The sequence below is a fragment of the Taudactylus pleione genome, unplaced genomic scaffold, assembly GCF_031769625.1.
Source record: "Taudactylus pleione unplaced genomic scaffold, aTauple2 ptg000179l, whole genome shotgun sequence".
In the NCBI taxonomy this organism is placed as follows: domain Eukaryota; kingdom Metazoa; phylum Chordata; class Amphibia; order Anura; family Myobatrachidae; genus Taudactylus; species Taudactylus pleione.
Genome location: NW_028284581.1, coordinates 26,118,593 through 26,179,540, shown reverse-complemented (window position 1 = coordinate 26,179,540; position 60,948 = coordinate 26,118,593). Strand labels below are relative to the sequence as shown.

Sequence of the window (60,948 nt, the reverse complement as noted above, 5' to 3'; positions counted from 1 at the left end):
GGCAGATGATTATGTGTCACTATGTAAGTGTACAGGGCATGTGGCGTGATCCCTGGGAATACACAGAGGATTATGTGTCGCTGTGTAAGTGTACAGGGCATGTGGCGGTGATCCCTGGGAATAGGCAGATGATTATGTGTCACTGTGTAAGTGTACAGGACTTGTAGCGGTGATCCCTGGGAATACACAGAGGATTATGTGTCGCTGTGTAAGTGTACAGGGCAGGTAGCGGTGATCCCTGGGAATAGGCAGATGATTATGTGTCACTGTGTAAGTGTACAGGGCATGTAGCGGTGATCCCTGGGAATATGCAGATGATTATGTGTCGCTGTGTAAGTGTACAGGGCAGGTAGCGGTGATCCCTGGGAATACGCAGAGGATTATGTGTCGCTGTGTAAGTGTACAGGGAATGTAGCGGTGATCCCTGGGAATATGCGATGATTATGTGTCACTATGTAAGTGTACAGGGCATGTAGCGGTGATCCCTGGGAATATGCAGATGATTATGTGTCACTATGTAAGTGTACAGGGCAGGTAGCGGTGATCCCTGGGAATACGCAGAGGATTATGTGTCGCTGTGTAAGTGTACAGGGAATGTAGCGGTGATCCCTGGGAATATGCCGATGATTATGTGTCACTGTGTAAGTGTACAGGGCATGTAGCAGTGATCCCTGGGAATATGCAGATGTTTGTCATTGTGTAATAGTACAGGGTATATCCATATAGCGGTGTTCCCTGGGAGTAAGCAGATGATTACTGTATGTGTCGGGCATATAGCAGTGATCGCTGTGAATAGACTGATTAGAATAGTTAGTGTGCATACTTGAGAGCATCTGCATAATGATTATGAGTGTGTGAACTGAGAATCATTTAGAAGGTGACGAATAATGGCATGAGTGATTCCCATTTCCAGACGCACGGTCACTTCCTTTCCTCCTCCTCCTGAGACTGCCTGCAGCACGTTATACTTCTTCCTGCTGTGCTGTGTAGGCTGGACGTGCTAGGCATGTGCAATAGTCATGACAATATTCTATCACACCACATAATGGAAGCCAAAAGCGAGGGAGGGAACTCCTACACCCTGGAGTACATCCTGTGTGTTACTAATGCATAATACAACATGGACAGATCTTAGTGCCAGTGTTCCCGGAACGGTCACGGCAGCCGGTTTTAGATTTACTAATTATTTGAACTACGATTCCCATAATCCCATGCAGTTCAGAACTAGTCACCAGGGCGGCTAGTGAGTGACTGACACATACAGCAGAAGGTCGGGTTGGGGTATCAGTGTAACCTAACTGAGTTCTGAAGTCATTTGTTCTGTAGATGAAGCGAGATTCGAGAAAGCAAAATTCAAGGCCGATTTCCTTATCGTCCCGGCGCCGCTCCTAGTGCTCAGCATACAGTGTAGGGTGCAGCTTGGGAAATGCAGTCCCCGGCGCTGCACACAAAGCAGCAGAGGAGGCGTGCAGGACTACAAGTCCCACAAATCTCCTGTCCGGGTCCAGCTATCCGCATGCTACTGCTCGCAGGCTGCAAAGAGGCGTGTTTGCGGCACTCAGTAGTTTAGTACTATGTAGTGCTACAGGGGCCTGTACATCGCTCATAAGAAGGACACATGAAGTTCATTCAGTGCAGTCGGCTAATGCTGGTGCATGTTACTATATGATAGTGGGTGACAGGTTAGAGGGGCTGCCATGATTCTCTGCCAGTATCTGCGGAGAGCTACCTCTAGCAGTCTCCTGTACTGTCCTCTGCTGTGTTCTGAGCGTCAAGGGTTAGTGTCTGGCAAACTGCTCTGTTTAGAAACTCTGAAACGGGGGGCACCATCTTCCACCCCGCGCATAAGAGTGCAGCCCTTCTTTACAGGCAGAGGCTTGCTGCAGATCCAGGAGCGGCAGAACAAGCGTGTGTCTGTGCAGAGCAAGGATGCAGGAGGGGAACCCCAGCTAACTACAGCACAAAGAGGTATCTTACATCTGGCACATGGAGGTTCAGCCCAGAAAGTTATGCAGTTTTCATTTGTCACATCCCACCTTTCTTTTGTTGAATAGATAATATTAAATACATGATCTTTTTGAATATGCATACGCTTAATACAAATAAAAATTAGTAAAAAGAATTAAACTGTTTCAAATATTAGGACGGTAAACTTAATGTTTACCCAAACATCTTTCAGCGATAATTCAGTGTTACCATGGTTACGCTCTAATATTCATAAGTCACTTTTCACCCAGTAAATAACTTAACTGAATTAATCTATTTCTTTTGGAGAACTACAATTTTCACAGGGGATGAAGATGTATCAAACCTTGGAGTGAGATAAAGTAAAGAAGTTGCTCGTAGCAACCAGTCAGCGTCTAGCTATCATTTTTCTAATCAAAGTCTATAAAATGACAGATGCTGATTCTTTGCTATGGTGTATTTCTCCACTTTATATCTCCAAAATTTGATACGTCTCCTCCTGAGCCTTGTCTTGTGTAGTAGGGATAGCCAATCAGCGGTCCCACATCGATCTTATGGATCGATGCAGGATCACAATGTCTGCATTTAATACAGAAAATGTTAGATAAAATAATATTGATCATCTATACAATCAATGTATTTTTTTGATACATGCGCCATTAGGGGTTTAGTTAGTATTGCACATGCGCATTTAAAACAAGACAAAAAAAAATGACGCATGTACAGTAGAGCACGAGACGCTGGGGACAGGTAAGTGTATAGCTGCTACAGCATCAGGGTTTTTGGATCAGCATGTAGTGAAAATGTCGATATCACAATGTTGACAGTTATGATGTCGACATTGACCATGGCATGTACAGAATGTCACCATGTGAAACACCGATATTCTGTACGGACCTGCAGCGGATGACTACGCTGCGGGAGGGAAGGGAGGTTAGGCATACTCCTAACTACTGCTGGAGCCCCCTGAAGTGACGTTGAACCCGAAAGACATGTTTGGAGCCACTGGACCAGGTAGGTCACCGCTAGACCACCAGGGTCTTTTTGTTGACATTCTAATGTCGACATTTCATCAGTGTTGACCTGGTCAATTTCAACATTTTGCCATGTTGACATTATAATGGTGACCTGAACATTGACAAAATATACCACACCTTTTGGATCGATTCTATTAAAACATGTCTCAAGACTTGATCCAAAAATTGTGACGCATCAGGCGACAAAACCTTTGTTAAAAATTGGAGTTCGATGCCCATCCCTAGTGTGAATTCACACTGGCATACCCATAACAGTGGGCACACACGTATGTAGTCTGGACCTGTATAGGCGGTACTCGTGAGTTCTAACATAGGTCAAGTATGGGTGTGTTTAATGGGAATAAGTAACAAATACAGCAGTATTATTTGAGAGTGATCAGGAACAGGCAGAGATAGTGGATGAAGAACATCATGGTCACATGCTCTAGCGAACCACTTGTGACACTGATTGGGGCTTTCTTCTTCACTCAGACATAGATCATTCTTTAAGCAGAATTATTTTCTTTTTCATAGTATTTTGACATGGGAACTTGTTTCAGCTGTATTAAAAATGTTTTTGTAGTTTAATTGATGCTTAATATCATTTGCATTTGTTACACATAAAATAAATGGTTTACCACATGGTTAAAAGTGGGATGGTGTAAACCAGACCCATATTCTACTGTGGCTGAATGGTATTCAACTCACTCCTGCATATGGGAGGATTTTTCTTTACTGTTTACAGGAAAAACTAGTTTTCTTCTTCAGGGTCTATAGGCTCCACAGGGCGACCTTGGAGTGTAGGTTGGATCTGGATCCCGGGCACCACGCAGTTAAAGCTTTGGAATGAGATAGATCCCCTTCCATTTGTGTACGATGATGTCATCAGCCAGTGTCCAACGTCATTCCCTACCATCCAAGTGGGTATAGAGGGGGAATATATTCTTGTCGCGAACCAAGCGACCTCGCAAAGGGCCTTATTTCTTATTTTCCTGGAAAGTGTGGGCAGAAACCTCCACTTCCGCCCTCATGTCACTTCCAGGTACAGCTACTGAAGGGGTTTTATACTCTTCTTTAAAGCTTTTGCTCCCAGGATGCACTGGTCCATCCTTCCTATACCCCGAGCCAGAGGCACCTCAGTTTGAGTTGGTGTTTGGCTGGAGTCGGGTCACTGTTAACGCAGAGGGGCTACTTAGCAGCCCCTAAAGCTATTTTAATTTTTGATTTGGTAGTTTTTTTTAACTATCTTCAGAGCGCGCAGCAACAGACTGTCCACTGGACATCTGTGCTGTTGCTCCGTTACCCGCCACAATGCCAGTACCGATCTGGGGATCACGGTGGAACCCTGGGATCCGTGCTAGCCAGGCCCCACGGACTTCCCAGACTGCGGCCGGATGTACGGGGACAAAGTAAGGCAGGTCGCAGGCCCCCCATACCCTGCGCTTCCACTAGACCACCAGGGACAGTATCGACTTGGGAAGCCAGCGTCCCAGTGTTTAATATTCAACCAGGGGAGTCAGCCTTACCTGTTGTATCGGCTCCTCAGCTCAGCGCGCCTTTCCACTGCGGTCTGGCTTTGCTGAGCTGTTTCCTCTTGTGGCCACGCCACCTCTGAAGTCTCCGGCAGCCATTTCTCTGGTGGTTAATCGCAGATCTCTCAGGCCAGCGTGTGGTCCAGTCCCCCTGCATACCTCTCCTTGGGTTGATGTATGCAGCACTATAGCCTTCCCAGACACTGAATCTGGGCAGTTGATTGTAGTGCCACGTTGCAGTATACTTTCTGCATTGTATGTGACTTATGCTAGCGCTGCCTATCTGTGTCTTTGTTTCCTAACTGTCAGCATATTTCTATACCTTTCCTCTAATTCTACCCTGATACAGGTGTAGTTAAGGTGGGTCTTTTTACTCGCATATATAAAAGTAATATTTGTGAGGTCTGACACATGCTGTTGTATGCTGCACTGTGAAATATTTAGGCAAAGGGCTCCTGCAGCTTACCAAAGTGTCAGACAGAACCAGTGTGTCGCATACTTAGGCAGTGCGCTCATGCAGCTTATCCAAGCATCAGTCAGGACCAGTGTTCTTTCTCGGACTACAGGGTTTTTTTTGTGCCTCACATTTATAGAACTAAGTATTTGTGAGGTTTTGTCACATACATTTGTTGCACTGTGTAAGTGTACAGGGCATGTAGCGGTGGTCCCTGGGAATATGCAGACCATCGGATCAATGCTCGGACAATGGTGCTCTCTGCAGAGGTGCGTCTGTCTCTATCTTGGTGGCTACAGACATCTCATCTATCCAAGGGTCGCCCCTTTTGGTTCCCGGACTAGGTAATCCTAACATCGTACACCAGTCTCCCGGGTTGGGGCGCAGTGACCGGTCCGCGCTACTTTCAGGACTGTTTGACATCAGTCGACTCAACCCAGCCAATCGGCATATTTGAACTTCGAGCTGTCTACAGGGCCCTCAACCTATCCCAGCACTTACTTCACAGAAAACCTGTACAGGTTCAGTCTGACATTGCCACAAACGTGGCTTACGTCGACCATCAAGGAGGCACTCGAAGTCTGGCAGCAACGACCGAAGTAGCACGTATTCTGACGTGGGTCGAGGGTCACCTCCCGGCCGTCTCTGCAGTGTTCCTTACGAGAGTTCTCATTTGGGAAGCAGACTTCCTCATCCGTCACAACGTGCATCCCAGGGAATGGTCGCTTCTCCAAGAGGTGTTTCAACTCCTAGTGCACATATGGGGCCTCTCAGAGGTGGACCTCATGCCCTCCCGACACAATCAAGTGTACGGGTCCAGAACATGAGCTGCCGAGGCAACCTTGTTAGCGGCACCAGTGAAGGGGACCTTCCAGTTTTCGTACCTCTTCCCTCCAGTCCCCCTTCTTCCTCGACTTCTTCAAACAAGACGAAGGCACTGTCCTGCTGGGTGACTCCAGCTTGGCCCAGACGTCACCGGTACTCAGTTCTTCGGAGTCTCTCCATCGACACTGCATTCCTGTTGTCTCAAGGTACTTGCCTTTACCCGGACCTGGGTCGTCTATCTTTGACGGCGTAGCTCTTAAGACATCCCTCCTGAGGTCAAAAGGATTCTCTAGCTCTGTAGTCAGCAATGTGCTCAGAGAGCATAAACCAGCCTCTGCTCGGATCTACCACAGAGTGTGGCGTACATATTTCCAGTGGCGTCATACCAGAAGCTACGATCCTCAAGTGTTTAGGATTTCCAGAGTCCTGGCCTTCCTTCAAGCTGAATTGGACCTTGGACTCTCCTTGCTTCACTGAAAGTGCATGTCTCTGCTCTATCCATTTGGTTCCAGTGTCCAAACCTTCCTCCATGGTGTCCTCCGATTTCAACCTCCCTTTGTCACTCCAGTGGCTCCGTGGGATTTGTCAGTAGTTCTTCGTGCCCTCCAGGGTCCTCCATTTGAACCCCTGAATTCTGTAGAACTGAAGTGGTTCACAGCGAAGACTCTTTTTCTTCTGGCTATTGCATCTGCCAGGGCTGTTGAGGGCGCTCTCCGCTCGTCCCCCCCTTTTCTGATATTTCGCCAGGACAGGGCTGTGCTTCGCAGTCGCCCTGAGTTTCTTCCTAAGGTGGTTTTTAATTTCCATATAATCAGGAAATTATAGTACCGGCCTTTCAGTCACCAGATCTCTCGACTGATGAGGCCTCATTGGATGTGGTCCGCACTCTCAGGATTTCTATGGACCGTACCAGTCCCCTTAGGAAATTGGACTCCTTGTTTGATCTATGGATTTCACAAAAACGGATGGCCAGCCAATAAACAAACATTGGCCAGATGGCTTCGTATGAATATCTCAGAGGCTTACACACAGGCAGGCCTGCCTGTTCCGGCTTCTGTTACTGCTCAGTCTGTGGGCCCCTAGTGGGCAGCTTTTGGTGACCGGTTTCCCGTCTCCTTCTATGTGAGAGTGTGATTCTTGTGTGTACCAGTCTTCCTTCTCTCCTAAAATCCTCCTCTGGCCTTTGGCTACTTACCAACTGAGATGCCTCTGTCTTGGGGGCGGGGTATAGGAAGGATGGACCAGTGCATCCTGGGAGCAAAAGCTTTAACTGCGTGGTGCCCTGGCTCCAGATCCAACCTACACCCCAAGGTCTCCCTGTGGACCCTATGGACTTCGAAGAAAGAGAGTAAAAAAGGTAAGTTCTTACCATAACTCTCATTTTGCTTGACATGCACAGAAGAGAACAACTCTGCTTTTAGTCTCTGAGTCAAACTGTGTTACACTTTCTGCTCTCTAATGCTGGGTACATACACGTTGATATATCGTTAGTACAGCTGACAAACAATATATCGTCTTGACCGTTGGCCGATGTGTCCATAAGATATATCTGTGAATCGCATTGTTCAAATATGTTGCATCGGCCGTGTTGAATGGCAGATGCAATATATCTGAAAGATATACCTTGCGCATCTGCTGGTGTGTACAGGTGACCGACCGACCAGTGACAACGTCTTCACAACTGGTTCCTGTGGCCAGACATGCCGGGGTGGCCAATTGGTATGTGTGTATGCACATATCGTTTTGCAGGACATTTACCAGATCGTTAGATTGGTCGAACTGTCGGGTGCATAAGGGTATAATGCAGAGTTGCATACAAGTCCATTTTGCAGAAAGTTCTTATGGTTACTAATTGTGCACATGCTCTGTAGTTGAGTGTGAGCAGCTCCTTCTGATTCCGAGTTGTACACATCTGGGTCACATCTCCACTTACAGGTGAATGAGCATAACTGGGTGGTAATGGGGTGTTGGTATGTAGGCTAAGTTTAGTGAGGGCATATAGATGGAATTGCAATGCTGAGTTGTGCTCATGTAGAGAACTGTCTGATTCGTACCAAGGAAAGGGCTAATGCAAGAGCGTACTGATAAGGATGATGGCCATGAAAGCAAGCGTATGGATAAGAGTGGTGCTGTTGCATAGATGCGCACAACTCAGTGTATGGGCCGCTGTCTGCATTTAGTTCTGTACAGTGTTAATTGATGCTTTTTGTAGGAATATACAATGAGCATATACAGGAGCCATGATGTAGGTGTTGGGCACAGTCCTGGTTGACTCAGCAGCCTGTGCTGAATATTTTACATAATGGGAACAGTCATTTTCCAGCCCTATGTCATTGTTAGGTGAATGCAATTTATATTTATTCCTTATCTTTACATTCAAATTTTGACCCACTGGCCTACATCTGCTGAAAATCTTTGTGAGCAAATTTGAGTGCACCTTAAGCTGGGTACACACCATGCGACAATCTTATAGTGTGTACACCCGATCTGTCATTCCCGGCCGTCCTTCATTGAATCATATCATCTGCTGTGCTGCATATCAGATGGGACGATTCATTGAACAACGCCGTGTAGCTACATGTAGCATGTAAAAATAAATTGCACCATCATACAAGTGATCATTACGGCTCGCGTAATGTATCCTTACATCACTTGCCGCAATTGCTATGGTTGCCCTGTCGTATGGTGTGTACCCATCTTTAAAAAAATTTTAGTTGAATTATATGCAAGTCCTTAAGATATCCTTGGAGAGTAGTCATACCAAAGGTTGAGCAAGTACAGGCATAGCAACTCATATTGTAACCATCTGGTATGTATTTGGTTCATTATAAATGACCTTTCAGGAACTTGCTTGTAGTGTGTTGCTAAAATGCAGGATTGTATTTTCATATGTAATTAGATGACTTTCCCTAATTAATTAAAAGTTTTAAATATGCTGAGGAACTTCTGAATAATGTGGTGTCCCCTGTACCATCTCACTTACTGCTCTTGTTTATTGCAGTGAAACAAGCTGGCCTAGATATTAGCTATTTAATTGTGGCAGTTTTGGGAGTTGCAGTTACAGGTAAAAGCCTTTTTATTTGTCATACTACTACTAATTATTTTCTGCATACCAACATAAACATGACCCTTTTTTGTTGAGCAGGGGGACTTTTTTATGTTGTTTTGAAAGAACTGTTCTCTTCTTCGAGTCCCAGTAAGATATATGGAAATGCATTTGAAAAGTGTCGAAATCATCCTGAGGTAAGCAAATTGCTAAGATAAACAAAAGTACAGTAGGTAATATCTATAGTATAGTATATTCAAAATTATATAAATATTAAAGGATTGCTGTATCTAAAATGCAAGATACAGTACATAAAAAATAGCTGATGGTAATCTTAAGTATGTTTTAGAAAATATTAAAAATATGCCTCTTATGGTGCCTACACTCATGGCGATGTGCTCACGATCAGCCGATGTGTACGATTTCCCTTGAAACTCTCCCAGGCAGCTCTGCACATGATATGCACACGATTTGGTGTCCAATCTTCAAACGATCTCTCCTGCATCCAGACTTTCACAGTGCATCGTTTCTTAGATTGTCAGATCTGCCCTACTGCACGACAGATCTGACGATGCGACGTGCGATCAGCGGGGACTCGCATCGTGATTGTGAGTGGGGACTCACGATTTGGGCATTTTTTACACGATCTGTCGTTCTGGTGCGTCGGAATCGGCCAGATCGGGTAAAAAAATCGGTATGTGTGTAGGCACCATTAGCCATCATTGTCCACAGATTTTCGTTTCCAAAAGGCTGCCTGTTTTATTCATTACTCTGATGCTAGTTTCTCACACAACAGTTTTGTCCGTCCGGAAAAAGCAAACTTTTTTTTTTTCCCGGACGGATTACTTCCTTTCACTTGCACATGATTTTATTTGGATGAATCAAGCATTGTGCCCAATAATACTGTACATCTTAGGAAATGCTGGCATGAAAATCTTGCTGGTATTAGCTTGTAACCCACAGAGGTGCGAGCATAAGCCAAGGAAGATTACTGTACCATAATAATGATAACCCTCCAGCTGCCCATCGCACATGGTTCCAATGGAGTTGAATTGGCCCCTTATTGTATAGACTACAACAGGGGTGGCCAACCAGTCAAGAGCCCAAAAATATCTGTGGTCAAGTTGAAGAGCCGATAGCATGCGCGCACCGTAGGTGCTCGTGCAAATATGGAGCGTGGCCTAGCTGTCTCAAGGCCACGCCCCACTTTTGAGCGCACTCCTTTGGTATGACATTCACAGGAGCATGACCTTGTGTCACACCCCCGTTTTTAGTCACGCTGCAGCGAGCCCAGCACATTGCAAAGACACCCCAATATAATTTTTTTCACCGTTGAAGTGAAAGAAAAAGCCAGAGCAATATAGAAAACGTTGAAAAAACCCCGTTCACATAAAATACACAAACAAGCAAGATCCACATAAAATAAATTTAAATTGCACATCCAAATAAAGTACATATTGAAATCCGTAACCACATAAATGACATTGAGAAAACCAGTGCCCATTATGTTGTGCCTCATATGCAGTGCCCTCCAATAGTTGTGCCCATTAAGCAATGCCCCCAGTAGTTGTGGCCCTTATGCAATGCCCTCAGTAGTTGTGCCCCTTCTGACATGCCCCTTGTAGTTGTGCCCATTAAGCATTGCCCCCAGAAGTTGTGGCCTTAATGCAATGCATCCTGTAGCTGTGCCCATTAAGCACTACCCCCAGTAGTTGTGGCCTTAATGCAATGCCCCCTGTAGAAGAGCCCATTATGCAATGCCTTCAGTAGTTGTGCCACTTCTCAAATGCCTGCTGTAGTTGTGCCCATTATGCAATGCCCCCAGTTGTTGTGGCCCTTATGCAATGCCACCTGTAACTGTGCCCATTATACAATGCCCCCTGTAGTTGTGGCCCTTCTGCAATGCCCCCTGTAGTTGTGCCCATTAAGCAATGCCCCCAGTTGTTGTGGCCCTTATGCAATGCCCCTGAAGCTGTGCCCATTAAGCAATGCCCCCAGTAGTTGTGGCTTTTATATAATGTCCCCTGTAGCTGTGCCCATTATGCAATGCCCTCTGTAGTTGTGGTCCTTTATGCTTCCTGTAGTTATGCCCATTAAGCAATACCCCCAGTAGTTGTGGCCCTTATGCAATACCCCATGTAGCTGTGCCCATTATGCAATATCCCCCAGAAGTTGTGCCCCTTCTGCAATGCCCCCTGTAGCTGTGCCCATTAAGCAATGCTCCCTGTAGTTGTGCCCCCTAAGGTAGTGCCCCCAGTACTATCTCCCCCTCCCCACCCACACCCCTATAAAGAAACTTACCTGTCTTCATGCTGGCACCGCTCCACGCAGTCAGGGCTCCTGAGTCCCGCCGTCGTTGCTGCTTCCGCTGCCTGCTGGATCTACCTGGATTGCATCATGACATCACCCGCGCATTGCATTACTGGGTACGCTGGCCTCTGAAGTGATCAGAGGCTTCTTTAGTCTTGAGACCAGAATTCTCAGTACTAGTGGGGATCTGTCAAGCCGCATCGGAAACTCAAAAGAGCCACCCCTGGACTACAATAAGACCATAAGAATATACTAAGACCCTGCTTGACTCACTCCTCTCCCCATTGTCTTCCTCTCCTGCCCTGACCAAGCTGTTTCCCTGTACAATGGCTCTCTTGCCTCTGCTGCTCCAGCAGTCACAACTCACCTTTGCAGATCCATGCCTCAACCTTAACATACCAAATACAACAGATAAGTGCAACAGTGTTCTCGAACCTCTGAGTAAGTGAATGAAATTGCACTCCAATGCAGACTTCCTTCATTTCAAATTTATGCTCTTGACCTCTCAACCTAGTGCCGCCCTCGTCCTCTCTAAACAGTATTATTTCCTCCCAGTCCTCTAGCCCCCTGCATCTCCTCCACTTTCAGCTCCATTCTCTGCCATTGACTTCGCCATCCACTTCACATCCAAAATTGTATCCATCGTCTAGACATTATTTCCCACCAGACCCTCGGAGACTTTTTTTTTTTTCCCCAGCTAGACTCTCTTCATCCTCACCATCCATTTTTACCAACTCTGACTTCCTTCTCCCCAGTATCTGGAGATACAATCATGGCTCTGATCTGGTCCTCACCACTTTCCACCTCCCCTCTTGACCCTATTCCCTCCTGTCTCCTCCGCTCCCGTTGCCTGTTCTCATCTTGCTCATCTCATCAATCTTTCACTTTCATCAGGCACTGTCCCCTCTGTATTCAAGCATGCCCTTGTCTCACCCATTCTTAAAAAAAACCCACCCTTGATCCTGCTATTCTCTCTAATTACCGTCCCATCTCTCTCCTCCCCTTTGCCTCCAAGGTCCTTGAGCAGATTGTCTACAACCACTTTTTTTCCTCTAACTCAGTGCTTGACCCATTTGAGTCTGGCTTTCGTCCTCTACACTTCACAGAAACTGCCCTCACTAAAGTCTGCAAGGACCTTATTGTTGCCAAATCCAAGGGCCACTATTCTCTGCTCATGGGCAACTCTCTCGTCCTGCAAATCCTTCAACCCCGCGGTCCTTTCTAACTAACTATTCTTTCTCAGGGGTCCACTTCTGCCACGCTTCCACTACTAGTAGGTGTCTCCCAAGGTTCTGTTCTTGAACCTCTTTTTTTCCTTTTATACCTCCTCTTTTGTCAGCTCTTTTGGCCTCCAATATAATCTCTATGCTGATAACTCTCAGTGCTGCCTCTCCACCCCTGACCACTCCCCGGTCTCCTCGCTCATATTTTCAGCCGTGTCTGTTATTTCTTTCTTATACTTATCATGTCTAATAGTGGGCATACACTGGCAGATAATATGCCTATCAGGCCAACAGACTTTTGAGCAGAATTAAAAAGTAGCGGCTTCTGTAAGCCGCTGCTTCCCGACGGGTTGCAGGTACATATTTAAAACTGCACCCGGAGTCAGTGTAAAGCCCGACGTGCTTTACACTGACTCCGAGTGAGGTTTAAAATATTCACCTGCAACCCGCCGGGAAGTAGCGGCTTACAATAGCCGCTGCTTCATAAATTCTGCCCTTTATGTGACAGCCTGTAATTGAGCAGATTTCAGGGCCATACATGATATATTTCACAGTGTATGGTCACATGAAAAGAATAGGTCAGCCGTGGCTGGCATACACTGCACAATGCGGCTGACTTTCAACTCCAAAACTATAGCATCGAAAGGACATGCTCGACGATTCAGCATGTCTGAACGGTCGATATTTTGTAATCTGTCATGCACATAAACAGTACAATTATCTGGGTTATCTGCTGATATCAGTCAGATCGCCCAGATCCTGCCTGGCCAACCTGTGGCTCTCCAGCTCTTGTGAAACTACAAGTCCCAGCATAACCTGGGCAGCACAGATGGTGTAATGGTAAGCATTACTGCCTCACAGCACTGAGGTTGTGGGTTCAATTCCCACCACGGCCCTAACTGTGCGGAGTTTGTATATTCTCCCTGTGCTTGCGTGGGTTTCCTCCGGGTACTCCGGTTTCCTCCCACACTCCAAAAATATACTGGTAGGTTAATTGGCTCCCAGCAAAAATTAACCCTAGCGTGTATGTGTGTGAGCATGTGATAGGGAATATAGATTGTAAGCTCCACTGGGGCAGGGACTGATGTGAATGGCCAAATATTCTCTGTAAAGCGCTGCGGAATATGTGTGTGCGCTATATATAAATAACTGGTAATAATAATAATAACCTCCCAAAAGCATTCTAGTTTCACAATAACTGGAGAGACACAGGCTGGCCAGGCCTGGCCTAGATATTTGTATAACGTATGCCCAGCATCAGACTGAAGTAATATACTTCCCACCCTCCTGAATTTCAGCACATTCCTCAATTTAATTATCTTTTTACAGCACCACAATCTCTTCTAGCCCGCAACTGTGCTGTCTTGGAGTTATCCTTGACTCCACCCTCTCCTTCAAACCACACATTCAGTACCTCTAACAGTCATGCCAGTTCCATCATCTAACCCTTTCTCTCGCTTGAGGCAACTAAGCTCCTCATTCACTCACTGGTCATTTCTAGAGACTACTGTAACCATTCTCTTATCTGGCCTCCCTGTTTCTCTCCACTCTAATCTGTTCTCACTGCTGCTGTCTGGCTTATCTGCTTCATCTCTCCTACAGGCCCTACGCTGGCTCCCCTGCAGAACCTAATTCAAACTTCTTACACTCACTTACAAAGCCCTCACCCAATCCTCTCCGACGTCTTCACACTCCCGCAAGCAAACTTCTCTCCACAAATGAATGTCACTTCTACAGTCAACTGATTACCACCTTCTAAGTCTTTTTCTTGTTTTGATCATACTGTTTATGTACTTTGTAAGGCACTGCAGAACCCTTATTTATTAAGTTTCTTATATAGCCACACAAAATGTATATAATATGTTAGTATGCACGGTTTTAACCGTTCTTCAGCCTGCATCTCTCAACTTGCCCTATACAGTACAGTTATAAAACATGTATGCCAGCATTTGCAAAGTACAAAGAGAGTTGGTTTCTAACTTTAGGCTCCATAAACACTTACAAATTCAGGACTGTGCACTTTGAAGTGGTTTCGCTCATTTGTGTACTTTTATGTGTGTATTGTATTTTAGACTTGCTCCTCTACGTAATCCTTTATAGTCTACCCAAAGAATATTTATTTTTTTCACTACTGTTTCCACATATGATATGTACTTAATGTTAAGGAATAGTTTAATGTAATAACCATCGCATATCTAGTAGTCTAATATAGCTGCCAGTTCTATCATGCAGTTTTATTTGGCTTTTTTGTAATTTTTTACATTTCTTTTAATTTATTTTCATTTAGTTACAGTATCCTAAATAGTAGTCTTCCTTTATTTGATATCCTATTTTTTTTTTAATAAGGTTATTGGAGCTTTTGGTGAGCCCATCAATGCTTATGGAGAGACCACAAGACGGGGAAGACGACAGCATGTCAGGTAAGTGAATGTGGCATTAGGTGCAATATAAAATTGTAAGAACTACAAACAATATTTGAAATTGATGTATAGAATAGCCATTACTAGAACATTCCTAAGCTAGTTGATGTAGAGAGATTTTTCAACTAAAAATCCATTTCAAAGGAAAACAAAAAATATATACATATGTTTGAGAAAAACGGCACTCCAGTAAAAAAAAAAAATATATATATATATATATATATATATATATATATATATATATATATATACATACACACACACACACGTGGCTAAACTAACCATACAGTGCAAGAAATTACAAATAAAAATATAAAAGTCAAATGTGTGTTGCACTCCCTATTTAAGGTGGCTGCTTCAGTCTTCCAAACAAATGATATATTAAAAAAATTATCAACAAAGGATTGTGAAAAAGGTGAAGGGTGAGCGCCTTCAGTGCAATAAGTGAATAAAAAATGGAAACCTTGTTGTTAAGTCCAATGTACTTTAAGGATTTCCACTTACCCTGTAGAAATCCTTAAAGAATCTGCATACGATGCTCCCGTGTTGAACATGAATATATATATATATATATATATATATATATATATATATATATATATATATATATATATAAATAAATAAATAAACTGGAGAAGAAAAAACAAAATAGAGTAATACTGATAAGCGTATATAAGAAATCTGTGCTCACATGCAAAAAAACAAAAATGAACCAGTGACCAACTAAAAAATGCTCGTACCAACATTAGTTAGATCATTCTTGGGTACAATGCTGTTCCCACAGATGTTTTCCTCATGCCAGAGGTACAAAATATGCAGGGAGATATAAAAGAAACAGCCTCCAAACATGTGGTATTAAGGTAAACACATACTTTAATAAATAACAACAATAAAGACCTGTACAATAAAGTAAAAATCAAACAGCTTATCTGTCTCAAGTATAGCAGGTGTCCACAGGAACTCCCACCGCATTTTAGTCCCGCTGTATTCTCTGGGAACTCAGAGAGAGAGTTATAGATATCTATATCTATCTGTTGAAAATTACGACAAATCTGTTTGTTTCCTCGGAAAATCAGTTTTGCATTGTTTAGATTAAGTACAGTAAGTGATTTTTTTTTTTGCGGACCATAAATCAATCAAATGTGTCACATATGTGAATTAAACTCTTCTTTATTTATCTGTGAATAAAACATTTATTTCCGTTTTGTATTTCTACAAACATATTCATATTTACTTGCCAGCAGCTATAAGCAATATAAAAGTACATGGAAGTTTTTAGGAGTGTACCGTGTTTTTTGTTGTAAGCCCTGATATGTACCTGGAATCTGCCAGGTCTGAGAGTTTTCATCTGTAGAATAGCAAAATTAGCATTTATCCATACATCGATCATTTTTGGTTATTTTTGATTGTTGTCTAACATTGTTTTGTAGATTAATGTAGGCAGTGCTTACACCATAAGGGTAACTTTCAAAAGTGATGAGCCTGCAGTACAAATTAAGCTTTGTGGTATCTATATGTGCATGAAATTGTCTGGGAAGCAGATAGTTTGCTCCAGTTCTAGAGTGGTCCTAGAGACGTGGTGGAACTCACCCCTCCGCGAACCCCCCCCCAACACCCGTCGTCTCAAAAGAAAGGGGCATGGTCACACAATAGTATCCCCAATTCAAATGACACCACGCAGTGGCACAATCTTATTCACATTGCACCGCACACAGTGCCCCTGATTCACATTACTTTATTCATGTTATGACACACAGTTGTGCCCCTTTTACACAATACCTACAGTACTAGTGCCTCTAATACACATGCCCACAGTAGTAATGCCCCTTATACAATGTCCACAGCAGTAGTGCTCCATACATATAATGCCCACAGCAGTAGTGCCCCTTATGTAATGCTCATTGTAGTGGTGCCCCTTATACATAGCCCCTTGTAGTAGTGCCCCTTACACAAAAAACAAAATACTTACCTTAAGCCCTGCTCCTGCGTCCGCTGCCATCCGACTGGCTGCTCCTCGGAACTATGGGAGAGACGTCATGACGTCTCTCCCATAGTGCCCACTGCAGAAGCCAGAGCTCAGGAGTGAACTCCAGCTGTCACTGTGGGGAAGTAGCCGGGTGCCCGCTGGTAACAAAATCTCTGTGGGTGCTGGTGGGCTGACTGATTGGGTAAGGTGAGCTGGAGGAGGCGGAACTGGTTCCATTTCCAAATAGAACTGCCAGAACGCAGTTCCACCCCTTTCTGGCCCACTTTAACCCCTGGTTTGCTCATTAGTCTGTAGTCATGAAATGTGGCTAGTTATTGTTGTGCCTGTTTTGTTACCCACATGCATGATATTTAAATGGATGGAAATAGGGAAATTATAGAGGCCATTCACTTGTTTCTTCCCACATATTTACTTTTATTTTGTTTTTTTTAAGAGGTTTCTTAACTCTTATGATATAAGACAAATGGGAGAGAGATGAAGTGCCAACTAATCCGCTCCTAACGGTCTCTTTACCAGTTTGAAAGATGACAGGAGCTGATTGGTTGGTACTTTATCGCTCTTCAAGACTTAGTACATCTACCTCGCAGTGAGGCAAAGAGTACTTTTGGAGAAAACTGTAAAAGGGTAAATTAGTACTTCTACCAAACACTTTTCCAAGCAGATCGAAAATAATGCAAGTCAAAGCTGATATTGTGGGGCATTGCAAAAACTGTAACGTAGTGGTGATTCTTCTGTCTGTGGGGGACAATTGGGTACATTTGTAGGAAATATAATGCAGTGCGTTTTCATATTTTGTTGGTCGTAAATTATATTGTAAAGAAAAAAAAACGGATGCAGCGCTCCAGTGTGATTGCTGTCCATCAACCTTCAAACATACATCAAACAACAAAACAATCATTAGAAGTACCTGCCGCTCTCACTTCTACAAACATATTTCATGTGAAAGTCATTCAGTAAGTCCTTCTCATTTTAATTCGTCCAAGATGAAAATACAATAAACGTCCATGAGCGAATGTGTTTTGAATGGTTTCTTTTCTTTCTTTCAAAAAGATGCTTTTATGACATCATCCAAATGTTTAACCTTAAAAAAAAAATATATAATTAGTGATGACTGATTGTCGTGGTATACCACCAATAGCTAAAACATTAAAAAGGTAAAATTGTGATTTACCACCTTTGTATGGATGTGTTATGTGATTATGAAGAATATACCCTGCTAGCAGTAATTGCACACTAGTGGTACATAAACATTGCTGGCGTAAACTCACAATGAGATTGTTCTATAATCATATCTTATGTATTTTATTTTATTTTTTTTATAATAGAAATTCCAAAATCATTAAAGTACAATTGGAACATGTATAAATGGGGTAAAGCGATGATGATGGACTTTATTAATCCATCCGTTGATTTTCTTCTCAGAGATGTCAAATTTTTCCAGAACTTCCTGAGGAGCTCACTCTCGGTCTCTATTGTGGAAAAATAAAAACTTACATAGGATATCAACTATACTTCCCTATGTATCCAAAGAACCAATATCTATTTCATTCACAAACATGAAAATATGCCTTTCATAAGTGAAAAGAGGATTTTTGGTACTTACCGTTGAATCCTTTTCTCTGAGTCAGGCTGGGGGACACTGGACCATGGGTTGTAGGTGGGAAGGTGTGGATTTGGCACTAAACACTGAAATCTATAACTCCTCCACTCTGCAACCCCTGACTTCAGTGCAAATTAAAAAGTGCCTGATCAGGAGAAGCAATACTCAGTGACACCGTCACATCGAAAAATAACGAAACTGACTGTCAATTAGGACCCAAATCATAACTCATACTCAATACGACTGAGCGTGAGGGAGCCGAGTGGAATGAGCCGACGCCTTGACTGGTGCCGGGTGCCCCGAATCAGAATAAGCCTTTGAGACCACTGAGCGGAGCCATCTTGCAATGGTTTGCTTCGTGGGTGGCCAGCCACGTTTGTGAGCATCGTAGAGGACCAATAGAGTGTCTGTCTAAGTAAATTTGCAGGGGCCAAACGACATCCAACAGTGACAGATCGTCCTGGTCCACTGAAGACTGCGAGGGTGAGAAAACAGGAAAAACTATTTCCTGGTTCAAGTGGAAAGATGAAACCACTTTCGGTTGAAAAGAAGGAACCGTTCTGAGAACCGCCCTGTCATCATGGAAAACAAGAAAAGGTGGTTTGCAAGACAAGGCCCCCCAACTCAGAGACCCGCTCAGCTGGGGCAATGGCCATAAGAAAAACACTTTCCACGTGACGAACCGAAGATCCACGGATTCCAAAGGCTCAATCTGAGCCTGCTTAAGAGCCGATAAAATCAGGAGAAATCCCATGGCGCTACTGGCGGCTGAAAAGGAGGCTGCACTCTCAAGACCCCCTGTAAAAAAGTCCACCTCTGGGAGGAGAGCCAGACGTTGCTGAAAATAAATAGGCAGAGCCTAAATCTGTACCTTCAAAGATTGAAGCCATAAGCCGGCTTCCAAAGCACCCTGCAGAACCGCTAAAAGCCTTGGAAGGCGGAACTGGGCAGTATACACTCCGTGCCGCTCACACCACATGATATAAGTTTTCCAAACCCTGTGGTAGTTCTGCGCAGAAACCTGCTTCTGCGCCCGGAGCATGGTCCCGATGACTGAAGGGGAAAACCCCTTATCCTTTAAGAGCTCTGTCTCAACAAACAGACCGTTAAAGCCAACTGAGGTAGGTCCTCGTGACAGAATGGCCCCTGCAGAAGAAGATCTGGTCGCAGCAGAAGATGCCAACCTGGACCTGCAGCTAGCTTGAGAACCGTGGCGAAGCACGACCGGCGTGGCCAGTTTTCAGCCACTAGGATGACTGAAACCTGCTGCTCCCTGACTCGACGGAGTACTCTTGGTAACATTGGAATTGGAGGAGAGATGTAGGCCAGATGGAAGTTCCAGGGAACTGTCATAGCATCCACTGCGAATGCCAAAGGATCTCTGGACCTTGCACAAAATCAAGGGACCTTGCAATTGTGGCACAGGGCCAGATAAATAGCCCGGAGCTCCAGCACATTTATCGAAAAACCTATCTCTGATGATGACCAGGTCCCCTGGAGACAGAGGTTCTCCGTTACCGCTCCCCAACAGCTGAGACTTGCGTCTCTGATGACAATGATCCAGTTGGGAGTAACCAGGGACCGACCCTGGAGCAGGTGATCTGTAATCAGCCACCAGCGAAGTGACTGACGAGTGCTGTGTGACAGAACCGAGCGGAGAATCTCCTACTGGAGAATCAGTGAATGGAAGTGGTCATACTGGATGGTCTCGAAGGTAGAGACCATCGTACCCAGTAACTTCATGCCCAGACGGACGGGCGAGGGGCAGACAGCACTTTCCTGACTGTCCTGAAGGGCCCGGGCTTTGGGCTCGGGCAGGAAAGCTCTTTGTAGTGCCGTATCGAAGATCACCCCCAGAAACATCAGACGTTGGCAAGGCGTGAGGTGACTCTTCTCAAGAATTCAGTATCCAACCGTGATACTGTAACACCTGAACCGTCTGGTCCAGGTGGAGCTGTAGTTGAGCAGCCTAATCTGTCTCCACTAGCAAATCGTCCAAGTAGGGCACGATCGTTATCCCCTCGGAATGCAGCAGACTCGCCATTGCTGCCATGATATTTGTGAAGACCCGCAGAGCTGTTGCTAGTCCGAAAGGCAGAGCCTGGAACTGGTATTGAGCTTTACCAGCTGTGAACCTGAGTAGAGAATGATGCCCCACCCAAATCGGTATGTGGAGATATGCGTCATTGATGTTGAGAGACGCCAGAAATTAATTTGCCAACAAACCCTGGATCACCGATCGGAGCGATTCCATGCGGAATCGATCCACCCATAGACTGGCATTCAAGGCTCGCAGATTTAAAATCGGCCGATAAGTGCCGTTGGGGTTTCGGACCAGGAACAGGTTGGAGTAAAAACCCTGTTCCTGTTAAGACTGTGGAACTGGAGCTATAACCCCCTCGGAACAGAGGGAACTGATAGCCTGGTTCAAGACCAGTCTCTGCTACGGTTCCCTGGGCAAATGCCGTGGCGAAGAAACGTTGCGGCGGTGGCCCCTTAGGTTGACCACATAACCTCATGAGACAACACCCCTTACCCAGGAATCCGCTCCCGAAGCTAACCACTGGTCTCAGAACAGGAGGAGATGGGCCCCCCACCTTCTCCAAGATTGGATGGGCTGAGATCATGTAAGGTACCTGGCTTCTCGGATGCCTGAGCGCCTGAATCTACCCCGTGGCGCAGAACCTCTGCTGGGGAAATGGCGTCCTCAGGCCGTTTGACCTCTAACTGGGCCCCCCCCCTCGAAAGGAAGAACGGAAGACCTGGAATCTAAAGCCCTTTTGCTTCTGGGGCACCACAGTCAGGAAAGTGCTCTTTCCACCTGTCGCCTGGGATATGATAGTATCAAGCTCGGCGCCGAACAGGATGCCTCCGCAAAAGGGAGAGATTCTAAAGCGCGTTTAGATTTGGCGTCCGCCTCCCAGGCGCGGAGCCAGAGTCCTCTGTGCACCACGACTGCAGTAGCTGAGATTCTAGAGGAAATCTGAGCTCCATCTTGTTAAGCCTCACACTTAGTCTGCTGCCGCACAAATCTAGTTCCAGCAACTCCTCTCTGGATGAGTCACCGGAAAGGCCTGCCACTAATTTGTCAGCCAACTTCTCCATGGCTCGAGAGACCCATGCAGAAGCCAACAATGGGCGAATAACAACCCCGGTGCCCATAAAAATACTCCTAAGTCATCCTTCTAATTTTTTGTCCAGCGGATCCTTAAAGGAGGTCGCCCCTTGGACTGGCAGAGCCGCATGCTTGGCTAAATGAGCCACGGCCGTATCCACTATCGGAGGCAGCGACCTGCTCCTGTGGAAAAGGATAAAGGGATGCAAACTTACGAGGAGTAGCATACTTCTTGTCCGGGGTCTTCCAGGCTTCTTCAACAAGATACGAGAGATCCTGAGAGGCCGGAAAACAAACTTACCCTCTTACGCCTCCACTTGAACGGCCCCTCAGCCCCTGCAGAGGCGTCGAGGTCCAGGCAGTCAAAGGACTGTCGTACCGCCATAATAAGGTCCTCCATGCCCTGACTTGACGCGACTCTGAACCTTCCTCTTTGGGCAGAACCTCCTCTACTGGGAGTTCCTCCTCGGGATCTGACCCCTCTAACAGGCCCCTGGATGGAGGAGGACGCTTATGCACAGTGCGCAGCTTAGGATCCTCAAAGAAGCATTCCATAAAATAGTACACCTTCTCGAACCCTGCAGCTGAGCGCTGCATGGTACAGACCCAAGGCGGATCAGGGCCCTGGTGACCGACCCCCGCTACTGCATGCAGCAAAGGCAAAATGAGAGGCTGGCTCCTCCCCCCGCTATACTGATCAAGCCCCAAGGCTTCTCCCTCAAGTGCTACTCCCCTCTGTGGGGAAAGCACTTGGACTGACCCGCACACACTGCGGGTGGTCTGTAATCGGCGCTCTCACCACAGGAGCCACCGACAAGAAGCCCGGCAAGATGGTGCCCGCCTTCCAGGACCATGCTGACCGCCTGCACCTCTATCAGGTACAGCAGCGCGCTATCCCCGAGCCAAGACTGTCTCACAGAGACCGGAGTGTATAAAATGGGGCTGGCGCTCAGCGCCCTCCCCCCCACCCCCCCACGATGCGGCTCTCACCGCCGTTACACTCCAGCGCACATTACCTATCCTAAAAAAATAAACATAAGATTACTAATAAAGTAAAAAATCCTAAAACTAAGGAAGGCTGAAACAAACGTGCGTCTCTCCACAGGCACTACATTTACACTGAAATCAGGGGTTGCAGAGGGGAGGAGTTATAGATTTCAGTGTTTAGTGCCAAATCCACAGCTTCCCACCTACAACCCATGGTCCAGTGTCCCCCAGCCTTGAGGAAAGAGAAACAAAGTTTTCAATGTCCAGTATCTATAATTCGTTTGAGGAGATCCAATAATCTCTATATTCCATATACTGCAAACCAAGATAATTTGCCAACAGTATTTATGTAGAAAATCATGTCCCCCAAAGCTGTTGCAAGTCTCCTGAACACTTTTTCCATGGGCTTAGTTCATACAGTAACAATCAGATGTTCAGTCTCGTGGATGAAACTGCAGGAAGCTGATAATCCGAGTGTAGAAGTGAAGCTGGGAGTCTCTTGCCCCAGAATTCACGAACGTGTACCAGCGGGAGCCCTTTTTCAAAATGGTGGTAATTCATTTGGTTGAGTTAAGAAAATACATATTTTACCATGGACTTCAATAAACCAGAAAAACATTTACTTTTTCTTTTGTAGGAGTAATAGCACCAGGTACTTGTACAGTAATCACTGTTTTGTAGTTAGATGTGCAGTATATTAATTAGGGATGTGCGCCAGACCATTTTTGCCGGATTTGGTTCTAATTCGTCGTCCGGATTTGGATTTGCCCAGCTGTGGTGACTGGATTTGGATTTTTTTTACAAAAATTGAAAAAAAAGCTAAAATCACATAAATTGGTCCTTTTTTTCTTCTTAGAGTATCATTAACCTCAATAACATTAATTTCCAGTCATTTATAGTCAATTTAGACCACCTCACAGCTTATAATATTGTTTTCAACTTTATTGGCCAAAGGTTGCAGTGAGCTGACTGGTTACTAAGCGACAAAGCAGCGGCGCAGCGGCACAGACACCACAGTTTAAAGCACATCTATGAAACATTGCCACAAAGCAGTGGCAGAAATGAAAAGTAGTGCACCCACCCAGTGGGATATGGACAGCAGAATCACAGTACTTGTTTACATAGTGGGTTATGGCCTAAGGAGTCACAGTGCACAATCTTATTCACATTCCAGTGAACCTGATTCACATTAAACCATAAAGTAGTGTCTCTTATTTATGTTACGACACACAGTAGTGCCCCTTTTACACACTGCCCACAGTAGTGACCCTTTTACACAATGCCCACAGTAGTGACCCTTTTACACAATGCCCACAGTAGTGACCCTTTTACACAATGCCCACAGTAGTAATGCCCCTTATACAATGCCCACAGTAGTAGTGCCACTTATACAATGCCCCCAGCAGTGGTGTCCCTTACACAATGGCCCCTGTAGTGGTGCCCCCTATGCAGTCCCCTTAGTAGTAGGGCCCCCTATGCAGTGCCCCCAGTAGTAGTAGTGCCCCCAGTAGTAGTGCCCCCATTGGCATGCCCCCCAGTAGCAGTGCCCCCATTAACATGTCCCCAGTAGTAGCGCCCCCAGTAGTGGTATGCCCCCCATTAGCAGGCCCCCAGTAGTAGTATGCCCCTCCTTAGCAGGCCCGCAGTAGTAGTATGCCACCCCTTAGCAGGCCCCCAGTAGTAGTATGCCCCCCATTAGCAGGCCCCCAGTAGCAGTATGCCACCCCTTAGCAGGCCCCCAGTAGTAGCAGGCCCCCAGTAGTAGTATGCCCCCACGTAGTATGCCCCCCATTAGCAGGCCCCCACGCAGTATGCCCCCCAGTAATGCCCCCTTACACACACACACACACACACATAAATAAAAAAATAAAAACTTAAATGAATCCCCGCTCCTGCCGCCGTGCGCTCTACTCTGCTGTATAATGCGCGGAGGGAGCCGGAAGACGGAGCTCATGAGTGAGCTCCAACCAGCTCCCTCCGTGCAGCAGCCAGTGAGAGTCTGTGTGACTCTTTGGCTGCTATTACAAACACACAGCTGCCGCTGGCGGCTGTGTGTTTGATCTGTGAAGGGCAGACGGTCTGCCCTACACTAGAGGAGCCCTGATGTCGGATTCAGAGAATCCGACATCAGGAGGCTGCGACTCGGCCTCGAACGGGGATCCGAGTCAGGCAGGGAACACCCGAACAGCGTTTGGGTGGACTCTGATCCCCAATGTTCGGAGCGCTTCGGATTCCACATAATCTGACCGCTCATCTCTAATATTAATACATGTTTATACCACATAAATGTATGCATTACTTCTTTTTTTTTTTTTTCTTTTATTGAAAATTTGTCTTGGAAATTCATCTTCATAGTAAATAAGCGCACCAAACTAAAATTCAAGTAAAGGTGAAAGTATTGGCCTTGGTAAAAGGAAACCAGGATTGTAATCTACTAATAGATTCTTCAGCTCCTATTTCTGCAAGTTGCAGGTTTTTGCTCAAAATAATAAATCCAGTGAGAAAATTAATTATTTTAATTTATCTATTTGATTTATAGCAACATTTTCAATATTTTTTTCTCAGACATAGGAAATAGTGGAGGAATTAAATCTGCATAAAGTGTAAAAAATGCCTACACGCTTTTGAGAACTATTTTGCGGACAGCAGTAGTTTCTAGTTAATTCATAGACTACACTACCACGGAGGCACTTTGCGCCTCTTATCCTAGTGCAGTGTGCCCAAACTTTTTTGAATCACGACGCCCTAGACCAGGGATGGGAAACCTCAGGCCCGGGGGCCGTATAAGGCCCCCTTAACCATTTGGTCTGGCCCTCTGAGCTTTTTTCTGCTAGCCTCATCTGGCTAGCAAGGTGCCTAGAATGGCACCCTGCAGCCAGAATCCATGCAGAAGTGCCACCTGGAGCACTATTATGACGCTTCAGATGGTCACACCGCTACCCTTACAGCTCCCCATAGCATTCTCAGGATGATCCGTGCACTGCTGTAATCACTGTCAATTAAGGCCTAGCCCCCATGTGACTTTCCATGGAGGGGCGTGGCCTGCACTAGGCCCGCGAATAATGTTATATATATCAAAATGGCCCTCGACAGAAAAAAGGTTCCCCACCCCTGCCCTAGACTACCAGCATTGTTTTCACGACACCCCTAATACAAAAGTTTGTTATTGAGAAATTCTGAAAAATTTAGGAAAGTAGGAAAGTGAAGTAAATTGTGCTGACCTGTCATCCTTAGGTTCATTTATGTGGTGGTGGACAGATTTGTGCTTCTTTTTGTCCTCATATTTACATTACATTGACCATAAATAATTTGGTTTGGTGCTGGACAACCAACCTGAGGCACCCCTGAAAGTGTCCTGAGGCACCCCAGTGCCACGGCGCACAGTTTGGGAACCACTGCCCCAGTGATATCACTAGTGCCAGGGTGCACGACTGAGGGGATGTACAGTCGCTGCCCTGACATTATTCTAGCTTGCTAAGGTACCCATAGGGTGCTCTGCACCCATCTTCATCTTCCCGATGCTTGTTCTGTAACATTATGATGTTGGAAAGGGCGGCGTGCGACAACCAAAGGTGCATAGTCATTTGTCCAGTGTGGTAGCAAGGTGCATAAGTGCCCTGTTGTTCATCATTTCCTTAGCGTTTATATTTAGTTCTAAATTATTTTTGCTACTTATTAAATATATTTTTATATGACTTGTTTTTTTTTTTTTTTTTAAGTTCTACAGAATACTTTAAGGGTGGTGCCAAGTGTATGCGGTTGAAGTTTTACATTTCAGGTTCTGAACCAAGAATGCAAGGTACCGTGCATGTGGATGTAAAAGAGGTAGATATTCTTTTTTTCTACATTACTATGCCACCAATACACATGTTTTTATTATAAAAAAAACTGCCTTCTCCATTTCATTTTTTAGAATCTACAAAGCGGGAAATATGAATTTCAGTACATCCTTGTTGATGCTGATACCTATCCACGGAGAACTATTGTTGTGGAAGATAATCGAAATGAAAGTTAGGAAAGAACTGCTGTAACATATTCGCAATGAGCAAGCTGCTTATTGATGTGAGAAAATGTTTCCAAAGTGGATTCCATAAGGCTTGCTTTGGCAGAGAATTCTGTCCCTAGGATGAGCAGCAAGTGAATCGTGACTACTTGTTTGTGAAAAAGAAAATCAAGTGTGACTCATATAATTGTTATATAATTGTTTCATTCAGAAGACAAACCAAGATTCCGTAACCATTTAGCAGTGGTACACTGATTTCATGTTGTATCACAAAATAAAAGATGGCACTCGTGGTGAACACATCTATTTTATACATTGCAATTCTTGTGAACATCAACAATCCAGTGTACCTCATATATTTGTTGGTTTTGCTATTAGAATTTTACTAGGGTTCTATACTTATGGAATTATATTTCTTTAAATTAAGCCATAAATATTGTACACTTATGTCATTAACATTCTTAAATTGTGTAGAAACTATGCTACAAGTTCATTGTCCAGTACCAGGTCTAAATAATGAATAAAAAACGTTTTGTCCATATATTTACTGAAAATGTTTATTTCTGTCACCCTTATTTTAACTGTAGCTATAGGGAAGCAATGAACCTTGTACTGTAAGGGAGTAAGTAAAAAAAAAAAAAAGTGATTTTTCCAGCTGGGACTGAGGAATCTAAAAATTGGGGTGAGGCTTTAGGTCTGCCACTTGTAGTGAAACAAGAAAATAGAATGGTTTCACTTCAGGGAACACTATCAAAACAAACAAGACGTAGAGTATTGAAAAAAAATTGAGTGCAAATAAATTGTTTTCTTTCTATAACAGAACAACTGGAGCACAAATATTTTTTTTATTCCCTAGAGAGTACAATCTAAGTTTAACCAGACCAGCCACACACAAAATAAAATGTCTTTGTGTATCACATGCAAGCTTTATCTAAGATTTATTTTATACAGTAGGTCAGGGCTAGATCAAAAACTACAACTGAGCAATCTAGTGATCCTGTTATGTTAGACAAGGATGGGTGCACATCGCGACCAGCAAAAGAAAAACTTGCCTGCTGTAATGGGCAAATATCTATGCAGCCAAACATTACGGTATGTACTGTGGTAGGTTCTTTTGTCAAAAAGGCTTCAACATTCATTTACAAAATGAAACAAAAAAAAAAAAAGGAGCACTTTCTCAGTGTTGCCAGCAATTTTGTCTTTTTGAAGTCTAATGCGCCCATCCACTACACAATGCGTGGATGACTGCACGATTACGACGCCGTCGTCTCCCGCTGGGTGAAGTGCATACATTGAACGTTCAGACATTGTGTATGCAGATCATTCATCCCCGAACATGGCAACCTGACAGCGGTCGTAAGGTTGACCGTCATTTTCGGGCAATGATTGATGTTAAAAACGACCAGTGGGCGCGCGCATCGCTGGTCATTTTTAACATTTTACTGCCCGATTTGCGGGTGTTTACCAAGCGATGGAGCGATAACGACCGTCATTATCGCTCCATCGCTAGGTTTAATCGCCTAGTGGATGGGCAGCATAAAAGATTACTTATACACAATGGAGACATTCATAATATGGCCTGAATCAATAATCATGAACAAGCTTCCTAATAATTTACTAGGTCCCAGTAGTGCCTAAATACTGGTAACAAATTGCTTGGTGATGGCATGGATTCCTAGTAAATTTATAGATTGCATTCTCATGAATGTTAGTTATTTGCTGTGTGTTGGTGACAACTGCACTTGAAGCTAAAGTTGAACATTAAGTGGAATTTAGTAGCCACTTAGGCACGTGTCTAGGGGCATCTACATGGACCCGCATGAAAGCTTTTTTTTATTTTTTCCTGGTTCTAAAAATTGCTTTCTGATTAACTGCAGTTTAGCGCAATACATCATATCCCACATGTTAAACTTGCAAGATAGAAATGGCATAGCAGGTTGAAGGTGTGCTGTGTATTGAGTTGACTTATGCAGGGTCATTTCACTTTGTTAGCTGAGGCTTATTACTACACAGTACAGTAGGCTATGTCCGGACTGCAGGCATTGGTAAGTCCCAATGCGAGACTGCCCAATGTTGTAAAGTAGCAGTCATTTAAAAGGCAAAACCATCCTGGTTTTTCCTTTTAAATGACTGCTACTTTGAAAAATTGGGCAAACCCGCACAGGACTCACCAATGCCTGCAGGTTATTACATACATTACATGTGTTACCTTTCAAAGCCCTGTGAATGCTAAATTTACAGCAAACCTTGCTGATAACACTGCACAACAATGAAAATGTTTCCGATGTGAAAATTGTTGCTTCTAATTGATTTCAGCATTCAAAGAATGTATATGACTTTTAAAACTCTGTTAGCTCTGGGTTCCAAGATATAGCCCATTTATGACGATGTAGGGGTATTCCTAGTGAAGTGGGCAGAATGGAGAGAATCTTACCAGTAATCTGCTTTCCGCGCCGAGGGGGCGGGGCCTAATGACCCAATTAAATGAATCAGTTATTTGTCCCCTCCCCTATTATATGCGATTCACGGGATTACCTACACAAGATAACTGGTGCACTGAGTGACAAGTATAGTGAGCGATTCCACCAAGACATTTCAGCAATGGAACATAGATATTAGGGTAGGTGTATCACTACTGTTGGACAGTGACGACAAGAGATGCCCCAGAAGAGGAGTACAAGCAACAAGCAAAGAGAAAGCACCCCCATGAATAGGCTACTATATTACATAGTACTTTTGTATGCTGTATGTTTGTTTCGTCTTGTGTTCTTATTTGTGATTGAATTAAAACAACTGTTATTTATTTTCTGTCAATCAAGAAAATATCAGATTATTTTAAAATAGCTTTTCACTATGACTATATTACTAATGTACATACAGTATAGTGCAAGTAGTGTAGCTCAAAAAATAGAGCTAGTAAAAACATTCTGAAATCATTTTAGTTTTTCTTGACCTCAAATTAGTAATGTATGACTATTTTTAGAAAGGAAACAAATTAAAAGTATTAATTTGTTGTACAGTGTAACCTGATTAAGGTTGTCAGCAAGGACAGCCTGGTCTAGCTTTGAAGATGGCCTTTCTGAAGTTAACCAAACTAGCTGAAGCACCCAGCGTTGCCCAGATGTAGTCTAAATCCATCCAGTGGAAGGCCCAGAACAGGTTCCCTGGGTCAAAGTTCTGTCCTGAGGTCTGACCGGGACCTCAACCACTCAATTAGGCAACCCAGACCAATTTCCACCCCTTGTGAAGTTTTCATCCAAATCCATCCAGTGGAAGGCCCAGAATAGACTCCCCGGGTCAAAGTTCTGGCCAGCGTACACCAACGGGAGCTCCGACCGGGACCTCAACCCCAATAAAACCGGTCCAGGATCCAACTGGACCGCCTTGTTCGTTCCATCCCAATCGGTCCAGGGGTGTCCGAATGCATAACCAGTCAAACAGACCGACCAATGAATTTTATAAGATGTTCTCTTCAGGGGCCACCAACTTGTCTTTGTTGCAGTTCTGTTTATTGCCTGCTCTGGTACACACTGATGTATGGTTTCAGAAGCAGGGTTATGGCCTGAAGAAGGTGTAGGTTGTTCAACCTCTAGAAGGAAAGGCGTACATCCATCATCCTTTGTGCTCCAGAGAACTACATTAGATAGTGCTTTAATGGTAAGTATAAAATTCTTGCTGGTTTCATTCAGTTTGTAGTGCATATTAATTAAATACATAAACAAGCATTGTTATATATAAAAATGTGTATATGATGAATTTTTATGTATAAGTTTACTAGTACAATGCCACTACAGTCTGATAACAGCATGGCTAGTCACGTGACCTATGCATCACACAATCATAAATCCCTGGTAAATCAAAATATAGTAGAATGCTCATCCAAATGCCAATTATCGGAACACCAACTGTGAGAACCAAAAATAATACTTGATATTGTATTAGCCCATAAAAACTAAATTACATCATAAACTTACCATAAAAAAGTAACTGATATACGTAGTTTAATACATGTTCAATTGTCTGAAAACTTGATTATCTGATTACCTTAAGTCCTAATCAGTTTACATAATGTTCTACTGCATAACTGCCACAATGTCATTTGCTCAGTCTGTTGCAGCCATTTGGATCCCTAATTTGATCACCTTTGCAATGACTCTGGTAAAGTGTAAACAATGGTTAAATCCTGCCACTAATGGTTAGTTCTGGTAATAATGTTTCCTCACTGGCTGACCATAACTGATTATTTCTAATTCACTTGTGCTGATACAACTTACAAAAATGTGAAACTGTAATTGTTCTTAGTAATTATGTAATTTTTTTTAATTACTTTGTTGTTGATGGATCAAGCTCCTGTCATGAGACCTTTAAATGTCTATTTATGTCCCAAAATGGTGCTTTTCACAAGTGGTACTATCATGGGGGTATGCAGTCCGGAAGCCGACGGTTGAAATGCCGACCGCCGGCTTCCCGACTGTGCAATCCCGACAGGACTAATGATAGATGTCGAAATCCCGACGCCTATCATTACCCCCTACGCCGGGAGCCCGATACCCGGCATACCAAACAAAGGTAAGCCAGGCGGTGGGTGCGGACAGCTGCGCGGGGGGAGGGAGGGTTAGGCACCCCCCCGGGAGGGTAAGGCTAGGGGAAGGGGGGGTTAGGCACCCCCCCAGGAGGGTTAGATTTAGGCACTAGGGATGGTTAGGGTCAGGGACCCCTGAGGGAGGGAGAGGGTTAGGCATAGTTACTTTACTTCCCTATCGGGATCTTCACTGCTGCTGATCTTCCGGTGTCAGGATTTGAACCACCAGACATAGGTCCGGTGGTCATTCATACCGATCCCATCATGGGCGTAACTACCATAATTGCAAGGGGTGCAGTGGTTATAGGGCCCAGAGCTGAGGGGGACCCATCTTCCTTGTCAAAGTTACATGTGTTATATACATTTTTCACCATTGGGTGGTACATAGTGGCCCTTACAAACTTTTGCTATGGGGACTTCAATTACCTAGTTATGCCTCTGGGTACTGTTGTTCAGATACATTATACTATCAATTGTCATAATTTAATATGAATATGAAGGGATTACTTCTAACATTCTACTACTTGCCAAATACCACCGACTGTTTACAACTTTTTTATATTAGACATATGCTTCTCAAAACAATCACTAATATGCTAATTACCATTTACAAACGTATAATAACAAGGCCTTTCAGCTTACGATGTGGTACACAAGTAAATTACTTTAAATGAATGTTCCCTGTTGTGACACCATTCACACTAAACAAATGCCCAACATGAAGTCATTTCTAACAAAAACCGGTGAAAGGCATGCTGGATGCTCTTAAGTATTTAAATATAATTGTCAACATTTTCAGTATTGTTTAGAATAAATAGCAAATGCTTATTTTATGAAATACAAATAATTACTTAGAAAAGGTACATTGCTCACGTGGGGCCTGCTTCAGAGGTGGATGCGGTGTCAGTTTGTGCATTTCAGTGTTTATTTGCCACTATATTTGTGATGTAAAACTGGATTCAATGTGTGTCCATTTTAGGAGTTACTATATCTCCAAGACACAGCAGTATTATATTTATTTTTAATAAAACCACTTTGTACTGTACGATGATACCTACATGGATCAGACATTCCCTTATTTACAAATTGGTCATTATTGAATAAGGAGGATTTCCCTACAAAATTATATTGTGGTTTTAAAATACCCTAGTTAGTGCCAGAGAAATAACTTATTTTCTATGTATACCTTGTATGGTGCTGCGTACACTGTGGTGTCTCAAAAATAAACACTGATAATAGTAATGAAGCATTTTGTAATGACATTCAGTCTTGTGGAGTACATATATTATTAGATGTTTCACGTATATATTGCAAATTCTCTGCGTCTCTGTAAGCTCTACCCGCCATTTTATTTTTAAAAATAGTTAATTTTTAAGATTTTGAACGTTACACCCACAAAAATACAATAAGCAGAACAGACCTATGTGTAAAATTTCAGTTATCAGCGTGGAATTCTATCAAAAATGAAGATGGGAATATAAAGGAAAACTTTAAACGTGATAAACGATACAGAAACACATTTCAGTAAACACATCACAAAAAATGAGCAGCCGGCCGTAGTCAGGGGCCAAATACCCAGTATCACTAGCAGGTACTATATCAAATGTAATGAAAGGAGAAACTGGTTTATTTACTCATCAAACAAATGTGGGCAAATACATAAAGCCTACATACACAAATCTTAAATGGCCCATGCAGAACACGACCATAATAACAGCAGGGTAAAAGGCCTGACTCAGCGATGTACCCTAATGCTACCCTAGCTGTGAACTTGTATGCAGCGGCTGTCTGGAAATATGCAATTTTTTGCACCTGTCTGGATTTGTATTGAAACTCCCACTGGCGCCTTTGCACGTCCAAGCGACTGCATACAGAGACGCAGCATCGGTTGCAGATCAATCGATTATCGAATTTGAGATTAACCCTATGGCAGCACAGAATGTCCATGGGAACTGAGACTCTGGAGCCATTTTTAATGCATATGGGATCGCAGGCTGAGATATGACCCGAAAATTTATTGCGACATGTTTTTGTTGCCACCCACAAATGGTCCAAGCCTGTTAATCATTTTGCGAATAAATCCTCACTGCAAGTGACAACGGTAATGAATCTTGACGCATGTGCAGATACCGATATTTGCTCAAATGCGTAAACATCCTCATTGCGTCCATCTCTGAATAAGGCCCGATGTTTAGCGCGCATCTGATGGTGGGAGGTCTGAGGCATGTGCAGGAGGTGTACTGCGCATGTGCAGCCCTCCATCTGCGAGTTCACTCGCAGTGTCTCCAAGCTGCAGCCGGTTTGACAGGCTGTGGCGTTTGGGAGGCGGAGCCCTGGAAGCGTTCCCAGAAATGGGGGTGTGTCACTCCAGTTTTCCGGGAGGAACGAGGCCAGGGTCTGCATGGGTGCACGCAGACTTCCTAGCCTTGCAAGCTGCCAGGACCCGGCCAGGCTGAAGCTTTAGCTCCTGCAGGCTAGCCGAAGGGACAACAATGTGATCCCAGGCTGCAACCACGCAGATGTAGCAAGGAGGTGTGTGACACCTCCTTTTGCATTTTTAATAGACGGAATTGCACAGCTGCTTGTGTGCGGCTGTGCAATTCCGTCCATCTCTGAATAAGGCTCTAAGGGGTAAATTTGCTAAAGTGAGAGTTTATAGAAGTGGAGATGTCACCCATAGCAACCAATCAGATTCTACTTAACATTTAACTAGCACCTTCTAGAATATAATAGCTAGAATCTGAGTATAAGCTCAACTTTGTAGAGAATATCATTATAATTTTCTACATCTCACCAGCTATTTTAGTTTCCGAGGTAGTCCTCGCTTTCTTTGGCTGTACCTGGTGTGTTGGTTGTATCTTTACTATCATTTTATTTTGTTTAAGCCTGTAAATGACACATCAAAAAATGATTCCGATATATTTTTTAAAGTACCTTGTAACCTGTGTCCAAAAATAGTTTTGTTTTGATGAGCTATTGAGTTAAACAGCTTGTGCTCTAGATTTAGTGACCCCTGAAGAGAACCAATGGCTTTTGTTTATTTATTAAAATAATCTCCAGTGTTTCTACTTCTGCACATGAGTTCTGGTGCTCTGGATCAGTAAATGAGCTCTGAAGTAGAGTCGTGTTCCGAAAATCTAAAGTAGAAGACACATGCACTAGCAAGAAATATACTACAGATCATACTTACCATAACTTTTGGCTAATCACTGTAATGAATGAAATGAAAGAGGAGCAGTTGATTAGACATTACGAAATTATAATGATTTATTTCTTAAACACGCTCTGAATGAAAAGAAACTGGCAGGAGGCATATTAGGAATCTGTAATCTGTGCAATTTCTAAAAACAGATAACCTTTACAAATACACAGACAGAAATAACTACTCATGTTTTAATTATTGCTTGTATTAATTACTGAGACATCGGCGCGAGTAATGAGATTAGAAGTGCAGAATCATGAAACAGTTTTTACATAAATTACACTTGACACAAACAATAACGGAAAAATGAAGGCCTCTTTCCTTTAACTCTATGTAACAAACCTTAGTCTCTACAGTGTTGTGGTAAACATTAATCATATCGTTCGTTTGGATAACATTTCAATTTTAGTGCACCTGTCACCATGGACAGAAAATGTTTTATTGTCTGTCGCGATCACTGTGCAAATCGGTGATTGTCAACCCTTAAGTTTTCCAGACAGGTCATGTTTTAAGGGTTTCTATCAGTGGAAGCAGGTGAGATAATTACTGGCCCAGCAAAATAGATTAACTCACTTGTTCATGATTACAGAAATCCACAAAACATGACCTGTTGGTGGTAAATGAGGACTGTAGTTGAGAACCACAGGTATAAATAATACTGCGCAGACCTGGGTTTTACACCTCAGCAAAAACCTGGGTTTTTGCTCGAGACACCCGTTCACACTACCACTGAGACCCAGGAAAATCCCTGGTCGACCTCTTTCAGAAGCCGGGTCTGCCTTGGTTTTCTAAAAGCCAGGGCTGCCAGGCTGCTCTCATGTCACGCTCATACACACACATGTCATACACACTCATTTTTATATGAAATCTCAGGAGTATGGAAGGAGAGGCTCTGCACATCCCTGTTGTGAGGTCTGGTGGCTGGAGAAGGGGTGTGTGATTGCGGAAGTGTGACATACCCTCACACAATCACACACCCCTTCTCCAGCTACGAGACCTCACAACAGGGACTTGCAGTCAGGGGAAGCAGAGCCTTCCCTGCCATACTCCTGAGATTTCATATTAAAATGATTAGAATAATACAAAGAAGATATTTATAACTTATAAACATCATCTTTGTTTATTGTAATAATTTTTATAGTTAACACTCACCAGTGAGAGATGAGACCGCAACAGCTCAGCCTCGCTTCTGTATATACAGCCACTGCTTGCAATGCTGGGGGTGGGGCCACACCTCGGGCGGTAAGCTGCACAAAAAGAGAGCTAATAAAGTAATGCCTCTGAGTATGGGGGCATGCCTTGAGCACTGATAGACACCTTGGATGTGTCATGTGACCAGGAAGTGCACTGCAGTGTTTAGAGATCGGAGCTCAGCCAGCAGAAGCAAGAGAAGACACAGTGATGCAGGTAGGAGAATCAATGGATACTGAAGCTTATTGTAGTAAGGGGAGAGTTACAGTGAGTAGGGAGTGAGACAGGCTCCAAGAACTCGGACCTATCTCCATGTGTGCTTCCCCAGCCAATGACCTCACTGCATGTCACTGCCTCACAACAATGGGCAGCCTCTTTAGCACCTGTGTGCCGGCTGCTTCTACACACTGCAGTACGAACCAGAGACCTCTTTTTAATCCATCAGGTACTCTGTCTTCACCTCTTCTTAGAAGGGCTGTCAGACCACTGACTTCTCTCCACAGATCCAGCACTGTTAGTTTGTTTGCTGTTGTAGGAGGATGCCCTGCCCCCTCCAGGCAGCCCCGAATGGCCAATCAGAGGCTCCTAGGTGCGACCCACCATTCAGACTTAACCCGGGTTCTTTACCCAGGACGAAAGTCCCGGGGAAAAACCTGGTCAATAGTAGAGGCGCTGACCCGAGACTGTGATCCCGGGTTGGTGCCTTTCAGACATAAACGAGTCCTGGGTAGTTTGACCAAGCCCCGGCAAAAATCTGGAATTTATATATGTCTGAAAGGGGAATAAAAGTCAGCTTTTGGTGATTTTACTTATGCAAGCATAAACCTTTGTTAATTACTGTCTTCTGAGACAAAATGAACCATATAAACTTAGAGCAAAATCAGTAGAGCTGGTACCATATATTTTATGTGGAATTTTGAGACACTTTATAATTTTGGTAAATCTTGAAGGATTGGTAATTAAGGGTGCACTATCTGTACTAGAACCATACCAGCAAATTGGACACATCCTTTCATTGTTTTGTTCTAGAAAGATAAAATATAATTAACAGATATTTCAAGTGGGTAGATGCTTGAAGTCCTCACTAGCGGTGGCTCCTTACCTGTCTGACCGGGCGGTTCTGCACATCATAGGTTGTAATCTATGCAGTCCTATCCTTCCTTGCCATCCTGGTGATTGACAACTGATGTCACCTGGAGGTAGGGCTTAAGTCTGGAGGCTGCGAGGCGGTAAAGCCTAAATAAGAGGTGTGGCTTAATCACAGGGGGAGAAAACACCTCCTCCTGGGACTGCATGTCTGGCTGTGATCAGCAGGGAGTGCTTCCAATGAAAAGTAACTACCACTGCTAACCTAGTAGGCAGTCTCTGCGGGTGGTGGATTTTACAGGGGGGACTGTAGTGCCGCAGCCCCTACGTAAAATCCTCCACCTCACTATGATGAGTGTTGCAGGTTAAATCTGCACAATTTTCACAAGGGGCACATACACCAGTTTTCAATACAAAATGGTGTGATTGTTATCCCTTTATAGTAGGGGTATTCAACAGGCGGATGTCACGCCTGCCGGATTTGGTCACATACTCCCCATTCAGTACCTGGGCCCACCGGAGCTCTCATCGGCGCTAAAGATGGATAGATGAACATTCAATTAAGCATCATCCCCTAAGTCAGGGGTATTCAACATGTGGCCTTCCAGCTGCTTTCAAGAAGCCAAATCTACAGCAGTTGATGTTTGTATAGCAAATCTGTTATTCAGTTGAGAAAATGTATGCTAATATATCACTGATGGACTGAAGGTATATGCAGATGAAATCAATAATTAAGTTATGAAATGCTTTGCACCTCATTGCCCTTCTTATTGTTAAAATACTACTTACTAATATAGTGTAATAGACTTACAGACCAGTGTTGTCTCTATGTGATCTGCAGATGGCAGTAGCTAGTCTTAAGGAGCACATAAAGCCTTATATCTGTTTTCAACATCAGGAAAGACTGTTACATAAAGGTGCCCACACTCATACCGACTTGCTCCTAATCAGCCGATGTACACGATTTCCCCTGAACTCTCCCCAGGCAGTCGTGGTCACAATTTGGAGTTAAAAATGTCCAATCTGATTTAAGATCTATCTTGCAGCCAGTGCATTGTTTCCCAGATTGGCTAATCTGCCCTACAGCACGGTAGATCTGAAGATACGAGGTACGACGAGCGGGAACGAGCATCAGCATCGTGATCAAGAGTAGAAGCTCACGATTTGGCCATTTTTTACATGATCTGTCGACACGATTCATCGAAATCGGCCAAATTGGATGAAAAGTCGGTATGTGTGTGGGCACCTAAAGACAGGTCAAGAATAAACTGGAAAGCTGGGAATCAGGGAACCTGATTTCAAGGGAAAAAGATTATTGTCCACCACTGTTGGAACCAAAGCTAAAACAATGAAATGACACTGTAAGAAGATTGGTAGTACTGTACTAATAAGTATGCCACAAGTGTTCTGCGTGTCTGTGCATAATGCCTTATCGGTCTACAGTGGAGGACAGAGGCAGTTCATGACTTTTTAACAATCGTGCAGTAAAATGCAAGGTGAACAATGAATAATTGTTTTCACAATTGTGGTTCATATCGGAAAATTAAATTGTTTGGTGTTTACTGTTATTTTAAGGATACCACCAGTGTCCAGTTACCTAATATAGCACATACCTACCCTCCAAGCCATGGTGTGTGGCAGCTTCAGCGAGATTTAGAATTGCTGGAGTATAGCAGTTGCTATAAGCTAAATATGACATGAAAATGTATATTGGCATCTCAGCGATCACTGTTTAGTCTCTATTGTGTAAGTATATATCTTGTTAATCATACATTTTATTTTGTGAAGTTTTGCATTTAATGGTCACAATAATGTTTCTCCCATAGTCTTCCCTGTGTGTTGATGCTTAAACAAAGCAGCATATTCTGTCACAGGTGATGGACCAAAACACAATGCAACTGAGGAATACAAGCATCAATCCAAGGAAATTTAATTGTAATTTAAGGTAGAGATGACCAGAGGTTAATAACCAAGAATAGGATAAAACTGGCAGATGGGTATAATGTACCATAAACTTATTAGTTAAAGGTGACCAACATATTCACATAAACATTGAGACTGCTGCAAATGGATGAGGATTGCATGACAGAAACTAAGCTATCCAGTGTATACAGTAAGCTGCTTGTACTGAGGAAATTATACCAAATGACTCATGACAAGGGAAAGGACATGCAGGAACATATAAATGGAATGCTAGAGACAGACACTGGTCTATGGATGAGGACATAAAGTGTAACCAGCCATACAGATGTGTCCTCATACACCAAGCCTCGGTACGCCATTCGGCGCAAGACACCTGGCACTACTGAGCCGCAGGATACAAAAAGATATATACATCTGCACACATATTCAAAATTAGATACAGGACCCCATATTTATGTTCACATTTGAATTATTATTCCGCTTGGGGGTACTGCTGACTGACAAGAGTAGTAGTTAGACAATAGTGCAAGAAACAAAAGGTTATGTCAGTGAATAGGCGCACATTAATTGTTACTTTTTATATAAAAACTTAACGTTTATTAGATATACATTAAAATATCCCGATATGGGACAATGGGCAGCGAAATAATGGTTAAAAGTAGTGACAAAAGTAATCGTTAGAAAATGTGTATTAAAATAAAATAAAGAATATCCCGGCTGTGTGTGTTCGTTATTGATTCATTATTAAATATATTTTAAATATTTGAGCTGAGCTCAAAGTCGTGGAGAGGGTAAGAGTTACATTATGATTAGATACAATCAAATCTTAGTAGGTAAGACTTCCAGCAATTTGTCTCAGATACTGTGTAGAAGTGATATTATTTATGCATAGGTATATGGCTTCGTCCAACAAATATAATTATATCATATTAAACATTATCCATTTGCTCTCACAGGCAGGGCAATCCTCTATGATCTCTAATATTGGCGATCTGATTTTATTATATGATATTTATATCCAATCGGATTATTCACACCTTACACATTAATTATGTTGACCACAATTGATTTGCATACTTTTAAAATGTAATACAGTCAGGTCCATAAATATTGGGACATTGACAGAATTTTCATATTTTGGCCTCTATTCACCACCACAATGGCTTTGAAATGAAACAAACAATATGTGCTTTAACTGCAGACTTTCAGATTTAATTTGAGGATAATTACATCCAAATCAGGTGAACGGTGTAGGAATTACAATGGTTTCTATATGTGCCTCCCACCGTTCACCTGATTTGGATGTAATTACCCTCAAATTAAATCTGAAAGTCTGCAGTTAAAGCACATATTGTTTGTTTCAATTCAAAGCCATTGTGGTGGTGAATAGAGGCCAAAATATGAAAATTCTGTCAATGTCCCAATATTTATGGACCTGACTGTGTGTGTATATATATATATATATATATATATATATATATACAGTCAGGTCCATAAATATTGGGACATTGACAGAATTTTCATATTTTGGCCTCTGTTCACCACCACAATGGCTTTGAAATGAAACAAACAAGATATGCTTTAACTGCAGACTTTCAGATTTAATTTGACTGTAATTACATCCAAATCAGGTGAACGGTGTAGGAATTACAATGGTTTCTATATGTGCCTCCCACTTTTTATGGGGCCAAAAGTAATGGGACAAACTAAACAATCCTAAATCTAACTTTCACTTTTTAATACTTTGTTGCAAAACCTTTGCAGGCAATCACAGCCTGAAGTCTGGAACGCATAGACATCACCAGACGCTGGGTTTCATCCCTGGTGATGCTCTGCCAGGCCTCTACTGCAAATGTCTTCAGTTCCTGCTTGTTCTTGGGGCATTTTCCCTTCAGTTTTGTCTTCATCAAGTGAAATGCATGCTCAATCGGATTCAGGTCAGTGGAATGACTTGGCCATTGCATAACATTCCACTTTTTAGCCTTAAAAAACTCTTTGGTTGCTTTTGCAGTATGCTTCGGGTCATTGTCCATCTGCACTGTGAAGCGCCTTCAAATGAGTTCTGAAGCATTTGACTGAATATGAGCATAGAATATTGCCCGAAACACTTCAGAATTCATTCTGCTGCTTTTGTCAGCAGTCACATCATCAATAAATACAAGGGAACCAGTTCCATTGGCAGCTATACATGCCCATGCCATGACACTACCACCACCATGCTTCACTGATGAGGTGGTATGTTTTGGATCATGAGCAGTTCCTTTCCTTCTCCATACTCTTCTCTTCCCATCACTCTGGTACAAGTTGATCTTTGTCTCGTTTCTCCAAAGGATGTTGTTCCAGAACTGTAATGGCTTTTTTTAGATGTTGTTTGGCAAACTCTAAACTGGTCTTCCTGTTTTTGTGGCTCACCAATGGTTTACATCTTGTGGTGAGCCCTCTATATTCACTCTTGTGAAGACTTCTTTTGATTGTTGACTTTGACACATATACACCTACCTCCTGGAGAGTGTTCTTGATTTGGCCAACTGTTGTGAAGGGGTTTTTCTTCACCAGGGAAATAATTCTTCTGTCATCCACCACAGTTGTTTTCCGTGGTCTTCCGGGTCTTTTGGTGTTGCTGAGCTCTCCGGTGCATTCTATCTTTTTGAGAATGTTCCAAACAGTTGATTTGGCCACACCTAATGTTTTTGCTATCTCTCTGATGGGTTTGTTTTGATTTTTCAGCCTAATGATGGCTTGCTTCACTGATAGTGACAGCTCTTTGGATCTCATATTGAGAGTCGACAGCAACTGATTCCAAATGCAAATGTCACATCTAGAATCAACTCCAGACCTTTTACCTGTTTAATTGATAATGAAATAATTAGGGAATAGCCCACACCTGTCCATAAAATAGCTTTTGAGTTGATCGTCCCATTACTTTTGGCCCCTTAAAAAGTGGGAGGCACATATAGAAACCGTTGTAATTCCTACACCGTTCACCTGATTTGGATGTAATTACACTCAAACTAAATCTGAAAGTCTGCAGTTAAAGCACATCTTGTTGGTTTCATTTCAAAGCTATTGTGGTGGTGAATAGAGGCCAAAATATGAATATTCTGTCAATGTCCCAATATTTATGGACCTGACTGTATGTGTGAGAATCATATTAGCCAATATTGGCCCTCATTCAGAGCCGTTCGCTCTGAGCAGAGCGCACGCTCTGAATGAGGGCCGGGCTCCATTTTCATGGAGCGTCCTCCTGGACGCTCGTATAGCTGTGGGTCACCACCCACAGCCTATACGAGCGTGCAGTTTGATGGCCGCAATGGTCGAGACCATCGCGACCATCGAAACTGCGAGCCGGAGCCTGCGGTTGAGGTTTTCAACCGCAAGCTCCGGAGTGATTTTGGCTCTATCAGAGCCAAAATCACTTCCACTGACATCACTAGTGATGTCAGTGGGCCGGCTTCTGACGGGAGGCGTTCCCGTGGGAACGCCCCCGTCAGGGAGGCACGCCCCCGGCACGCCCACCAAAGGGGGCGTGCTGTCAATCAACATTGACAGCACGCCCCCTTTGATCGGACACAACGAGCGAAGGACTTTCCTTCGCTCGTCGCGTCTGGCGCATGCGCACGACGGAGCTCCCTCCGTCGTGCGCATGCTCAGTGCATAACATCGACCCACTTGCGAGCGGACAGCCGCTCGCGAGTGGGTCTGAATCAGGCCCATAGGCCCGTATTCAATTAGAAATGAAAAGTAGAGATCCGCAAAAAAATTTCGCCAATTGCGACTTTTCGCATGTCGGAAAAGTATCAACGTATTCAATTCGCTTTTGCGTATGCGTAAACACAATGCAATGTAATAGGTGAAAAAGATTCGGCCCTGAATAGGTAGAGAAGAGAAGTGCAAAAATTTGTTTTGGGGGTGCAAAGCTCCCTCCAATGGTCAACTGCTTAAAAAAATTCTTAAAAAAACCTTAAGTACACCCCAAAAAATTACTTTGAATTTGGGGGTGAAAAAGTGCAAAGTGAGGGGACAAGTTCGCAGACTAGCAAAATAAGGTTCTGGGGGTGCACTAAAAAGGGGTCTAGTGTTTTGGGGATTGCAGGTGCATTTTTGGGGGTGCAATTTAACTTTTAAATTTCACTTTAGAGACATTAAAATATGCTTGCACCCATTTTCAGGTACCCCAAATTTGACAGGACTACTTATTTTCACCAAAAAATCCTGCTTTATGCCATTCTTCACCCCTTGTGCAAAGATGCTAATAAGTGGCAATTGTGCGAACTTAAGTACCCCAAAGTTGTATTAGGACTAATCGGGCACTACTACCAGTGCCAGATTAATGTCCACATGGGCCTGGAGCTGAAATTCATGAAGGGCCTATTGCGTGCCGCTGCCACCCCGGGAGTTTTATGGTTAGGCACTCCTAAGGGAGGGTTAGGGGGCGAGGACAGGGGAGGATAATAGTACTTACCTGCCTTAGTTGGGATCTTCATCCTGTCGGGCATCCGCAGTCGGTATTTGAACTGGCTAAACAGCTGCCGGCATTTAAATACCATTCCGGGAACGAGATAGTGTGTGCAGAACACGCTATCTGACCATTGCAGGAGCATTTGAAGATGTTTATTGGCTAGCCCTCCTGCATATACACTAATTATTGGCCCGATCAATGTTTCAGTCCTCTGGAGGGTTCTTGGTAAAAGTCCACAGAGGACTGAAATGTTGATCATAGACCTTTGATGTCTCAATCATGGCGAAAGTGAGTGCCACCGTTTCTGACTGTATACAGTGCCAATCTAGAGGTGTGCGCTGTTTGTAGCACCGTCGCCCTTGACACTGGCAAACAGGTTGCTTGGAACAGCATCCTGCTGCCAGTATCGCTGATGCAGTGCTGCTTAGACAGACACCCTGCAGCCTGTGCAGCATCCTCAGGGCACTCTCGGCAGTGCTGCACTTTACACTTCCAGGTGATGACACTCCCGCCCCCCTGTGCGATGACATGACATCATGAATTTAGGGGACAGGACCAGTAATCTGCCAGGCCGCTTACTGTGTGTGTGTGTGTGTATATATATATATAATATAGCAGTCGAACGGACAGCACTCTGAACATCTTGTATAAAGCACACTAAAATCCATTTACATTTTAAATATTTCAGAACCTGTTTTCATACTTTCGTGAGGGATTACAGAGAGAATGAGTGCAGGTTCTGCAATTTTGATACCGAATTTTAGTGTTATATATTAGCCGACCTGAGTGCAGCCCATTCGACTGCTACATGGTCCACTCCCTTCACAGGCAAAAGGTAATTAGGAGGACACCAGGCACCATACTTTGCACAGGAGTGGCAGCCTACCAATTGTGTGTGTGTGTGTATATATATATATATATATATATATAATATATTATATTCACACACAGTGCCGTAGCAGGACGGCAGTGCGCTCTGTGCTGTACTGCCGCCCCTCTCACTCCCCCCACCGCCGCCTACTTCCCATATGTGCATGCCTTTTCACCCGGCCGTCGGGTGGAGGGCAGGGATTTCTTTAGAGTTGTGCTGCTCTGTCGCTTAGCACTCCAGGAGGTCACTTCCTGCAGACCTCCGGAGCCCAGCAGGAAGAGGCCGATGACTTTGCAGGATTCTGCCCTGTGCGGAGGCACCGCCGCACCACCCTCCGTACGGTCCTATATATATATATATATATATATATATATATTTTAAAGGTAAATAACAGGCGGTACTCCTGGTCTCATAAATCACTTGTATTGAAAGTATGTCACACATAACTTCCAAAGTTTCCTGTTATTTACCTTTGTAGTCGCTTATATAGAGGAGGTCACCTGGGCACTTTACAATAGGAGGAGATTGAGTGCTGGTCCACTACTTGATTAACTAACTAGATAGATAGATAGATAGATAGATAGATAGATAGATAGATAGATAGATAGATAGATAGATAGATAGATATGGAAACATAAGTACACAGGGATCTAGAGTTACACTGACCTGCTGTGCTGAAAGTTCATCATGCTGTGCTCAGGGCTGCCTTCCCTCATGTGCTAGGCTACTGCATTCACAATGCTTTAGAGCAAGATGGCCAGGGGGTGGAGCTTCGGGTGACTAGGGGCGGAGCTTCAGCGGGTCCGAGGTGGGCGGGGCTTCAGCCGGCATGTGTGTGTGTCCACCAGCAGAGAGGAGAGGAGGACCAAGGGGGTGTGAGGGCTAAGATTCGGTCGGCCAGGAGGTGAGTGAGCTGGGCTGTTGGTTGTGACTGGGAAAAAAAAATGTTTTTTTTTCCTGTCTGCACGGCTGTCAGTTTCCTATGGGCCTATTTTCAATGGGAGGCCTGGAGCTGTAGCTCCACCCGCCCCATTGTTAATCCGGCCCTGACTACTACATAGATCCGAAATGTTTCTGTATCTTTTTTGGGGGTACAGGCTGATTTCCCTGATTCTGACACCACTTTCCCCCTGTTCTGACTTTGCGTGTCACCGTTTATACATCTTTTGGAATTGATACGGCGGAATAGCGGGGGAGCACACGATAAGTTTCCACTGCTTAAATACGTGATGTAGGCGAAAAGTCCGTCAGGCAAAACTTTATCGTGGGTGTGAAATTAATTGAATGCCGCCCATAGTATCAATTGCTGTAAGTAATATTATCTTTTGTCATATAGACATTTGCAAAAATCGGATAAAATTGCTAATCTCCATTATTTAATATATTTTATTGATTAGCCTAAAATGTATGGCTTTCTTCAACTCTTTTATTCATTTTATGACCCTTATTGATATCTGAGTCACAATTAGTAATAATGCTCCTTTCACAGTTTCCAATTAATATCATAGGATCTCTCACTGCAACCTGTGGTAATTTATTATTGTGGTTGCTATACAGATTTCAGGAGAAACACATATAAACAATATGACCACTAACCATTGAACTCAGGTTATGTGAAGGGAGCTGCTAAATTATACTCTATTCCATATTACTGTCCTGATCTGCAATTAATTTTCATTTGGTATTGCTAATATGACATTAGAAGATCTCTGTTTGCAGTTACATTCAAAGCATTCAAGGCTGAGATATAGCAACAATGTTGCCAATATCTATCCCTGTCAGACAATGTATCAAGGGCTCATAAGTAGCTCAGTGTCCATGTAACTAGGACAAGTTTCACAAAGCAATTTCATGGTATAACATTTTGAGTATGAATTACAACATCACAAGCATGTATTTGCTATTGAGCAAACAGTGCGGGCTTGCCAACGTGCGTTTCGCTAGTAAGGCTTTTTCAAGGCAAACCGATTGCCTCTACTTACCCAGAATATATTAGTCATGAAGGACCAATGAGATCATGTTTTCCCGGTCACATGATATAAGTGAGCAATCCGATGCCACCTATCATTCTCATTGAGAGCTCAGTGTCACGTGACATGTGTGGCCAATTAGAAGCTTCCTCTTATTTCTCAATGAGTACTGCATGTTTCATTCAGTAACTCAGAGGGGTGTGTTTGTTTCTTCCAATCAGATTGAAGTCACACATGTCTGCTTATTGCTATGTTGTTTATAAATAGTAAGTATAGGTTCTCAACATCATATAATTTAGGGAGATATTTATTTAATTATATCTTATTATTAGATATGGTATAATCAGGATTGTCATTAATGACAAAGATAAGAAAAGGGGAAAAGATCTCTGTGTTATAGGAGTCAGTATTATATATTTAGTTGAATATAGTGAGAATAGGAGTTCAGTATTCTATATTTAGATGGATATAGTGAGTATAATATAGGTATATAGTATATAGAGATGTTTAGAGAAAATATATCTGCATAAAATGATCATTAAGATTGTTTCATAGAAGACTATTGCCAGGTATATAATGACAAAAGGTAGATCTAATAAATATAAATCAAGAACTATCCATAATAATAATTATTACGCTATTTCATTAATCTCTTGTTCCAGAGACTTCACAACTTATTCTATTAATATAGTGTCCCATTACAATTACAATTTTATAAAGGTCATATATATATATATATATATATACACACACACATACTGTATATATACACATGTGCATATACACTCACGTATATATTTGTGCATTAGAATAATAACAAAACTAATCCAGAGCGGTGCGATACTGTTCTGTTTGGCCGTGTATAGTGTCTATCAAATGATGACAAGTGAAAAAATAAAAAAATATATGTATAAAAATTAGTGAAGTGATAAAAAACAAATAACTGTGAATTTAGGGTTCCTTCATAAAAAATATTCATTAAATATTGTAAAAGTACCTATTCGATACCTGAATTAGTATGATAGAGACATTTTTGATAAATTCATCCATTAATAATATAAGACCACTTTGTCAGTGTGCTATTACTCATTTCTCAAGGATGACATCTCCTATATTGTTAAATACCCATTATTTGTTTCAAATAATCATATTTTAAATATATTATAGAAACATAACTATGTCTGATTCACCCATAGGTTCAATCCTGAGGATCCAATATACCTCACCTATATTCATTTCCTAATTATATTGTGGAAGCATAGATATGTTTGGTTCTCCACTAAACTTGATAATATCACTCCACATAGTTTCAAAGACAGCTTTTTCCATATCAGAGAGGAGAAATGATTAATCTTGACATTATGAGGAATGAGCTTTAACTATTGTTTTCATTGAGGCCTTTAGGGTGTAAGGAAAATCATTTTTGTCTCCACTTTAAGGAGCTCTTCATCTAAATTTCCACCACGGATCCCATTTGAATGTATCTCATTCCAAAAGCTTTCAAGATATTTTATTACTGTTGTGGTATTTATAGAAATGCCTGGAAACTGATGTAATGGTTTTGAAATTTGCCATGTCTACTGACATTACGGATTGTTCCAGCATATTCTAAGATCCTTATTTTTAAGGGTCTTGAAGTTTTCCCTATATATCGTTTTCCACAGGGGCATTCCAGATGGTATATCCTGCTCACTGTGGTACAGTTTATGTAACTTTGTATGGTCCGTTTTTTATTGTATTTGTCATAAAACCATTGTTTTGGTATCAGTGTCCACAGCCCTAAGATCCCTTTTTATTATAGATTGGTTTCTTGATTGTAGCGAGATGATGCGTGATCTTCTCCAAATAGTTTGAATTCTGGGAGGTAAAATTGAGGCAAGATCAGTGTCCAGTTGAAGGATTGGCCAATGTTTCTGAAGAATGTTGTTGATACTTCTCCTATGTATAGTATATTGAAGGTCCCTCTAATCTTCTCTTCCTCATTGTGTTTCACTTTAGGTCTCAATAACAATTCTCTTGGATTTTGGTCAGTCTCCCTAATTGCTTTCTTAATTAGTCTTTGACTGTATATCCTCTATCTTGTAGTCTTTCTCTCAGTTGTTTCTGCCTGATTTTGAATGATTCTGAAGTAGAACAATTTATTTTAGTGCGTATCAATTCTCCCTTTGGTATTGCTCTGATAGTTACGGGTAAGTGGGAGCTGGTTGAATACAAGATGCTATTTGTAGCTGTACTCTTTCTGAAGATGTTTTTTAAAAGTATGAAAATCAATTGTGGTCAACATAATTAATGTGTAAGGTGTGAATAATCCGATTGGATATAAATATCATATAATAAAATATATCGCCAATATTAGAGATCATATAGGATTTCCCTGCCTGTGGGAGCAAATGGATAATGTTTAATATGATATAATTATATTTATTGGACGAATCCATATACCTATGCATAAATAATATCACTTCTCCACAGTATCTGGGACAAATTGCTGGTAGTCTTACGTACTAAGATTTAATTGTATCTAATCATAATGTAACTCTTAAGGTGGGTACACACCTGACAGATATATCTGCAGATGATGGTCGTTCATACACACTGAACGACCATCATCTGCATGCTGCAGCGGGTCCCGGCGGCTGGGGGTGGGTAGGGGACGTGGCCTTATCGCGGAAGTTGTGACCAAGTTCCCTTCGGGAAAAAAAAACATTTGCGGCACTGGGGAGGGGGGCGCTGTGTGCCCCTCAGCCCCGGCGCACAGCCAATGGGGGACGCGATCAGCGTGATCGCTCCCCCCTTTGGCATAGGAGACTGCTCGGGCTGCTGTTTTAGCAGCCTCGGACAGTCTCCCAGTGCGGCCCAGCACACAGCAGCATGTGCTGGGCTGCTGTGGATGGGGAGCTGTGCCAGACCCGTGTAAGTAGTACCTGCTCGCGGCTCCCCCCCCCTCTGCACCACTGTGTATGGGCGATCGGCTGATCGCCCGTACACACTTGCAGATGGACAGATATGTCTTCAGACATATCTGTTCATTGGCTGTGCAGCACAGCCAATGCGATATGTCTGTGAACTGCGTTGTTCACAGACATATCGTCTGTACACACTTGCCGACGGGGGCACGATATATTGGCCGATCAATTGATCGGCCAATATATCGATGTATACCTGGCATTACCCTCTCCACGATTCTGAGCTTGGCACAAATATTTAAAATATATATAATGAAGAATCAATAACGAACACACACAGGCCCTGATTCAGAGCCGTTCGTTAACAGCAGTACGCTCGTTGCGTTCCGATGTTGAGTAACCGCGCATGCATCGGTGTAACACTGCGCATGTGCGTACGGCAGATTGCGAGCTTTTTTTGTCTCGTTCGTCAAATAGCGTACAGGAAGTGACATGTCAAATGTGATTGACAGAACAGGGCGTTTTTGGGCGTTGACGGGTGGAGATGGAAAAACGCAGGCGTGGCGAGGCGTTTTTGGGGCATACATACATTATCACATGCGAGCGTCAAATGTGTTCGTACCAACTCATACGTCACTGGATGATCCTCTTTCCCTTCAAAATGCTCGCACAGCTTAGGGTCTGGATTACTCGACCACATTGGCGATGGCCTTCTCCTCCGTCCCGGCACTCCACGATGTTGCATCGATTAATCACGGCTTGTCAGAAAATCAATTAGTGTTGGATTGGAAACCGGCTTGGTATGTGTTTTGAAATCAGTTTTTTGGGTTAGCACAAAACCGTACGCAGGTGGAAATCATAGCTGCTAATGTCAGGATTACACAATCAATTTGCGTACATTTGTGGGGGTTTATTTTTGGGTTAATATTTGGTTTTAGGCCTATTGTAACAATAATGACATCATGTTTGTGCTTTTTTGGCCATTTTGCTTTTGCCTGGTGAATTTGCATCCTTAGGTAAATTTTAAAACGTTCCTTAAAGAGCTCTTTTTTTTTCTCATGTAAAATGTTGGTGGTGCGTGTTTTTGCCTTGTGGGCCAGGATTAAATGTAAACCATTTTTACAATAATGTCAGAATACAAAGTCGTACATTTTTGGCAAATTTATTGCTATAAAAATCAATTTCATGCACATTTTTTACACAAACATTTTTTGCAGTGTTAATTCCAAAAATTTTAATAATTGTGCAAACATAAAAGTTTTTGGAAACGTAAAGCTAAAAATTAAAAACAATTCACAAGAAAGGTGAGGGAAGTTTTGGCCAGAAAGGAATATGGGGCAAGCACAGAAGGAGTGTGGGAAAAGTAGCCAGTGCTGTCAACGTTTTTTCCCCCGTTTGGCAGGGGGAGGGTGGGCGCCAGACCGGGTCCGGGATGTCATCGGGCTGGCCTGTCCAGAGGCAGATGTTGTGGCCTCTGGACTAGGCACAGGGCTAGGCACATTTGGAGGATTAGCTGATGTTGTGCCATAGGTGGAGGATCCTGATGTTCCGGCAGGAAGGGAGGTCGGCTCCACCATGTGCTGGCGAATGAGCTGCTCCAGGGCATTGGCGATGCGGATGTTGGCCCTGGTATTTTCCGCCAGGGCCTGACCAATGGTCACGTTGGCCGCAGCATTTTGCTCCAGGGCCCCAGCCACCCGTACCAGACTGGCGTCCATCCTCTGCAGAATCTCCGTATGGAAATCCGATTTAAAATTGAGTTCTGTGAGGAGGGACACTGCCTGCGAGGGGGATTGCCCAGGACTGGCTTCTGCAGGGTCCTCAGCCGGATGTACTGGTTCCTCCCCTGCAGAGCCTGCAGAAATTCTGCGGCCAAGGCTCCCCTCTGGAGCAGACTCATCCGCCTGTGTCTCTGTTGGTAAAATGAGAAAATAGTCACATTAGAATCTACATATTGGCACATTAACATTTCAGAATTGGTGACATCACAATATTTACCTTGGACAACATGAGGAGCCGCAAAGTCTGGCATGTCCGTATCCATGTTGGACACGCCAAACACCTCCACAGCCTGCACACACGCCTGTGCCAGCTCTTCTAAATCATTCAACTCCAATGACACAGGGGTGGGACCCCCACCTGTCCCCCTTGTATGCCTAGCCCTGTCAGCCATTTTTTGTTTCAGGTGATATTTGAAGTCTTGCCATCTGTTGGTGAAAAAGTAGCCATTATTCATGCATTCTTTCCCCCAGTTTTTTTGGGTGGTCAAGTTTTTACTTACCACCGTTTGACATCCCGGGCTAGACGGACAAAATCACCCACCGTATTGACCGCAACGGCTACCTCCTCCCACATTCTCCACTTCTGGCTTGCACTCATATTCCTGTCTGCCTGTGGCAGGATGTCCACACACTTCTGAACCAAAACCTCCATCTCCTTTCTTGTGAATTGTGGCTGCCTTTTCTTTTTGCCAGCTTTGGCCGGAATACTGGGCCCTGTAGCCTCTTCCATGTCATCCTCCTCACCTATTTGTTTAAATGTTGAGAATTGTAAACTTCACAACTTGCACTATATTATGTTTCAAATTAATCATTGTTTCCAAATGCCTGAAATACTTACCGCCAGACTGTTGCCCATTGTTTCCCTGGTCTGTAGCCATGTCTTAGCTCAAAACAAGAAATACAGCACAATTTTTTGTTTGGCTCGTGACGTATTTATACATGCGTCCTTATTTTTCGGCCGCATCATTGATTGTGCGTTCCTATGATCCCTCCTTAATTTGTGCGGGAAACTAAACACTATTTATGGCTTGGGGCGTCTTGAGTCGAGGTGGCGTTTGTTGATTGTTGGAGGTTACGTTGGTCGGAGTTGATTGTTGGCGGGTTTTGGAGTTGGCGTTGGTGGGAGTTGTTTTTGTTTGCAAAATTTGTTTATTTTTTTTCCGTTCGCATTTTTTCTGGTGGTTTTGTTTTTGGCGTTTCTTTATTTGGTAAGTTTTTGGCAGTCTAACTTTTGTTCAATTTGTGTCTCCTTCTTTTCCTGAATTTGTTAACGTTATTTTTTCGTAATTTCATCTTTGTTAGGTTTTTTTTTGGCTCTGCCCCAACGACCATTTGATCCGGAAACTTATATATTATCTATTGGTAAGTTTATTTTTTCACTTGGTTAGTAAATGTTCATGTTTGTATTTACGCAACTTTGTTTGACCTTACACTTGTAACCTTTGTTTTTATTAGTCAGAAATGTTTCTAAAATGTTGTGTTTTTCTATCTGCGTATTTTTGTACTTGTATTTGCAAACTAATTAGCGCATTTTTAACTGTTTCTATTGTGACTGGTATTTGCAAACTAATTAGCGCATTTTTAACTGTTTCTATTGTGACTGGTATTTGCGAACTAATTAGCGCATTTTTAACTGTTTCTATTGTGACTGGTATTTGCGAACTAATTAGCGCATTTTTAACTGTTTCTATTGTGACTGGTATTTGCTAACTAATTAGCGCATTTTTAACTGTTTCTATTGTGACTGGTATTTGCTAACTAATTAGCGCATTTTTAACTGTTTCTATTGTGACTGGTATTTGCGAACTAATTAGCGCATTTTTAACTGCTTATTTAGACCCGTTAAATTGGTTGGGTTTTCCCTTTAGCATTTGTTGATTACATTTGGCCCCAATTTGAGGTAGTCTGCGCAATGTCGTTTTGCTCTTTGGGCAAATGTGTGTTTCTCCCCTTTTATGTTTTGTCTTGCACCCAATTTTGAAACAGAAATGCCCAGCATAAATTGTTGTATTTTTATATTGTGATTATTTACAGTTTGCACGTATCATGACAATACCCCGGCATGTAAGCATCAATGGATGGTATCATCAAGCTAAGTAAAAATCTATTTATTTGGGGGGTTAAAAAGCCTTACATTCAAATCTTGCCATTTCAGGTTGATCTGGGTTGGATTGTTCTGGCCATGCTCCCGGAAGCCGACCAACCTCAATCTCGTCCCAGGAATAGGCATCGTAGGCGTGCAAGGCCCCAGATATTTCGAACACGTGTCACCCTTTTTGGAATGCCCGATGATGAGGTTTTAAGACGCTGCCGTCTTCCTCCCAAAATCATCATAGACACTCTCTCATTAATAGAGAGTGATCTTGATTGGCAAATTGACAGTCCTACAGCAATACCACCACTTACGCAATTTATGGCGGTGTTACATTTCTGTACCTCAGGATCGTTTCAAACAACGGTGGGAATAGTGGCGGGCATCTCACAATCCTCCTTTTCCCGGATCCTGAGGGCAGTGATGGAGGCACTTTTCAAGCACCTCCATCATTTTATTCAAATGCCTTTGGATATGGGTGCCCTTAGTGTGGCCAAGGCCAATTTTTACCAATTAGCTGGCTTCCCACACATCATAGGGGTTGTGGATGGTACTCACATACCACTTCAGCCTCCAGCACGGCTGGAGGCCATATTTCGCAACCGTAAACACTATCACTCCCTGAATGTAATGGTGGTATGTGATGCCTCCCTCCAGATCCTGTCCCTGAATGCAAAATTACCAGGAAGTGCACATGACTCATTCGTCATCCGGCAATCAGGGATATGGCACAAATTAACCAACCTACAAGCTGGTGATGCGTGGCTTCTGGGTAAGTGGAGACCTTTAGTACATAATAATGTTAAGCTTGATACACAGTGATCCTGATGTTGTCACTTCTTTTTCACAGGAGACAGTGGCTACCCTTGCATGCCCTGGCTGCTCACTCCTTATTTGGCTCCCACACCAGGGCCACAAAGTAATTTTAATGCCGCACTTACAGCCACCAGGCAAGTGGTGGAGCGCTGTATCGGCGTTTTAAAAGTCCGATTCAGATGCCTCCACCGCTCTGGTGGCGAGCTCATGTATTTGCCGGATATGGTTTCGAAAATTGTGGTCCTGTGTGGGATATTTCACAACATCGCCATAAGGAGTGGTGTCCCAATGCAGCCAGAGGATGCCTTACCTGAGGATGGCCCCCCCGAGGTTGGTCGGAGGTCAGTATGTGGGGGGGCCATACGCGATGATGTGGTGGCCAGATATTTTAGGTAATTATTGGCAAAACAACAGTGTTTAGACACAATGTGGTACGGTTTGTTTGAGAACATCTAATTATTTTGTTTTTTTTTCTCAATCTTCTGTTTGTTTTCATAATCTTTGGGACTCCAATGATGACTACTTCCTGCTACCCTAAAAAAACCTTCATGTGGAAACTTTGGGAATATATTATGGAACCCATATTGCAACGCCACATTTGTGGAATCATGTTGGCATGGTCCTTCGTCAACCAGTTCTTGATTTTTTGTGTGATTTTTTAAAGTTTTTTGTATGTGTTGTATTTATGATTATCACTGTGTGTTTTGTTTGTGAGTGAACACTTTGTTATTTTAGTTATGTTGTGAATAAACGTCTTGAGAGTGTAATTTTGTACCTTTTTTTGCCCATTACAAGCAAGTGTAACCAGGTTCACACACGTTACATTTGCCTAAGGGGTAAGCCTGTAATGACGCAAGTTGAGCTAAAATGTAAGATGTTTTCTGGGTCCAAACCAACACCCAAAGGAATCCTGTACAATCAGTTGGCTTCGTAATATCGGCCTAAGCAGCTTGAACCCCAAATAGGAACATGTAAAATGTATTAATATATAATTTGTACAACACCAAAAAAGGGCAATCAGATTGTTACTGTTAGGTGTTTCTTGTGCCTGTTTTCCTAAAAAATACAAAACACAATCTTAGTGACAATAATTGCAAATCCTTGCTGGAAGAGTCTACTTATGTCAGTGTAAACAATCTCTGATTTGGAAACAAGGAATGAGACAGAACGTTAAGTTTAAAATATTAATTTATTTATCTTTTGTCAAAAAAAAAAACTAAAACTGGTTCCTAAGGAGGACCGACATATGGTCAAGGACCACCAGCAGCACGATGACGTGTTCCCGCATACGCCCCACACAGCCGGCTAATTCAGCCATACGCCTCTGTTCCTCTGTGGGTTAGAAAAGTGTGGGGATTAATGCATCAATAATGAAACCACATTAAAAAACAAGCCAAACCAAGCTACCCAAAAATGTAAATATTTTGGCCCAAAGCAGAATTACACCGAAAAAACCAAGCCCCCCAAAATGGTCTACTCCAAAACTACAAGTCCAAAAATCTGATTCAGACAGGTGTGATATGTGTATGGTGAAATCAGCAGTAACAGGTAAAGACAACCCGAAAACTCCCAAAAATTCGGCAGAAAAACACAAAAAAAGGGAACGACACATGATTACATCCAAACAGTTTTTGCCGAAAAATAAACAAAAAAAAAACCATACCGTTCAAAATAATGGCCGCTCCTGAAGCCACTCCCTCGTCCTCCTCGGAGGTGCCTCCATTCCCCAAAGAGCTTGGCGGGGTGATTTGGGATTCAGGGGAGGGGGTAGTTAGAAGAGGGGTGGTTGGAGGAGAGGGGGAATTGGGATGGAGGGGAAGGAGCCCCGAAATATCCTCCACAGGGTCTGGGGAGGAGGGGGAAATAGGGGAATTTGGGGGTGTGGAGGGTTGGCTTGGGGTTGGGGAGAGTGGGCGAGAGCGCCATCTTGGATGGCGATGACGCCGTAGTCTTCGCTGTGCCCCTAAAAGATGTGAAACAAATTGTGGTTAGTTTCAACCAAAACCGAGTAAAACACTAATTTATGACAACAGGACATACATGAAAACATGGCCATGCAGATATGAGTACAATGAATAAATAGGACATACATGAAAACATGGCCATGAAGATATGAGTACAATGAATAAATAGGACATACATGAAAACATGGCCATGCAGATATGAGTACAATGAATAAATAGGACATACATGAAAACATGCACACGCAGTTAGGGCCACAAAGATAAACATGAAAACCACAGTCCCAAAAACTTACATTCTGCGATCTGCATGCGAAAGCATGCCAGCAAGCGGGGCGTCCGCCGTTGCAGGTCCGACCACCTGCGCTCCAGCTGGCCGATCTGGCGGCGTGAGCTGAAGGAATGCAGGCGGCCACGTACCTCCGCATATGCGGAACGCTTCTCGCGATTTGTGATGGGTGGAGGCTGGCTGGTGATCCGCCTATCCATCACCTCGGTTAACACCAGCAGCTCGCGCCTGGTGAATGCCGAGGCTCTCATGATGGCAATGGTGTATTTGTTAAAAATCATTTTTAATAAAGCCCCGAAAATAAATTTGATTGGCTAATGTATTTGGGTAATTAACAGGACCAATTCTATTGGTTAGTGTATGAGTCATGTGTTCGACAGGGCCAGAAATCTCTTGAGAGTTATGATAGGCTTGATGCAGTGACATGCGTAAGCAAATTTAAATAAAGAAATGAACCCAGGAAAATATGCGTGGTTAAAAACAAATAAAACAATTGTTTAATTGGCTCTAACATGTATTTTGACAAATAAAAGCGAATGTTTAAGCCGTACGTATTCTGCGGGTAAACACAAACACGGACAAGATTAAAGTTTATTGCATTGTGAAAAAAAAACAAAAAACCAATGAAGCTAATTGATATATTGATTGGCATGATACGATTGAGGGAGGTAGGCAGAATAAACGAGCAGTTAATCGGAATCTGACAGTCTCACTTCCGGTTTGTACTTGTGCGTGCGTTCCCTTCAAGCCACTTCGGGGATGTACGCTCGCTATTTGGCACGCTCGTTAGTTAGAGGAGGGGTCGGTAGAGTTTGGGGAGGATGTTTGGCTGCGTTCGAAAATACGAGCGAGTGCTTGAATTTACATATTTTTTTACGTACGCCGAACGTACGAACGGCCACTTGCATCCGGGTCTGAATGAGGGCCACAGTCGGGAAAGTCTTTATTTTATTTTAATACACATTTTCTAACGCATACTTTTCTCACTACTTCTAATTTCTAACCATTATTTTGCTGCCCATAAGGATATTTTAATGTATATCTAATAAACGTTAAGTTTTTATATAAAAAGTAACAATTCACTATTCACTGACATAACCTTTTGTTTCTTGCACTATTGTCTAACTACTGAGCCGCACCAAGCAGCGTTTCTTAATTACTTTTTCTGTAAATGTCGCCTTATTCGCAATGCAGGAGCAGTGAAATACCACTCAAAGTGTACTAGAAACGTGGGGCTGTGACTTGAACTGCACGAAATTAGTTTTAAACATGTACAACGTTGCAGATGAAGCACAATGAAAATTGGCGTGAGAAAGTCGTAGCCACTGCATCGCAGAACTTTGTATACAGATTCAGACTCATTCGCACACAGATGTACAAATTTCGCATATCAAATTGATCAGTGCAGTGTAGCTAAGTAGTTTTGTCACTTCCAGTTGTTTTATGTGTGAGAATAAGATGCTCGGCGTGCCAGAGTCGCTCATACCTGTTGCTTTGAGGAGGGGTGTTTGGTGCGAATGTGGCCACAGTGTATGAGGACACACCTGTAGTTCTGTGCAGTGTACCTGACATATACCATCCACTGGAAATAAAGCCTGAAGCAGAGTTAAGGTGCGCACACACTAGACGATATTTTGTATGATTCGCCCAATTTTGGCACATCGGAATGACAAATCGTTTAAAATATGTCTAAATCTTTAGTGTCCACTTACGATGCCGATGCAAGTACCCGCGGGTCGTACATGGCATCTTCAGATCTTAAACATAAGTAGGTTGGCAGTTAAGCTGGGAGTATAGGCAGACAGAGTAGAAGAAAAATAAAATCAACATAATACAGAATAGCTTTTTCTGAAGTGATGAAACAATAGATGTTCGCGGGCAGTCAGATAAAAATTAGTGCATTTATTTAGACAAATATAAACTCACAATGAGCAATGTAAACAATTAAAATTCTATACTAATTATCTCTGAAAGGAGCAACATATACTGTATATAAAAGCAAGTGCAAATAATGAGCTCAAAGGGAGTGAGTATTAGCTCGAATGAGCAAAAACGTACCAGTCCAAGGAGGTGAGTGTCTTCCGGGTATGTAAAGGTGCGGATTATCAAGATAAAACCCACACCAGACACTCAGATCTTGGCTACAGCAAGCAACATCTGCCAATCTCATTGACGCACAGGAAATCGTTAAGGACGCACGATAGGTCGTTGGTTAGATTGGACACTTTTTAGCACCATATCGTGTTCCGGAGTGCCAGGGATAATTCAAGGGAAATCACTCATGATATCGCATCGTAAGCACATTGTCTAGTATGTACGCACCTTTAGCATTAGACTTTGTTAAAACCAGGCTTATAGATGAGCACCAGCGCAGAAAGGAACTCATACATGATAACATGGAAAGTGACTTCAGAATGGCCCTTAACCAACTAATTGCGCAGTTACAAGGGATATCACTGCAGGCAGCAGGGGTATAGTTGTCACGGTCACATCCCATGTGACCATGCAATCCATGTCCCTCCCCATGCAGTAGTTTAGCATGCTGTGTTCACCACCATCACTGCCAAATTTGTACCCCAGAATGCCAATTACACTCTGGGGCGCATGCACTTCTACCAAAAGAGCAAGAAGGGGAACTTCAGTACCCCCTTGAGAAATATAATGCTGATCTTGCTAGTGCAGAGGCTAGAGGAAAGTTTTGCTGTGCAAGGAAGTGTTGATCAGTCTTTCCTGACACACAGACAGGGTCACTTATTTGATTGAAATCAGATTTTTTTGGGATTTAAATAGGATTTTTTTTTATTACAATTTTTTTTAAGTAAACTGTTTAATTTTAGATGTTTAAACCTTCTTTTAGTAATAAATGAACAATTTTTGAAGTGAACAGTAACAAAATGAACACAGTTATAGAATAAATTCACACTAAACAGTTACATCAAGAAGTAAAATTAGGCTCTGAATTTCACTCAATCAGTTGTTTGAGTCTGAGTCAAACATGTACATGTCTTTGTCAACGTCCTCACGTTTGTCCTCAACAGAAAAGGCTCTGTAGAATGCAACCAGTTTAGCTGTTTTTTCATTTTCCAATCTGTTGCGTGTTTTGGATTGTACAAAACTGTAGGTTGAAAAAATCCTTTCAATTCCTGCACTTGATGAAACTGTGGTGAACATATGCTTCAGAAGATTTACTACAGAAGTGTCTAACTGAAGTTGAGCTGTGTAGCACATCCACCAGGCTAGAGGAGATACTTGGTGTCCACTTCAAACATGTATAGTGCAAATGGTTTCATGGATGCACGAAAGTTGATGATGACCGGCATAATTTGACGATTATTGGCATGAGCAAACTCTATAGCAGTCTCAATTTCAGCAGGACTGAGCTTTTTTCCCCTGTAACTAGGATCAAGTAGATTAACCAGCATGTGGGCATCTGTCAGTGCAATTTTAGCTATTGCCTTTGCCATCTTTACTACATTGCTGTGGTGTCCAATCTCTTCAAGATCATCTAACAGCTTCTCCCACACTTGTACGACATCACTGATTGTGCAGTTGCATCTTTGTGCACGATCCAGAGCTACAGCTACATCGTTTGATTTAAATCGTTTGATTTAAATTGTGCAACCCTTATGATTTAAGTCATGATTTAATCATTTGATTTAAACCATTCGATTTAAATCGTGCAACACTGCACACAGACTCTGCTTTGACGGGTTTAATTGCCATTGGGGGGAGGGGGGGGGGGAGAGAGAGAGAGAGAGCGAGAGAGAGAGAGAGAGAGAGAGAATCCAATAAGGAGGCACTCTGGAGACTTTGCAGCATACAGTAAAATCGTCCTTTATTTCCTACGCTTCATGAGTTACCCCGTCGTCAGGGACAAGCTTGTCCCTGATGACGGGGTAACTCCCGAAACATAGGAAATATGCTGCAAAGTCTCCAGAGTGCCTCCTTACTGGATTCTCTCCATTTGGCTGTGACTCACAACCCTGGAGGGCACCAGAGCATTTGTTTGATTTAAAAGGAGTGCCGGGTATGTGGATATATATATATATATATATATATATATATATATATATATAGTAGGGGTGAGCGGGTTCGGATTTCTGAAATCCGAACCCCCCCCGAGTCCCCCCGATCCGAGGCCGATCCGAGTCAGGCTCGACTTTTCCCGCCTGTCTCGGATCTGAAATCGAGGCAAAACGTCATCATCCCGCCTTCCGGGTCTCGCGGGTTTTGGATCCTATAAAAGGTACCCGCGTCGGCGCCATTTTCTCACTCGGCTGTGGACAGTGAAGAGGGAGGGTGGGAGTTAGGGTTGGCTGGGCTGTGTAGTGTAGTGTAGTGTAGTGCAGAGTAGTGTTGTGCTGCGCTGTGCTGCGCTGTGCTGCGCTGTGCTGCTGTTGTCCACTACTTCAAAGTCCATAGGGGCTGGCTGTGTTGTGCTGTGCTGCTGTTGTTACTAGGGGCTGTGTCCACTACTTCAAAGTCCATAGGGGCTGGCTGGACTGTGTTGTGCAGTCAGTTCTCCATAGGGGCTGTGTCCACTCCAAAGTCCTGTGCAGTGTCCCAGTCCTAAAGGGGTGCTGTAGTGTTGTCCAGGGGGTGCTCTGTCCATCAGGGGTGCTCCCCCCAAGTGCTAAAAAAATAATATTTTTTCTGTGTTTGTGAATTGTGTGCGCAGTAGCCGCACGTGCATCAACAAAGTAGTGCCAAGTGTGCGCCTGTGTCATAAGTAAAGGGCCGGCTGGCTTGACCGTTAAAGGGTGCTTTAACCCCCAAAGTACACTCCAGTCCAAACCAAAAAAATATATATTTTCTGTGTTTGTGACTTGTGTGCACTGTGGCTGCACGTGCATCAACAAAGGAGCAGCGCCAAGCGTGCGCCTGTGTCCCATAAGTAAAGAGCCGGCTGGCTCATTTCTTAAAGGGTGGTGTAACCCACAAAGTGCACTACTCTCCAGCAAAAATAAAAAAATATTTTCTGTGTTTGTGTGCGCTTTAGCCGCACGTATATATCAATATAACATAAATGGAGGACCAAACTTTCTCCGATAAAAATAAAATAGGGAAAGATCAAGAACCACTTCCTCCTAGTGCTGTTGCTGCTGCTGGGAGTTGTTCATCATCCCAGAGAGGAAGTAGGAACACCACCACTTTTACTAAACAACTGACCCTCCAACAGTCCCTAGCAATGAGGATGAAGTACGACAGCAGTCACCCTGAAGCAAAACGTATAACTGAGGCCTTGACTGCTATGTTGGTGTTAGACGTGGGTCCGGTATCCGCCATTAGTGCAGTGGGATTTAGACAATTGATGGAGGTAGTGTGTCCCCGGTTCC

At 43.2% G+C, this 60,948-nt stretch overlaps 1 protein-coding gene across 1 annotated transcript; it reads left to right on the top strand.

Annotated features, from left to right (window-relative positions):
* The first annotated feature begins 1,024 nt into the window (after window positions 1–1,024).
* Window positions 1,025–27,024, top strand: TIMM21 (translocase of inner mitochondrial membrane 21). Its single transcript, XM_088475980.1, has 6 exons — window positions 1,025–1,968; window positions 8,794–8,856; window positions 8,938–9,035; window positions 14,718–14,791; window positions 26,200–26,305; window positions 26,394–27,024. The coding sequence occupies exons 1-6, from the start codon at window positions 1,698–1,700 to the stop codon at window positions 26,493–26,495; spliced, it is 714 nt and encodes a 237-aa protein (XP_088332106.1). The 5' UTR covers window positions 1,025–1,697; the 3' UTR covers window positions 26,496–27,024.
* Window positions 27,025–60,948: the final 33,924 nt, after the last annotated feature.

Coding starts and splice junctions, on each gene's coding strand:
- TIMM21 (XM_088475980.1), top strand. CDS start 1,698: ATGATTCTCTGCCAGTATCTGCGGAGAGCTACCTCTAGCAGTCTCCTG. Junction 8,857..8,937: donor TTTGGGAGTTGCAGTTACAG/GTAAAAGCCTTT, acceptor TTTGTTGAGCAG/GGGGACTTTTTTATGTTGTT. Junction 26,306..26,393: donor TGCATGTGGATGTAAAAGAG/GTAGATATTCTT, acceptor TTCATTTTTTAG/AATCTACAAAGCGGGAAATA.